At 31.0% G+C, this 61,176-nt stretch overlaps 2 protein-coding genes and 1 long non-coding RNA gene across 4 annotated transcripts in view; 1 reads left to right on the top strand and 2 right to left on the bottom strand.

Annotated features, from left to right (window-relative positions):
- LOC120085785 (KH domain-containing protein At5g56140) overlaps nt 1-6,927 on the bottom strand; it is an 11,865-nt gene extending 4,938 nt beyond the window's left edge. The window contains exons 1-5 of one of the 2 annotated variants that reach the window (XM_039041971.1): nt 6,634-6,927; nt 6,122-6,207; nt 4,087-4,232; nt 2,977-3,096; nt 2,753-2,869 (exon numbers count right to left, since the gene is read on the bottom strand). In XM_039041971.1, the coding sequence (XP_038897899.1) occupies nt 2,753-2,869; nt 2,977-3,096; nt 4,087-4,232; nt 6,122-6,207; nt 6,634-6,761 (597 nt within the window). In that variant the 5' untranslated portion in view covers nt 6,762-6,927. Of the gene's footprint in view, nt 1-2,752; nt 2,870-2,976; nt 3,097-4,086; nt 4,233-6,121; nt 6,208-6,615 lie in introns of both variants that reach the window. The other variant, XM_039041972.1, reaches the window with a different exon arrangement.
- A 31,165-nt stretch (nt 6,928-38,092) lies between these two features.
- Nucleotides 38,093-42,555, top strand: LOC120086931. The gene is made up of 3 exons (XR_005484385.1): nt 38,093-38,237; nt 41,574-42,256; nt 42,350-42,555. It is a non-coding gene; the product is annotated as an uncharacterized LOC120086931 (long non-coding RNA).
- A 5,883-nt stretch (nt 42,556-48,438) lies between these two features.
- LOC120085009 (probable amino acid permease 7) lies at nt 48,439-57,838 on the bottom strand. The gene is made up of 8 exons (XM_039040825.1): nt 57,703-57,838; nt 57,486-57,672; nt 57,127-57,366; nt 55,167-55,260; nt 54,262-54,488; nt 52,278-52,411; nt 50,977-51,204; nt 48,439-48,888 (listed from the first exon to the last, which is right to left on the bottom strand). Exons 2-8 carry the CDS (start codon nt 57,589-57,591, stop codon nt 48,484-48,486), a joined length of 1,434 nt encoding a protein of 477 aa, XP_038896753.1. The 5' UTR covers nt 57,592-57,672; nt 57,703-57,838; the 3' UTR covers nt 48,439-48,483.
- Between the last annotated feature and the right edge of the window lie 3,338 nt (nt 57,839-61,176).

Genomic DNA, 61,176 nt, shown 5'->3' with positions numbered 1-61,176 from the left:
GATGCTCTTACCATCAAAGAGGACTAATGAAAATCCAACATGACAAGTCGTTTGAAGACCTGGCATGGAAGACGGAACCCCCGATGTGGCATATTGTTTTAATAATGTAGGAATTTAACAAATTGAAATGATGGACAGCAAAAATGGGGTTTAAGTCTGGACTCCAAAACGGGCGCTAGAACTTGAAAAACAGGGCTTAGATAGGCTTGCAAAGAAGGGATCAGACGCTCACCAATAACTAGCACTACTAAGAGATCTTGAGTGATTGTTACTTGTCCATGATCTAACCTACAGAATTTTTTTGCCTTTCTCTTACGTAGTAGGACCTCTCCCTCCTGTAGTCCATTTTTCCACAAGAAGTTAAAGATACTACTCAAAATGACACCATTCTATCTGCAAATTAATCCACACTCAAAAAATTCAACCACACTCCTTCAAACTTAAATTGTATGAAGAGGTCTTGTTTCAATATCAGAGCTGCCACTTATGTAATTTTAGGGCTTTCTCAATGAAAGCTGGTTTCTCATAAAATTATAATAATAACAAGAAGATTTAAAAAAAAAAAAAAAAATCCCTAACCATTTTTTTAGTTCAATATGGGAGAGGGGTCGACCCTAAACTTTTTTGGTAGAGGATAAACGCCTTAACCAATTGGGTTGCGCTCGGGTTTCCCTAATCCTTGTGAAATCAAATGCTTCCATTTTTTTAATTCTTATAAACCACCAAACTTTTATTTTAAAAAAATGAAAGAATACACAAGGCCACAAAAAGAAGAGCCCACCAAAAAGGGAGGCAACATACAAAAGTGGCCTCCAATTTAACAAAATAATATCTCAAATTCTTCCATTAATAGAAGTAAACTCACATAGGAAGAGCCGAAGAGAGAGGGAGGAAGGTAGAGGTCCATTATAATACTTCGTATTTACATTAAAATTATAACCTATGAAACACGGACACCATTTTAGGGGGTGTCCATGTTGGATACAGACACGTATGTACACACCCCAAACAAGTGTCCAACAACCAAATTTTTGTCCTATTTTATTTATTTATTTATTTATTTATTTATTTATTTATTTATTTATTTGTAGTTTCAAACACGTGGGATACACCTAGGAAAAGTTTATAAAGAGAAAATGGTCCAACCAATATTGGACCCAAATTTAAAGCCCAAATCATTATATTTTAAACAAAATAAAGAAAAAAAAACAAAAGGAGAGCCCTTTTTAACCAAAGATTTAAAAAAAATTAATTAAGAAACTGGTAACCATTTGTTTTTTGGTTTTTGATTTTTGAAAATTAAGCCTATAAACACTACTTCCACCTCCAAATTTTTTCCTTTGTTATCTACTATTTACCAATAACCAAGCCAAATTTTGAAAACTAAAATAAAGTAGCTTTTAAAAACTTATTTTGTTTTTAGAATTTGGCTAAGAATTTAACCATTGTACTTAAGAAAAATGCAAATCAATGGAGAGGAAATAGGCTTAGTTTTCAAAAACCAAAAAGCAAATGCAAAAATGATACCAAATGGGCATAAATGTTTCATCTCCTACAATTGTTGATAAACTTGACATTTTATGCTTTTTTTTAGTGTACATTAACTATTTTATGTTAAATTTATATAATACCCTAAAATAATAGTAATAAAAAAGAGCATATTCCCAACCCATTTGTGTCCTAGTTTTTTTTTTTTTTTTTTTTTTAAATCGACGTGTTGTATTTGTGTCCATGTCTATGCTACTTAGATTATAATTCAACACATTTATTAACTAAAGCAATAATTGCGTAAAATTAATATTAACATAATCTTAACATGAATAACGTAAAATTAATCTCAATGTAATCTTATGAAAAATGAGTTATTATTTAATAAATTATTTTGTTTTCATGGGAAATGAAAACTGTGTTACAAACAAAGGCAATAAAAAATGAAAAAGAGAGATGAGGTCTCCATCAAGACCTGGGGATCACTCAATACTAAAAAAGACCCCGAAGGCAAGGATTTGCAACAACTCAGATAAAGTATATTTTTAAGAATTAATCTGTAAAGATATTTAATGACGGAAGTAAAACCAACAATATGATAAAAAGATTTCATTAAATATTAAATTGACTATTATGCTTTATCAACACAAAAAAAAAAAATATAAGAAGTTTAAGGTCATAAGAGAGATAAGGAGGGTTTGAATTGGGGTGGGTGGGGAGGAGGGAATGAGAAAAAAGATATGAGGGAAAAGAAAAAAGAGAGAATTGACAGGGAAAATAAGAAAAGGGGAAAGAATTTATACGAGAGACAGATATGAATGAGCTGACTGAGTGAGTGATTTGAGAAAAGTAAGAAAATAGAAGAAATAAGAGAAGGATCTGTCTCTCCCTCCCTACATTCACATTAATTCCTTTTAAAAAAATAATAGAGAAGTTATCATAAAGATAGGAGTTATGTTACAACCATTCTCTCTATCATTCCCTGATTTAGAAATTTTCAACAGAAAAACAGAAATCCTGAGAGATTTACTTAAATGGAAAAGCAAAATTGCAGCCGTTCTTGATGAGGGTGTAATAGATCAAATTAAGAGTTTGAAGACTAGAGTGTGATCATCTTAGAAGTTTAGGGATAGAATTTGTTATTTTTCCTACATGATATAATTGCAAATGAATTATATGAATCGTGACAGGCATATGCAAAATGTTTTGCAACAGAATCGTGACGTGCAACTTAAGAAGAAAATGAAAATTTATCGGAAATTACCCTAGCTGGATCCTTAATGCTACCACGCCCTCTAATCAAAACTCGACAATCAGTACTGGCCTCCACTCGCTTGAGAGAGTTTCCCCTAGGTCCAAGGAGGCGGCCGACAAAGTTATACTACAAACAAAGTTCAAATCAGTCCATTAGCAAAATATGGTAAGAAAGGGGAAAAATGATGAAAAGAGAAGAATAGATTAACATATAAAACACAATATAATTAATACATTAGGGAAGTTGTCAACGGGAACGTCTACTCTGATGGTTCTCTTCACAATAAGACCTGATGAGCTACCTTGAGAACTTAGCCAATTTTGTGCTGATGATGGTTGTAATAAACCTGACATCTGCATATCAAAACATTATATAGAGTTCAAACCAGAAAAATGATATAAAGGCAATCATCCTGCTATAGGTATGTATAACAGCCATCATAAAGTTGGAATATAGAACATGAGAGATTTTCAGAAACAATACATATCAAAGTCATAGATTCTAGGACCGCAATCTAGGGGAAAGAGTAGAGTACTGAACACACTACATACCTTGAGAAAGAACACATCATAATCATGCATAGAAAGTGAGAACATTTTGGTGCTCGAAGGAGTACAAGGAATCCCAGAATCATTCACAAAATGTTGTCGTGGAACTTAATGTAGCATTTTTTTTTCTTTTTTTTTTTCTCTCTATTTCTTTTTTCCCTTTTTGGGGTTGGGTTCTGTACAAGATGAAAATTCCTTTATGAAGACACACTCTTAGACAACAATACAAATGTGCTAATGCTGACATAAATTACTCTTCGGGCCACTTATTTGTGTAATTTTTAAATTCCAACTGTGCAACCAAATTTCATGAAAAGTGAAAACCCCTTCACCAAAGATAGACAAAGGATAAACCAAAGTTAACTAATGAGTCAGCACTCTATATTAGAATATTAGACCCTTGTCACTAAAACAAAAATAAGTTAACCCAGCTAATTAATCAGAGAGTTTCCTTCACACATAAACACAAATTTAAAAGTAAGTAAGCTCCTCATAATTTAATGGACACCATCATCCTGTCTATCAAGATGGCTGAAGGTGAAGAACTAATTTGTTAGAACCATTAGAGAAGCTGAAAAAAAAAACTAAAAGATTGAGTAAAACAATAAAACGCACAAGTGAAAAAACAAGTCCCATTTTATAATTAGAGAACCTGTCCCCAAATGAAATTAGATTATGCGTACTCAAATAAATGTTATGAGTTAGCAAAAATGTAAAAAGTTCGCGTCAGGAATGCTTCTTAAGTACAGTAAATTAGATGGACAGCAAGGTTATGTTAATGGTTAGTATCCGTACTTCTGATTGAAACCGTGATGGCCATGCACTCATGTCAGCACCTCCATTTGAAAATATTCCTCCAGAAGCCAGGGGGCTGGCATGTTCAAGCCCACTTTGACCTAAAACTGATGCCTTCCCCAATAGAGTGGTTACACGCAATATTTCTGCTCCAAAAATGTCAATTTTCAAGAACAAGATGTACCAGTCAGCACATTTGTTAAAAAGTTAGCAGTTACCACACAATGGATACGCAAAAAGGTGTTTTTACTTCTGAGTCAGTGACAAACATCCTTTATAAATAATTTAATGTTCAAAAGTAAAGAGAGGGGAAAAAAAAAAAAAAAACAAAATCCAATTACGAACCCCAATACTATAGAGCAATATCAATAAGTAATATTGCCACCAAACGCTGAGAAAGGAAGTTAATAAACTGTATAGGCTGCAGAAACTCGAAACAAATGAAGAGAAAAGGCAGCAGAGGTAGAAAAAATCACATAAGTTTCAAATAACTGTTAGGATTAATTGGTATATTAGAATTTCCATAAAAAAAATGTATATTTATGAATACAAGTTAAGAAACCATGTACGACAATTATACAAAGGTAGAAAGGCAATGGGCAGGTTTAAAAAGAAGAAGAAGAAGAAGAAAAAGAAGAAGAAGATCGGTTCTCCATGACGCTAAGAAAAGGGATTTCCATCTGCTTGAAAAATATATTAACCTTGCTACTGAACTTCTGGATAATTACTAGAGCACTTACATGTCGGCTTGCATCTAACCTCGTAAGCCTCTAGCTCAGTCCAAAAGATGTAAAACATGCAACCCATGTAACATGGAAAAAGTCTCTCTATAAATTGGTAGGTATGGTTGCTCAATCTTAGAGAGGGAGAAACAATATCCTCATTTTTTTATGGAATAACTACTCAAGTTTGAATGTATTCACTGTGATTAACTATCACTACAATACTATTGTACTTGCCAATTGTCATGGGCGTTCTTTATACATCAAACATCACCCTCCAGTATTCACAAATCACAAACACATAAAGTTTTATGCAAAGCCATCTAATCAGTTCATACCCCTGCCAACTCAAATATCCAAGGTATTAGGAGAAAGGCAAAGCAACAAGCAAGTATGATATGAACCAATATATCCGCAATTTACCTCCAATACCAGTCACACAGTCAAGGGCCAGTAAACTACAGTTAGCTATTAATCCCCACATACAAACAAAGATGAACTCAATTGTGAGGATTCAAGGAATGAAAACTTATCAGAAGCTCTATAATTGGTTACAAATTTTTGGAAGCATACTTTATTTTTAGGTGTTTTGGATCCTTTATATTGTGTATCTCTTGATTAATAATTTTACTGTGCATCTTTTGAGTTAGGGATAGAATGGTTCATTGGCTAATTGGCTAAACAAAATAGGTTTAAGGTTATGGATGGAGCACTGTATGTACAATTTTTGGTTTCCTAAATGAAATTTTCTGGATTTGATGACAAAGTTTCATCACCATTTGCAATTCTTGAGTTAGGGCTACATGCCAAGAACATCCAGGTAGGTCTGATCAACTTGCTTGTGAATTCATTCAAACTGGGGTGGAAAACTAGTTCTTCTTATCTTTGGGTCTTCGATCAAAAGGCAATCCATATCTAATCCTTCCCTTTCGGTTGAAATCAATTTGATTTGGGTGATTTTAGAATTGGATAGTTTGGAGTTCACATCACGGTTCCTAATTTTCAAGGTAGGGTTTCATACCCTTGCCAAATTAAACATCCAAATTCCAAGGTATTAGCAGAAAGGCAAATGAACAAGCAAGCATAATTGCTAAAGTTAGATCAGATAATTGCTCATCACATGCACTCATTGAATTGAGTTTCTGTTAGATTAGTTCGATCACACTGTATATCGAACCATCATGCTCTGTTCTGATTTTCAACGGGCAATAACACCTCATCCAAAATATTTCAAGCCAATCAACGAAACGAGAAACATCGACGCAAGCAAGCTATTTCACAATTAGCTACTTCATTGAGGCTGCGAAGTTCACCTTGGTTCAGCAAGCGATAACTATTAGGAAGCACAGGCATAAACGGACTAAGTTTCTGTCGCTCTGCCAATAACTCAGAGAGATACCTGCAAAAATAGGTAAATAAATTGAGATGCAATCAGCTAAATACTCCGTCCTAATAAACGGATGCCAATCAACTAAAAGAGTAACAGAAAAACACAATTCCAGAATAAAAGACAGTTTGGGAAACCTCAGATCTTACATCAACAACCACAATCAAACAACAAATCAAGAATCACACAAAAACAAGTAACATATTAAGCTAAACAAGTCCAAAACAAACCAGTTTAACTAGCAGGTCAGTCAGATAAGTAACACAGCAACCGATCATACACAATCAACTACATCAATCATCCAAAAGTCAGAAAAATAACAACCAACACATAGATCAGTGAACACAAATCACAGATCTCACAAAGCAACAAACAAACAAAAACAAAAAAGGCAAAAAAAAAAGAGAGAGAGAGAAATACGAGGAGTCGATTGGTTACTTTTCTTGCTCAAGTAGAGCAGCAGCAGATGCAGAGGACGGAGAGCGAAGACCAGGAAGATGAGGAGAGTGAGGAGCCGAAGGAGAGGGAGAGAAAGCCATGTACATCCCGCCTGCAGACGACGTCATTTCTCTCCCTCCGGAGACGTAAGTGGATATGGATACCGCCAGGATTCGAAGTCGATAACGGCGGCGGTGGCGGTGGCGATCCCGACCAGACGCTTATCAATCTGGCGTCGGTGGAAAAGTTATGCACACTACAACTGCTGTGCCTTCTTGTCTATCTATAAGTATTTGATTTATATATATATATTAATATTTATAAATGTGTATTTAAATTATTTGTGTTACATTATACACCGGAATATTTTCTGTATGTTTGTGATTATTTATTTATTTTATTTTATTATTTACATTCACAATTTTCTAAGTTACGATTCTGACACCGCATTTAGTGACCAAAGAGACGAGGGGACTGCGGAGCGGGACCCATGGATTGTTTTTTTATAATTATTTTATCTATTAATAATTCAATGACAGTAAATAAACCAAATCTTTTTTCAATTAATTAATTGATTAATAATAAAACGTCCTACTTTTTCCTTGGTTTCTTCTTTTTTATCAGAGGAGATTAGCATTGGATGTTAGTTAACTACCTACTCTATGATCAAGTATGAATGAGTTATTTAAACATCTAGATAATAAAAACGTTCATTTTTTAAGTGGGATTCGCTTTCAGTGGGACAGGAGAGCCTCGTTTAACAGAGAAATAGGAGAAAAAGAATAACAAAATTCTTGAATTTAATGGAGACAAGTCTCGTCTTTGTCTTCGTCTTTCTTCGTTTTGTTTGCCTCTTTCTTAATTTATTATAATAATTATTGTTATTATTATTATAAAAAGAAATCATACATGAAGATTTTCATAAGCAGTGAAATGATCGTTCCAAATTACATTCGAAATTGAACATAAACAATTACAATCAAGAAATGGAAACTAATCGGTCATGCACAATACGAAATTACAGCATGCTATTGTTGGGATTGGTGTTCTAATTCTCCTGGAGTCTCGTTGTTTTGTAAAAATACACATTGTTCAATGAATAAAATAGGTGTTATTTAATTCTAGCATTTACTCATATCCAATAAACAATGCTCATTGGTTATCTTATGTGAACTTAAGCATGTATATGTGATATACAAGTAGATCATGCCTTAAATGATAACCTAAATAGGTCTGTAATATAAGGATTAAGGTGGGATACCTGATCATGGTGACACTACGGATACGGCCCGCTTTGTTGAAGTTTGCAAGTGTTGTAAACTACTACAGATGGTAGATCCTAACTATTCATGTGGGAACGTCCGAGCGAGGGTGTCCTATACAAAGAGTTTGTATAAGATTTGGACCACGAGATGACTAGACTTTGTATATAACGCCATTGATATTAGAGACTTACATCTCACTTAAACGACCATAAATGACACAACCTCGATCCTAAGTATTTTGGGAACTCCTACCTTTGAGGGCGGTCCTTTGATTAATATGGGTGAGAGTGGCCAGATTGCCAACTCAACATACTTACCTTTTTGGGGACCTGTCTGATCTGGAAGCTGGGAACTCAATCCACAAGATGGAATTCACTTCTTTCTCGAAGTAGGGATAAGTACCTTTTTGCTCCTTTAAGGGCTAATCTGGGGCTTGAACATAGTGGTCACAGCTTCTCTTTGGAAGAGAAGAGTCAGTCATAGTAGGACTATGACTTATGTTCATTAGAGGGATCGGTGGTACTTAAAGAGACAGATGTAACTATAGGGGCATAACGGTTATTGGCCCAGTTGTACTTACGAGCGATCTATGAAGGGTTGTCACACTGCTGATTGGTTAAGATGGACACATAATATATCTGTGGTAAGGAGAGTTCAGTTGTCAGACTTTAATGGAGTGCCTAGTAATTAATGGATGGTGGATCCCGTGACTAAAGAGTTTAGTTAGTTATTCACGTACCGTTGGAGCTTCAGGCTATAGATCCATGAGGTCTCCTTGGTAGCTCAATGGATTAAGTCGAGGATCAGTTCTTGGTGTTGATTTGAAATGTTTAAATTGAAGGTATTTTGATTATATATGATATAATTGGTATGATGTATGAGATACATCTAGTGGATGATTGATGTAAATGAGATTTACATTAAATACCATGAAATAGAAAAAGAACTATGGTTTATATGTTTCATGAGATGAAATATTAAAATTATAGGTTATAAATACAGTATGATAAGTTGGTTATCATTTATATTTATAATAATATTAATTATTGGATAATTATTTATTTTTTCTTTACTAACCAAGTTAGTGGGTGGTTATTGAATTCATGGTAACCGTGAGTTTAAAAGGAAAATGGTTTTCCTATTTAGAAAAGAAGTTTTAAAAACGCTAAAAAGTTTTCTTTGAGTTTTCTCTCTCACGCAAAAGAAACTCACGGAGTCGTCAAGTAAATACAGATTTACTAAACGACGGTTGGGCGAGCTAAACAATCGTGCAAAGTAGAGCTAAACGATCGTGCAGTATTTACTAAACGATCGAATAGTTTTGCTAGATGATCGCTTACCCTAAGTAAACGATCGTGTTGAGTTTGTAGGCGACAGACCGGCTAAACGATCACATAGCTTTTGCTAGAATATCGCTTAGCTTTATCTAAACAATTGGGCATTGACCTATACAATAGGTCTCCGCCATCTCCCACTTGCCCAGTCATGTACGTGATTGGTGTTTCTTCCTATACCAAGTCCGAATAGAGCCCACCCTCTAGATTCTCACGTCGAGAGTACCAAGGTAGCCTTGTTGGTGGTGTCAGACTCAACTCGACACCGTCGAGGTTTTCTAGAGGTCGTTTGTGGTGCTGTGGAGTCCGTTCATGTTGCTGAGGAGTTCATGACCGAGGCGATTGTTGAAAACGAGTGCGAAGAGTTCGTGCTGTGTTGTGGTCGTGTAGATCGAGCATTCGTGGTCGCTGATTGTTCAAGCGGTCGTGCAATGGAGCGTGGAGACGCATTTTCATATGTGCGTAGAGTTTGCTTTCTGTGCATTGGAGTTTTTTCATGTTGTAATTTCTATATCATTTGTATAACCATTTGTTTGAAATCGACTTTAAATGTATTGTTTATTCCTTATTATAATTTGGAATTATCGTTCTTCCGCTGCTCATGGAAATCTTGAATCCGATTTCCTTCAGCTTTACCAGAATAGATCAAGGGAAAGATTAAACATACCTTTGAAGATTCATCTTCAAACTCCCTTGATCACGAACGCTTGTTCCGACTCCAAGCCATCAACACACGAACGCTCGAACATAGCACGATCAATAGCGAACTCGAACACAACGATCTCCAAAATCACGAACACAGCGAACGACCTCCAAAAACTTCGACCTCAGTCGAGTTGAGTAAGACACCACCATAATGGTTACCTTGGTATTCTCGGTATGAGAATCCAGAAGTGTGGGCTCTGTGTGGACTTGGTTAGAGGAAGAGATTGAAGGAATAATAATCGTGTAAACGATCGAGCAAGTGGGAGATGACAAAAGTCTAACGTATAGACGAATGCCCAATCGTTTAATAAATGCTCCACGATCATATAACAATGATCAGCTAAGTGAACTATCGTGTAGTGTCACTACACGAACGTTTAGTCTCTCTTATGCTATCGTTTAGTGAATCCTATTTACTTGACAGCTAATCATGAGTGAGTTTCCGAGAATAGCAACTCTCACAACAACTTTTAGTAAATCTTTAATCTGCCAAAAATAGAAAAATATTTTTTCTTTTATCTCACGGTTACCATGAAACTCCCAACAACCTCCCATTCAATTGGTTATTAAAGAAAAAGATATAATTATCAAATAATTAATATTATTATAAATATATATGACAATCAACTTACCATAGTATATTTATGACCTATAATTTTTGTTGGAAGCAAAAGAATTATTAGGGATGGGGCTACGCACGCAATCAAGCATTAGACATGGCTTAAGCTATGCGTTTACGCCCATGCGTCAGAGATCATGCGTTAGAATAAAAATGCGTTAATCTAGTGTGCAATGACCATGCGTTCCTATCACAAGTTTTCTTACGCTTGCACCAAGTATAACACGAATGCAAGTTCCTCAGGTAATCCGAGGTCAAACACAGGGACTTGTCACTCAATAATGCTTGTGAAGCAATGCATAAATTTCTTTACTCCTGCTTCTGGGAATGAGTAAATTTCATCTTGTGTAACTGAGTTCCCAACTCCCAAATCTGACAAATCCCCAAAAAGGTAGGCATGTTGAGTTGGCAATCTAGCCACTCTCACCCATACCAATCAAAGGACCGCCCTCAAAGGTAGAAGTTCTCAAAACACTTAAGATTAAGGTCATGTCACCTATGGTCGTTTAGGTGAGATGTAAGTCTCAAGTATCAACGACGTTATATAAAGAGACTAGTCATCTCGTGGTTCGGTCTTATATAAACTCTTTGTATAGGACACCCTACTCGCATGTCTTCACATGAATGGTCAGGATCTACCATCTGTAGTAGTTCACAACACTTGCAAACCTCTATAAAGTGGGTTGTATTCGTAGTGTCACCAGGATCAGGTATCCCTCTTTAATCCTTATACTATAGACCTTTTTAGTTTATCACTTAAGGCATGATCCGCTTATATATCTCATATACATGCTTAAGTTTTCAGACAATAACCATGGAGCTTCGTTTATTGGATACGAGTAAATGCCAAATAAAATAACTCTTATTTTATTCATAACAATGTGTATAGTTTACAAACTACGAGACTCCGGGGGAATTAGGACACCAATCCCAACAATTATTATATAAATATTATGAGCGGGGGCGTCCTATAAAAAGAGTTTGTATAAGACCTGACCACAAAGTGTTAACATCTTGTTATATAACACTGTTCATACAGAGACTTCACTTCACTAAGATGACCATGGGTAACATGATCTCAATCCTGAGTGAGTTGGGAACTCCTGCCATTGAAGGCGGTCCTTTGATTTGTATGGGTGCGAGTGGCCAAGTCCCCGATCCAAACCTACCATTTTAGGGATTCGTCTGATCTTGGAGCTAGGAACTCAGCTATACAAGATGGAATCAACTTCTTCCTCGAGGCAGGGGCAAGTAGATAGATAGCTCCCTTAAGGGCTGATTCCAAGGTTTGAATGATGTGGCGCTATACACTTTCTCTTGGCCCGAGAGGTGTTCACACATAGTTGGACTATGTTGTATTATTCATTAAAGGAATCAGTGGTACTTAATGAGTGAGATGTAATTACAGGGGCAAGACAGTAAATTGGCCCAGCTGTACTTACGAGCATCTGTGAAGGGTCATCGTACGCATGATTGGTTATATCCGTGGATACAAAAATATATCTGTGGTAAAAAGAGTTCAGCTATTGGTCATTAGTGGAATGTCTTGCAGTTAACAGATGGTGGATCTTGTGGCTAAAGAGTTTAGTCAACTATTCACGTACCGTTGGAGCTTCAAGCCACAGGTCCATAAGGTCCCCTAAGTAGCTTGGATAAAGTCGAGAATCAGTTTTTGGGTCAGTTTGAAATGTTCAAATTGACAAGAGGGAGTTCGATTATATATGATATAATTGGACTGGTTAATTATATATGATATAATTGACTAAATGTATGAGATACATTATTTTGGAAGAAATTATATATAAATATGGTTTATATTAAGTGGATGAGAAATTACTATAGTAGATATATGATATCAAACTATAGTGTAAGAATATAATATGATTATATTCATTTATTAATTAAATTGGTTAATTATGTGATAATTGATCGAAATCTTCTCCTCGATCGTGCGTTAGTGGGAAATTCAGTATTCGGTTATTGTAACTGAAGAATAAAATAAAAATTTATTTCATTCTGTAAGGTGTTCATAAAAATCGCAATTAGTGTGAAAACATCTTGATCGCTTAGCTGAGAGCCTATACGATAGAGCTTCATCGATTAAACGATCGCACACATTTCTATAAACGATCGCCTAGCGTGCCGTGTTTTCTAAACGACCGTTTACCTATTACTAGACGATTGCTTAGTAAAACCTACACGATCGCGTAGCTTTATCTAAACGATGAGCATCCGCTATATGATAACCTTCTCTCCCACTTGCTTATCGTCTATACGATCAGCCCGTTCCTCCTATCTCTACTAAATTCACCAAAGACCACGCTTTGGATTCTCACTCTAAGAATACTAAGGGCTCTAAGTGGTAGTGTTATCCCCGCTTATGTTTGCTCGTGCTTGTTCGTGTTGTTGCCGTTCGTGTAGACGATCATGCTACCGTAGCCGACTATTTTGTTGGACGATAAAGATCATAGAGGGTAGCTTCCGCTGCATTGAGTTCGAAGTAAAGAGAGTCTTCAATTAGTATGTGAACTCAATCCCTTGTATTTTATTTATGAAAGCATGTCGTTAATTAGTGTTTAATTGCATAACTATTTGTTAGAATGTGTGTGGTTTTTTGGTCACGATGAAATCGGAAAGATCCAAACGTGCTCATGGATGCTTTTCGTTAAGAGTTCCTCAATAATATTATATTTAAATCTCAAGTTTTATTGTTTATTGATTAAGATAATTAATATATTTGACTTGAACATTTAAATTTAGATTATATATATGAATAATTTGATAAGTAACTATTTATTCTGGAAATTTGAGTCATTTTATTCAAATTTAAATTGTTCATGTGATAATCGTATAAAAAATAGTGTGAATTTTAACTATTTATTTAAACTTTTTGAGTAGTTATTTAAGTTAGTTGATTTAAACAAAAACATATACATAATAAAACGTCCTACTTTTTCTTTAGTTTCCTTTATCTATATTATATTAAAAGGGGAATGTTTTCTCCCCATTTTGTCTCTCATTTTACCTTCAACCCTTGGCAATGCACGTATTTTTTTCCTCCAACAAACACAACTTTTCATATCCTTTTCTCCAACACAACTTCTCAGTAAAAAAATATCTTCTACGGAAGAAACATTTAACATAACCACCCACCCTTTGCATTTGGAAGGTAGAAGAAACATGCCATCATCAAATAAGGTGTGTCATCTATTGGTTCTTTTGTTTTCTAGATTTGTTAGGTATTCCTCACTTTAATCATTAGGATTTTTATTTCAAGAGATTTGACATAACAGATTTATCAAATAAGATATTTTATTTTTTTTCAAGTATTGTTGGTCATCTCTTTAAATATTATAATGTGTCTATATTTTTGTTTCTTCGAACGTATTTCAAATATAATCAACAATTTTGCAAATTTTTTTTTCATATACATTTTGGAACGCTCAGTAAGTTTTTTTTTTTTTTTTTGTATATTATTTTGTGTGTCTCTCTTTAATTACTAGTTTTTTTTTTCCAAACGATTTGACAGTGATATCATATATTTCATCATTTTTTCCTCTTTTTTAAACATTGTATGTCACTTCTTTAAATATCACGATGTCTCTAGATTTGTTTTTCTGCGATATTTTAAAATATATAATAAACATTTTTATAAATTTATTTATTCCCGTATACTTCTTCGAATGTCCAATAAGTTTGTTGTTGTTATATATATATATATGTGTGTGTATAGTCTTTTGTGTGTCCCTCTTTGAGCCCAATGTATTTTTTCAAGATTTGACCCTAATTTAAATTATTTCATCTATTTATTTTCTCTTTTTGTAGTATACTTTTTATCATCAATTGTGTATTAGAAATTCAAAATATATGTTCGTTTGGATTAGAAGTTGGAACACCTACCTAATTTGAAAAGATTTAGTTGAATATGTTTATTATTTCTACATTTTGAATGTTCAATTCTTGAAACAGATTCAATATTTAAACAGATTAATCATAAAAATTCTTTAAGAAATTTCTTTTATTTTTATATATATTTCTTAATCAATATGCTTTTTCTTCGAGATTTGATGTTTAAAAAAATCATCAAAGAAAGGTTTGTCTTTTTATTTTCTTTATTTTTTTTTGTTATAAAGAACTATTTTATTCCTATATTTTTTTAATTTCAAGTTATAAGTTTAATTAGTTTGTTTACTACTTTTTGGAAAGGTTTCCTCTCGAGAAAATATTTAAAAACCAAACATGTAATTAGTCGTAGTATTCCTTTTTTTTTATTATTATTTCTTTTTATTTTTATCCAAACGATTGAATTCAAATGAATGGTTATATTTTTTTTTATTGAATTTTCACTAATAATGAGAATATTCAAATTTTGAAAAAAAGTTTATGTATCCAAATAATTCTATTTTTCTTATATTAAGAAGATATAATTATTTATAATAACATATTTGAAAATGCATGTAAATATAACTCAAAAACTATTCGAAGTTCTCCTTCCTGATTTTGTGAATGTTCAACTTTTTTGAAACAAGACTTTTTATCTAACATATTTCTTTTTATTTCATTCTTTTAATTTTAAGAGCATATAATATAATCTTTTAATATTTTATTATATGTCCCTTACTTATAATATATAACTTTCATTTCAAATAAATCATACATATTTCAATTCAATCCATCCATTTTTTTTTCATTTCTATCTTTTCCATTATTTCAAAATTAAAGGTAGAATATAATTATAATTTTTACTTAATTGAAAATATTTATTCACCATTTATATTTCACCATAAAAATTTATATTCCAAATATTTTCAACAATGTCCAAATTATTTTATGTTCATGCCAAATTAACCTAAAACAAAATATATAAAGTGTTAGGACTATTTTTTTCATTACTAAATTTATGTCAAATACTTATTATTCTAGTTAAATGATATATATATATATATATCAATTAACTACCCAAATTCTATCATAAAATTTTAAATTTTAACAATATCTATCAACATGCATCACACGTACTTTTTAACTAGTACAATAAAACGTCCTACTTTTTCCTTGATTTCCTTTCTTTCTTTTTCAATCAAAAGAAATTAGGTTGCACCTACTCTATGATCAAGTATGAATGACTTGTTTAAAGATCAGAGATGTTCATCTTTATGTGGAACTCGCCTCCAATAGGGTTGGAAAGTTCTACTTAGAAGAAAAATAGGGGAGGAAGTGGAAAGAAATTTATTTGAACTAAAAAGAGACGAGTCTCACCCCTTCCCTTGTCTCGTTTGGCATTACTCGTTTTGTCATGTTTGTCTATTCTTTTAATTTATTATAATAATTATTGTTATGTACCTTTTTTTTTTAATTATATATTAATATTTTATATTTTAATGGTCAAAGATAATGTATTTGAATTGAATATTTGAATTAAGATTATATATATGAATAATTTAATTAGTAATTATTTTATTCTATAAATAAATTTGGGTAATTTCTCTTCCACTCCAAATTATACCTATGGGATTAATCATATAAAAAAATACTGAGAATTTTAACTATTTATTTAAACTTTAGAGTAGTTATCTAAGTTAGTTGATTAAAAAAAAAAAAAAAAAAACAGAGGAAAATTTTTTACTTATCCCCCACAAAATTAAATGTTCAATTTTGTAGGGATAGTGAATAAATTGGGAGCAGGAATGGGGACGAGAAAGACATTCTCGCCGCTGTCGCGTAGACATTTTTATTAAAAATATTGGAAAAAATATCAATTTATATCTTTTAATCTTTTGAGTTAGATCAAGCTAATAACTATATTGATTGGAATTCTAATTTTTTTAAGTATATCAGTCTACACTCTCCTTCATATTTTGATTGAAAAAATATTATATGAGACTTATAATTGTTTTAATTAAACTTCAAATTCATTATAAGAAAATCAATTCAGACCATTCATTAAGATTGTTATCGAAAATTGTCAATGCAATAATTCTTACGTAAAATGCAATAATTAATGAAATTGAGTATAATTAGAATTGATGTATAGACGACTTTCGAAAAGATAATAACATTAAATGAGAGTCCAAATTGATTTACTTGTGAGAGTTTATAAGTTTCAATGATAAAATTACAAGTTTTACGTAATGTTTATGTAATGAAATGTTTAAATGGATAAATGTTGAAGATTTTAATGGTTATCCCTCAAAGTTAACAGGTATATATATCTATATATTCTAAAAAACATTGAGTTTTTTTAATTAAAAAAAAAAGTTGATGTAACCTCGAGGGACGTTTTATTTAAAGTTTGTTGTTTGTTAATATATCTCTTGCTCATTTTCATTCCTCAAGATGCTCTTGATGAAAATATTAGTATATAGCATGTATTTATTTCATTATTATTCAATTATGTGAACAATAAATATATTATTTTATTATACATGATCTATCACTTTATTTATTTTAGGTAAAAGAAGTGTATGTGACAATAATGTTGTAATTCTTTTTCAATCTTAAAATACTTAATTATAATCTTAAAAATAAAAGTCTTCAACGGGTTGTTTGGGAGTCTGAAATGTAATTAGGATTACTAAAAATTAGAGGAGTGTTGGAAGGCGTGAGTAATCGAGTGGAATGGAAATGAGATCGTGAAACGTGAAAACGTTGTAAAAGAGAGTTAGGTTAAAAACCGTCAAACAAAATGATTTCAAAATTACAAATTGGGCCCAAAACGTTCTATCTAAACATGGATTTTGTATTACATTACAATTCAAATTCATTCAATTACAAGTCCCAAACAGCCTTTAAAAGTATTGAGTTAACTTCTCACCCCAACAACCCTTCCATTTTCAATTAATGATGGAAGCATTAATTGTTTGAAAGCTCCCTGGATGCAACTATAAACTCAACTTTGACGCTTCTCCGAGCATGAATTGGTGGGTTTTAGAGCCATAGTTTGCAACTCCCTAGGTACAACTATGATTTCAATGCAAAAAGCTCTTAAAGGTTAGGATTGTTTCCATAACGAAGTCCAAGTCTTTGTCGTTGATACGTTAACTTTCAATCGCCAAGAAGTCATTATGGAATTCTCTTTTAGTCCTCAAAGTGGCAATTTTGTTGCTCACAATCTAATTTGTCATACTCGTAGGACTAGGACTACTCTCTAAATTGTATGGATCGGAGACAACCTTTCACATATGAGTGGATCCTGTTGTGTCTTGTGACCTATCAATTATTTAATTCTGACTTTGTTCTATTTCATTTCTAAAAGTAAAATAAGATAAGATAAAATAATATGAATTTCGAATTTATTTATCTTTTTTATGGATGAATGCCAAATTCACTTTAAAAACTATGGCCCCATTTGGAAGCCATTTGGTTTTTGGATTTTATTTTTTAAAATTAAACCTATAGACACTACTTCCACCTCCAATTTTTTCCCTCTATTATCTACTTTTTACCAATGGTTTAAAAAACAAGCCACATTTTGGAAATTTTTTTAAAAAAATAGTTTTTAAAATCTTGTTTTTGTTTATGGAATTTGGCTAAGAATTCAACTTTGTACTTAAGAAAGATGCAAATCATTATAAAAAAATGGGGAATAAATAGATTTGATTTTCAAAAACCAAAAACAAAAAACGAAATGGTAAAATTTGTTATTCTCACCAATTTTATGTTTTAATTTTGTTAAATATTATGAATATTTGTGTTGTTTTTTATTCGTGTCTATAGACATGTTTCTTTTATTATTTGTTTTTAATTGATTAGTAAAAAAATATATGGAACATTTTTATTTTAGTTGATAAAATGATTACAATGAAAAAATTTGAACGAGGTCTAGTCTAGAAGTATATAATTAGATGAATTAATATCATAAATTAGTTTACTATTCATTATCTAGATACAGAAATGAAAAAAGTGAATGTCATTCTTTTCTTTTTTTAAAAAAAAAAAAATATTTACTAAGTAAGTTGTGGTATTTTGTTTTTTGAAAACAGAAAACAAAAATAGTTACAAATATATATGGTTTTTATTTTTAAAAAATAGAAATTAAAAAATAGAAAATCAAAAACTAAAAATGAAATGGCTACTAAACGGAACCTAAATTATTCCATAAAAAAAAAAAAAAAAAACTAAAGAGTCTTTTGACATGAAGTTTTAGTTTTGTTTAGTTTTTGGTTTTTAATTTTTTTATTTTTAAAAAATAGGTACGTTTGGCATCCAATCGAGTTTTCTATTTTTCTTAATCTTAAAAATCAAGAGATTCGTTATCATCCTCATTTGATTTGTTTGAGTCTCGGTGTCTATAGTGGTTTTTTTTTTTTTAAAAAAAAAAACTTTTATTTAGTTTTCATTTTATTATTAACAAAATTTCTACTTTTTTTTTTTAAATGAAATTTACATTTCAATTTTATATCAATTTTTATTTTCCATTTCAACAAAAATATCTTAAAGTTTATGTTTTCACTTTTTTATTTTCCATTTTATTATAATGATTTCTACTATTTTATATGAAATTGAATAGTTAATGTTGAAAATATTATCTTTTTTTACACTTCATTTATTCACATCAATTCTCATTTTTCATTTTAAAAAATATCTTAAAGTTCTTTTTATACAATTTAAAAATTGAAAGTTAAATGGTTGGAAAATGTAGATAAATTTTGTATATTAAGAAAAAAAAATTAGAAAACCATAATTCCTCATAAAGCGTGTTTTATATTTTTTTAGTAAAGGACACAACCTCAATGAAGGATATTTTTTTCTTTAAAAGTTGTGCATATTTCAATTGTTACAAATCGTCAATAAATATGTGGATTTTTTATTAGTTTAAAAGCACATAAAAACATAAAGAGTGTTGTTCTCCTAATTCTCATCTCCCGTGTTATGATAATTTTAAGACTAAAGGACATAATTGATATCTAGCAATAACAGAAATAACAAGTTAAGAAGATAGCATAATTCAAGACAAAAGTGACAATTCAGGACCAAAGTGAGCCTAAAAAAAAGAGGCTAGCTTGGGTAGCTCAAGTCAGCATGCAGTCGAGCCTCGCAAAACACCCAATGGGACATGCATCTAAGAAACCATCTTAAGAAAAAAATATGGCTAATAGAAGGTGCTCGACCTCGACGACTGAAGCAAAATACCAAATGGGGTAAGTCAAAGGATAATCCTAATTAAAATAATTCGGTTACCTTTTTGGTTTTTCGTTTTTAAAAAACAAAAAACAAAAAACATGTTTGATAATTATTTTTATTCCCGGTTCAAAAAATATGTTTGATAATCATTATTTTTTTAAAAAAAGTTTGATGCCTTGTATTATATACTTTTCTTTTTAAATATGAAATCAAACTATTTTTACAATAACTTTTCACTTGGTATACATAGTCATAAAATTATATCTTTATTTTTAACTTTTAGCATTTTTTTAAAAATCCAAAGTAATAAAAATATTATCAATAATTACATGCACAAATTAATTACAAGTCAAATGAAGAAAATAAAAAAAATAAACATATCGTAAAATACCAAAAAATAGGTTCGTTTGGAATGCAACAATGAAAACAATTAATCTAAACCTAATGAATTTATGTTATTTACTCACAACTTGTCATGAACAATTGTTTCTCAAGAATAAGACAAATTACTAACATATGAATGAACAATTTAATCACATGATACAACGAACTTACAACGTGTAAATAATTTGTATATAAAGGAGATGAGAATTGGGGTAACATTTCTTATGTTTTTATGTGTTTCTTGATTGATAAAAAATCACATATTTAAAAACCATTAAGGCAATTCAAATAATCATATTTTTTTTTAGGAAAATACACATTCCTTCATTAAGATTGTGTCTTTTACAACAAAAAAACACACAAATTTTCATGAAGAGTGGTGGTTTCCTAAATTTTAAAATAATAAACAATAAGAGTAATAATAATTTTATCTATATTTTTCATCTAAACTTTGAATTTTGAAATAGTTTTGAAAAAAAATATATTTAAAATATTATTCTTAAAAAACAAAATGAAAAATTGATATGAAAGTGAAGTGTAAAACAAGAAAATATCTTGAAAATTATTTCATTTCCTTTCACATAAAAAAATGTTTAAAAAATTGTATCATTTAAGATTTGGTCCCGAAACCTCAAGAGACAAAAGATAATGGTTAAATGTTGCTAACCATCATACCACAAACAAAATGTACAATTACATAAAAGTATTATTAATATCACTAAAATAATAAAATATAACAATTGTGCACAACCTAGGGATCGGGGATCAAACCCAAGATTTGAGAGATGAAAGCCTTCACTCTTCACCACTGGGGTAGTCGCGCACGTCTAGAATTCACAAACGAAAACAAAGTTTTAAAAGCTTTTTTTTTTTTCCGTTTCCAAAATTCCTTCACAATTTTACAGGTATTTTTTAATTGGTAAAAAAAAAAAATTAATTAGTTACCCAACAAACTTGTTTCTAAAACCTAAAAATAAAAATAGAACACCAGAAATAAATTTGTTGAATGAAAAATTTTGGACTAATCACAAATTGTCACGTCATTTACTAAATTAATGACGAAATTCCGAATCATCAAATTTGGGACCAATTATGAGTCAACATGTGTCCCAAATTGAAGTTGAAGACAAATTCCGATGACGCCATGTGTTTTCATCATAAGCGTTGATTGAGTAAAATTAATTTGGCCCAATTTGATATTATAATTTGAGTTATAATTCAATTAGGCCCAAAAATAGGCTTAATTTGGCCTAAATGCCAAAGTAGGCCCAAGTCATTGGGCCCAAGAGCTAGTCCCATGGACCAATCAAGCCCAAGCTCACGAGGCCCGCAAGAGAACTCTATAAATAGAGGAGTTTTCTTCATTTGTGGAGATTGACAATTCTACACTCCAGAAAGTCTAGAGAGAATTCTCTACAATCAGAAGATTTCCTGACTCCTAAAGTTGTACATCCCTTGAAAACACTAATCTCCTAAAGATTCAAAGAACACTAATCTCCTAAAGATTCAAAGTTTTTTCCAAGACTCTGACTTTAAGAACATCATGTGCTCCGCTTCCATAAGTCAAGCGTACGCATTCAACTAAGAGAGAATCAGATGATCAAATACTAGAGATCGAACCACATCGCATCAAATCAACCTCAACATTAACATTAACCAAGCTCAACTCCACGAAATACGTTTCTTCGAAAACCTTGTGCGAACAAATTAGCACACCTAGTGGGACAATCTCTACCTCTCATCTCTCTCTCAACGTTTAAATAAATCAATGGCACCAAAAAGGGTTGTATCTAAAGTACTTGCTCCAAGTGACTCCTACGCATGACCTATCATCGCAGTCGTTTAAAGGAAGTTATGCAGGAGCAAAAGCAAGTTTTCGTCATCGCACACAACATCTTGAAACAAATGATAGAGTCTCCTAAAGGCAGGATTGTCATCAAGGAAAATACCTTGTTCGAAAACTCTACTTCTACCTTCAACAAGTCAAATAGGGAATCATACACAAATGTGATTTCTATCATGATGGTGGACGTAACAGTCGAGGCAACCTTGGCAAAAATGGAAAGAAAGATAAATTTTCTAATGAAAGTTGTTGAGGAGCGAGATCATGAGATCGCTGCCTTAAGAGAACAGATGCAAGCTCGAAAAGCTGCTCAATTGATCCAAACCCCTACTATAAAACAAATAACAAAGGGAAAATCGTGTTTCAGGCAAACCAACTGCAACAATCAACTTATGTTGCCTCTTTGTAGATCCAACAACTGCAAGATATGATCATGATCTCCATAAAGACTTAGTATGGAGGGCCGTCTCAGACCTCTTTTATGTATTCCAAGTCGTACACCTAGAGAAGCTTGAGAGTGTCTGCTGAGTACCAACCCCGAAGTTCCAACAATTCGATTAAAAAGGTAACTCGAAGCAACACATTGCCCACTTTGTTGAAACATGCGAGAACGTGGGAACTAGAGGAGATATGTTAGTTAAGCAGTTTGTCAAAACCTTGAAAGGAAAGGTTTTTGACTAGTACACTGACTTGAAGCCTGAGGTGATTGACAGTTGGGAGCAACTTGAAAGAGAATTCTTGAACTGCTTCTACAGCACCAGACGCACTGTCAACATGATGGAGCTGACGAATGCCAAGCAGCAAAAAGGGGAGGCGGTCATCGACTACATCAACCAACGGAAAGCTTTGAGTTTAGATTGCAAAGACTGACTCACCGATCTATCTGCTGTAGAAATGTGCATCCAAGGTATGCACTGGGTACTTCTCTATATTCTGTAGGGAATAAAGCCCCATACGTATGAAGAATTGACAACTCATGCTCACGACATGGAGTTAAGCATCGTCAATAAGGGAACAAAGGATTTCCTAATCCCTGAAGTAAAGAAGGACAAGGAATCAGTAAGTGATTCCATTACCGGGATTAGGCTATGCATCCACGAGTAAAGAAAAAATAGCCCGTGGCTCATACAACTACATTGGTTTTTTTATGATGAAAGGAAAACCAAAAGACATACTATCTTGCCTTGATACGCATATCTAGCGGCCCGTAGGCACACCGTCAAACATGAAAATAACATGAACGTGAACCCATCGACTCACGCATGTCTAGCGGCCCGTAGGCACACCGTCGAACATGGAAATAATATGAACGTAAACCTGTTGGCTCATGCATGTCTAGCGGCCCATAGGCTCGGCGTCAAACATGAAAATAACATGAACGTAAACCTGTCGGCTCACGCATGTCTAGCGGCCCGTAGGCACACCGTCAAACATGAAACATGAAAATAAAAGTAACATGAACGTAAACTTGTTGGGTCACGCATGTCTAGTGGCCCGTAGGCACACCGTCAAACATGGAAAAAATAACATGAATGTAAACCTTTCGATTCACGAATGTCTAGCGGCTCATAGGCATACCGTCAAACATGAAACTAGACCCGTAGGTCCTCTGAAATAAAATATGCGTCAAGGCGAGACAGTAAACTGCTCTATTGATCTATTCATGCACCACATACATAATATCAGTACTGATTAGAAATTCGAACATGCTCATAATACTTATAACTGTCATGCAACAAGTAAAACATAATGACAAAATCATGCTTCAAGAGTCCATTAGTTAACTTTATAATTTTAGACTAGGTCGCCTGGCATAAAGGCACTGATAATAGTACCACTTACCTCAACTTGGTAAAAAACGCAAAACAAAATCTCATTTGAACTTCTTTAGCACACTTGAATCAACCTAAATTTGTGGCTTGGTCCAAGACAAATTCCAAAACTTGATTCAATTAGCCAATCTGATCAAGAATCAAATCCAAAATCAATAACTTAATTTTCCACTATTACTCTCAATCCAAATGAATAACCATCCAACAACTTACAAAACTTACCAATTTTAACCAATTTTCTGCAAAACAAAATGGTCTCTAGCTTGATGGTCAATGCTTCAAAACTTCCAAATCTTGAATCTAAGTTTCACATCAAAGAGAGGTTATTAATTTAACCCAAAATCAAACGGGTAAATTTCACCTCCCAAATTATAAGGAAAATAAGTCTTACCCAAGGTTTTTCTCAAGGTTCCAGCAAAGATCGGGCAGTGGCGGTAGATGGTGCATCAGCTCGTGGATACTATAGATAGGTAGCGGGTGTTGCTGTCGGATGACATAAATTGTTTAGGCTAGCAGCTGGTAGCAAGGGTCTTGCATGGGGAGGGTTTGCGAGAGTGGGAGAGAAGGAGAATTTCTAGTTTTACAGATTTTATTCAGCAGCAATTACGAACAAACCATAGCTTCAAACAACGACCTAACCGTTCAAAATGAAACTCCATATGTCTCGAACAGACTGGCCAAATTTGAGCACGATCCAACGGTTCAAACTCCCAAAATCGATAATTTTGTGAAAGTTGTCGCTGAAAAACCGAATTGTTTTCTCCCCAATTTTTTTTTTGCCTCTTTTCACTCTCATAAATTTCGAAAAAATCTCAATTCTTTTATTTTTTTTTCAAATTTTTAAAAGATAAATAAAAAATTTTATCACAATATCTCCCAAATCTCCAAAGATTCTATTAAATTTATAAATCAATTAAGTTTTCAAATTATCTTAATTTAGGCTTCAAAAACCAAAATTAAAGGGCATAAAATCCATCAATTTGATACAAATTAAATCCTTCCAAATATTTAAATCAATTCAAAACCACATGAAATTAATTATCTCTTTAATTTTTTTTTTTAAAGTTGGCCCTAAAATCCAAAATCAAATGGATTCAAAATTTAATATTTTCAAGATAATCAATTCGAATATCTAATCAATTAAATTCAATTTAATCAATAAAAGTTTTTCAATTATTTTAATTTAATCTCAAATTCCCAAATGAAAGGGAAATTAAACTCAATAATTTAGATAATTAACTTAAATTTTTCTGAAATTCGAGATGTTACACTTGGTGAAGGAAAATTGGCTAAGTATGGAAGACAAAGTGGCTATGTGTTGGTGCATAGGGCCTTGTAGGAAAAATCCATGCTCAATGGAGGTTAGTGGATCACATGGTAGGCGTGGAAGAAGAGATTGATTTTTAGGCTAAGTGTTGGTCGAGTAGGGTGCCATGCGTTAGCATGGATGATGCACTAGTCAAAGGCCATAAGAGGTTAGTTGGGCTGGATTGTGCATGCGGCAAGGCAAGGCCTTAGGCGATGGGCTGTGGGGCATTAGCCTGAGGCCAGGCGATGGACATGGTCAAACGATGATAAAGGCCCATGAGTTGAAGGGGTGTCTTAGGCGATGGCAAGTGTGAGCGAGTAAGGCTAGGTGATGCTTTAGGCACAAGACATGCCAAGACATGTGTTGGTCGAGAAGGCATGCAACCAAAGAGGTTATGCGAGTGTGGGTGCAAGGCATTGGGTATGCATAGAGGCGCGTGGCTGCAAGCTATGCGATGCTAAGGTCGATGGGCAAGTCAATGCCGAGATTGGTGGTTAAATGATGAGGTTTGCTATGCGTTAGAAGGGTTGAACCATGTGTTGAGACTATGTGGCAAGGGAGGTTAAGTGTTGGCATTAGACTAAGCGATGAGCAAGATGGACGCATGATGGACTCATGGGGTGGTTATTGAAGTAACCATGTGACCAACCTAGGATCTATGCATTGAGATTGAGCATTCTTGGGTGTTAAGGAATAAAATGACAACAAGATAAGTTAGGTGGCTCGACTAAATGAATTCTTGACCAAACCAAGTAGGAGGTGGATGCATACATGTATAGGATAAAGAAGTGGAAGACACCTCAAAGTAGGAGGTGGTATGGAAGTAGGTGGCGGCATAATGAGATGAAGACACTCCAAAAGTTCACAAGGAGGAGGTGTCATGCGTTGGTGATAATAGATGATGACAAGGATGATTTGGAGAGCCTATAAATACCCCAAAAGGCTTTCATTCCACCACACAACTCAAAAATCCTCTAAAAAAGGGCTTAAGAGAGGAAGGAGACCAACTAGGCGTTAAACAAAGTCCACTAGGCATCCAAAATGCTGTCTGGGCGTTGAAGATCATCGTCTAGGCGTTGAAAGACATTTTCACAATATGTAATCGTAAAGACAGCTGCACCAAATTCAAATGAGGATTGCTCTCAAACTACTCGTGAAAATTGGGCGATTCTTGAGCCAAAATCTTAAGAATTGAGTGTAGTTTATGTGAGGGTTTCTATAAGAAAATTAAAAAAGGAGGGTTGTCAAAATTAAAGAAAACCAGGAAGTATTCACAAAATCTGGGACAGTCGAGCAAGGTGGAGAAATCTTGAGATTTTGAGCTTTCGAGTAAGAAGTTGAAGCCCAAATCTTAAGGCAAGTAATTTAAGACATTTCTAAACATGTTTGTAGAAGGATAATTTTAATGACTGGAAAAATAAGTAATATGAGCTTGAAGTTGAATATGGAAATTAGGATTCAAAGAGGGAGGTGTTGGCCAAAGGGGTAGGAGACCCACGTCCATTGAAGGGTGCCTTGTGGCCAACTGTTGTCCAAAGGTGTCCAGGAGCCTAGTTTCTTATTAGTATGAATTTTTTAAGCTCAGGAGTTAAGAAAGAACTAGGGGAAACCAGAGAACTTGCAAGGAGAAGAAGATTCCTGCAAATAAATAGTGAGTTGTTTATTATGTATGTATGTATGTATATATATATATATATATATATATGCATGGATATAGGATTGGTTTTGAAACTTATGGCATGATAAAAAAATACAGTTTTTTTTTACTTGATTGTATACGAAACTAGATACATGTATGCTATGGATATGACAAGAACTGGAACATCACCCAGGGATAATTGTTAGCATACTTTGTGGGCGCTTGGTTGGGATTGTCAGTATAACAGGCTGTGATTGTCGGCGTACCCGAGTATGACTAACGAGATATTGTCGACCTGTGCACATTCGACAGGATAATTTGGGTGATTGGGAAAGGTTTCCTGGATTTATGGATGAATGTTATTTTATGGACATATATGTGATCATGCTAGGATATGCTCAGTTACCAGACCGAGTACATGCATACTTTGCTGTAGTTCTATGTTTGGATGCATTGCATATGTTTTCCCCAAAAGTAATTAAGAAAAAAAAAAACCCTATTTTCATGTAAAACTGCCACTCACTGAGCTTTCTAGCTCATGCGTTCAAAATGTTTTGATTTTCCCTCAGGTAGCAAAAGAGAGGAGTTCCAGAGTGCTGCTGAGGTCAAGGTCTGTCACACTACAACCACGTTTCAGGATTTAAGTTAGTTGTTATAAATTTCTGTAATTAAGAGTCTGGAGTTGTTGAGTTAAGTTTGGTAATTGTATAAGGTCGAAAAATCTAGGGTCGAGCCTCAAGGAAGCGTGAAAGATCAGTTCATCAAAGCACGTTTTCAATTAAAGAGATGAATGAGGGGAGGGGGAGTTGGTGTGGATTGATAAACAAAATTGCATAAAATAAAGTGCAAGAAAAGTAAAAATAGAAGTGCAATTAATCGAGATGTTTTAGCTTAGAGGAATGGATTCACCCAATGTAATTTAGATCATTGAACCAATTTATGGCTTAAACTTCTTATTTATAATTAGTCCAATTGATTGGAATCCCAACCAATAGTCCTAATTATCTAATTAATCAAAATGCATAGAAAACGAATCCACTCCATACAAATTAACAAATCGCATTAAGTTTTAAGGATTACAGCTAAGATGAGTATTTAACTTTCTACGTCTAATTAAACAATCAATATGGTTTTTCTCTAGGTTAATAGGAGCAACCTTTTTGCCCAACGAACCTATTGCTTCTATTGAGATTAACTTATAATTATATGTCACATATTACAAGTTAATCACAAAGCATTAGAATTACACGACAAAATTATTGGGTGTCAATCAACAATTAAAATCATGCAATTCATAAATGTAAATTCGGATTAAAACCCATCGACAAGTTCGTATACATCAATAAATTGAAATCTCACAAAATTGCATCGAGTTCCTCTAAATCCCTAAGCTAAGAAACCAAAATCTTACCTCCTCATGGAGATAGAGAGGCTACAATCTGGCATCTACTCGATAAATTACTAAAGAAACACCCAAAACACAAAGTGGAAGAGAGAAGAGAGAGAAATTTGGCTAGAGGCCATAGTGGGTGATTTAATCTGACCTAAAGCAAAGAAACATATATATAGGGCAGCGTCATAGTGTTGTAATGCTGCAACTAGCGTTGCAACACTGCATAGATGAGCGTTGCAAACGCTATCTGCCTTGCAGTGCACTTCCGTCTTCAATTCGTAGCGTTGCAACACTACCCTATTTTGTCCAAAATAGGTAGCGACTACCTTATAGCGTTGCGCAACGCTCCGTCCAGGGGTATTTTCGTTTGTTCGCGTTCTTTTGAAGTCCCGTTGCTCAAATTAGCTCTTAATTGCTCCAAATTAACCCCGAATAACTCGTAATGACTGATTCTACCTCTAAGATGCTCAATACCTACAAAATCATCAAATAAACACATTAAATATAGTAACGACCTAGAATTAAGAAGAGGAAAACAACACATTATCGGTGCTATCAAAGGAATCTCATGGACCTGTAGTTTGAAGCTCCAGCGGTACATGAATAATTAATCAAACTCTTTAATTAAACTATTCGATATGGATAAGTGATTGGATATGGATTTTTGCAAGTTATTTTGATTGATTCTTAGTTTGGATTAATGGATAAACTATTTTGGCATGTTCGTATTTATCGCTTTTGAATAATTGACCACTATTTGAATGATTTTTATTTGATGTCTTACTTGAGAGGGAGGGAATTAGATTAGATCCAACATGTTAAATTGTTAATCAATTATACACTATAGGAAAGATAGAGATCAATATTGAAGGAACTTATCTAATTAATTAATTGTAGAAAGTGAATTAATGGTTAGGTATTAGAAAGGGTTGAGTTCGAAAGAGAATACCTAGATAAAAAGATAGGTCTATAGTTAACATTTAATCAATCTAAGGCTCAAAAAATTATTTTAGTTGATCCATCAACGAAGTCATTGCCCTAGGACATGTTTGCCTAGTTTCACCCTGGTTGTTTGACATTTATTGCTTTTTAGGATTAAAGTAATATAGTTTTCATCACGGTCAGTCCCCTAAATAAAATGAGAAGAATCTCTGAGTAGGTAAAAGAATTGAAAACTAATTTTTTAGATGATGATACACAGTTTCTTGACTATTTGAATTATATTATTACTCGATGTGTGCGCTTGCACGTATCAACAAACCCTAAGTTATTTGGGCTAGTTTGGAACCATTACCTTTTTATAATTATTTTGTTTGTTTTATTAAAAAAATTGAAGATTTTTTGGCTAACTTTTCTTTTATTTTCTTTTTTTAGTCCAAGGCTGACTTTTCTATTATTTATATAATTAACTTTTCAAACTCAAAAAATTAATTCACTAATTTGATTTCGTGTGAGTAAATTAATGAAAATTTCTTTAAATTATGATTTTTTTTTTTTGTATTCCAATTTTTTAGTTGTTAATTTCAACCTTTTAATTTTTGATCTATTACTTATTTCTACTTGTTTTAAAATTTCCTTAGATATAAGTTTTCTTTTATATTTTATTTAACAAAATAAACACAAGCATTGTATTGATTGATAAATAATTATTTTTGCAACAAACATTTCAAATAAAATAACCAAAAAAAAAAAAAAAACGTTATCGAAATTTTCCCTGGAAGAGTGTCGAAGTGGTGTGTACATGGTTGTTTTGTTTCAAAATATTATTCGGTATGTAATTAGGGCATCTTTGATAGGGAATATGAAAACATATAAATTTGAAAATAAAAAATTCGGTGAAAATAAAATTATATTTCATGTTTTCAAATATGCATTTGTTAGACGATTCAAAAACTAGATTTTAATTTAAACAATTGTTAAAATGTGTTTGATACTAATTTACAAATAATAAAACTAGTTCAATTTTTTACTAAATGTTAATTGACAATGAACTACTATTAATTTATTTATGAACATTGTTTCTATTAAAAAAATATGTAATTATAAATAATTTATAATACATTAATAATACATATTTTAATTAACAAAAAAACGAGTTGAGTTTATAACATGACACACAATATATTTTAAAATTTTAAAATGCAAAATTTAAGTCTAGATACAATAAAAATATAAAAATGTTGTTTATAGAGTTTGTATGGCTCAAATTACATAATTTGAAAATAGTTTTAAGAAACAAAATCTGGTATACCAAACATATATTTATTTAAATCTAAAAACATAAAACATAATCTAGATTTTCAACCAAATATAATAATAATTATTATTATGTAGTTAAAATACCATTTAGTCCATATACTTGGTCATTTTTTAAAATAATTACTGTCAATGTGAAGGGAAGTAAAAATAATATTTGGTAAATTTTAATTTTAAATTAAAAAAATAGTTGTAACATTAGATAAATTAATACTAAATTTGGCTAATTTAATTATAGGAATAAAATAGGTTTATTAATTTAATTATTTTCACATTTATAATTAATTATTAATTTACTAATATATATATATATACATATTAAAATTCATGTGATTTGAATTTCAACTAATTTTCTTTAATCTAAATTATTTGATAAAAGTTTAAGGAAACTAATCGTTATAAAAAATTGAGTCAATTAAAATTTGAAAATATGTGAAAAATATATTAATATAGAAGAATATTATTACAATATATTTATTTAAATGGTTAAGAAATTAGCAGATTTTTGGAAAAGCTGAATCTAAAAGTTACTATTATTAACTTTTATGATTCTTTTAGATGAATTAATAATTTGATTTACCAAATAACGAAGTCGATTAAGATTTTCCCAAAATCACTTTCTAAAATTGCAAACACAATCCTTCAACACAATCTCAAACGGAACCTAAATCTATATACTTTCAATTCTCCAAATTCAGTTAAGTTGCTTTCAATAAATTTTAAATTTATTCCATATACTTTCAATAAAGATTTTAATTAAGTTTTTTTTAATTATTGAAATTGGTTAAATTAATAATCATAATTTTCATACAAGAAAAGACATTGTGTGAATAGATTTCCAATATGAAGGGAATGCTAATAAAGATTTTTTTTTAATTTTTTTTTATTTTTAAAAATCAACAATACCCGTAAACTTTAAAAGAAAGTTAAAATAACCTCTATAGTTAGTATATGGGCAAAAATTGCTAGTACCAAAAATACTCTTAACGTTAGTATATGAATGAAAACTGTTTATCAAAACGTCACAAACCAACTTTCTTTTCCATTTTCTCTCTCTTTTATGCTTCAATCTATGACCTAATGTTTCTTCATATCTCATATTTTTCTCTTATTTCTTCAATGCTCTCTTAATCCCCTTCTTTCGTACCTTGATCTCTAAAACTTTTCTCATTTCCCTTTTTTTCGTAAATATCAAAACTTTAAATAAATAGGAGGAGCTCTCTCATATATGAGAAGTATTAAAGAATGGAGGAAAAAAGAAAAGATAGAGAAGTGTTTAGGTCATAGATTAGAGAAGGAAAGAGAGGAAACGGAAATGGGAAGTGAGACTAGATTCTTAAATCTGCAATTTGTTGTTATCTGTATTATTGAATGTGTGATTGTTCCTTTCATTCCAGAGAAATTAGAAAATGGCGATTGATGTAATGAAAATAATTGATTGTCACTTAAAGGACAAGTTCACAAAACAAAGGTCTTTATAGAGAGAAGAAACATCTATGTGTAAGCTGTGTCGAGAATCCCACATTAGAAAAGTCAATGGACATACTCCTTAAAAGATAGATGAACTACTCCTTCAATTGTCAATTGGTTTTGAGATGGAACCTCATACTATCAAATATGGTATTAGAGTCTATAAAACCCAAATGGGTATTCAGTCCAATAAAGAGAAATTGAGATCCAATCAAGAATGGTAAACTTAAAAGAGGCACCATATTGAAAGAGCATGTTGAAAATTATTACTCATATTGCTAATTGATTTTGAGATGGAACCTCATACTATCAAATAAGTCGGAGGGAGAACCCATCATTTAGAAAAACTTGTCTCCAATGAATTTTGTAGTCTTAAAAAGCACAAAAGATGATCACGAATGGAGGCCTTGTTTTGTGACAGAGACAAATCTTTTAATTGATAATAAATTTGAGTAGGTACCATTAAACCAAATCTATTTTCTTTTAGAACTCATATTGACTAACAACACAACTTAGAAAGTTTAAATTTTATTTATAAAAATCCTCCCAATCAAATCAAATAAATTTATAATCTAAATTCTCTTTTAGTTCAACACATTAAACTTGTTTGACAAGACATATATGTCTTAATCAGTTGAATTACATATGTTCACATTGACGGTTTAAAATTCCAATTTTAGATCACACAATTTACAGAATATCGTTGACGTGTCATGTGTGCTTTCACATATCACAACGAACAAAAAACTTAGCCGCCCTTCTCCAATCCTTTTCAAACAAAACAACTTTTATGCCTTTCAAAGATTTAAACATTCAATTATATTTGGACTTGTTTCAAGCTCACACATCTCTCATTACTATAGTTGGTAGGCCACCATTAATATTTCCAACTCATAACCATCAATACATTATATTATTGTGTTCTAGGTGTCACAATGGCTTAGCTCTAGCTAACTTTTATTATACCTTTTATTCCATTTTGCATATAACCATTGTCATCTCGAGATCTAGAATTTAAGATTTGGGATTTGACCAGTTCAATCATTGGAAATGTTTGTTGTACCAAACACAATATTACTCAAAGCACATGCTAAAGGAAGTAGCAATAATCAATGTCAATATACTTTTTAAAATGAAATTTATTTGTGATAGTATTTGTTCGTTTCTTTTCGACTTTTTATATTTTTTTTATACGTATAATTTAATGATCATATTTTTTTAGATTTTTCTAAAAGTAATTAATGTCTCTTTAAAAATGATTTTCTAAGCATTTAAAAAATATTCTAATTTTAAAGAAAAAATTTAAAATCATTTAAAAGAAGTCCTAAATCATTTTCAAATGAAAGTGAGAGAGGTGAAAAGTCTTCAATGTGGGGATGGAGGTTTTGGGTTTCCTTTGCTTGTGGTGTTGGGTTGCTTCCATTATACATGGAGGGCCCATGATTGATTATAATTCATTAAGGTTATATAATGTGGTTTTAATTTTAAAAGAAAAGGAAACCTTAAGAAATTTTGAATTATAGTCAATCAATAAAAGAAAATTAGAAGAAGTGATTATTAAAAATAAAAGAAAAATGGAGGGTGATAGTTGTACTATGATATTAAATCTTCATTGACATGTCGATATTTCAATTGATATTTTCTACATTTTTATGGGTTCGATACATGAGATGTACTGAATCTGTATTCTATTATATAGTTTAAAAATTCCATGGAACATAAAAAGTAAGCAACAAAATGGTACAAATATAAATATAGTATAAATAATAAATAGTTTAATTGGTTTAAATATTTTTTTGAATTTTTGTTTGTATTATATTTCTAAAAGTATTAGTTGATATCAACAGACATTTCTATAAAATTGAGACTTCAAAATTTATGGTTGTACCATGAAATAGAAAGAGAAAAAAGAGGACGAACCACACTACTCAATTGAGAATTTTCCAATAAATGAAAGAGAGTTATCATTGTCGAATAAAGTCATTTTTCTTTGTTATTCAATCGACAAATTATTTAATGAGGTCATGAATGTGTGGCTAACTTGTAATAATATGTTAGGGGTATTTTTACATATAAAAAAATATTTAAAAATATTTACACTTTATAGCAAAAAGTTCTAAAAATATAAGCACTTTTGGAACTTTTTACTATAAAGTCTAAATATTTTTTAGATTTTTTTATTTATAAGAATTTTTCAATATGATAGTTGGTCATAAATTTGTGGTATTTTTACAATTTCTCTCTTATACGTCTAACAACACAAAACTGTCAACCACATTGTGGCAGCTTCATCCTCAAATAATTTCTCTTGTCAATGAAGATTTTTTAAAAAATTTTTTTTTTTTTACTTTAAACATCATTTTGGTTCCAAAACTTTCAAGTTTTCTATTTTCATCCCTTAACAATTTTCAAACCGTTCATTTTGATCCTTGAGTTTTTAAATTAGCTTTCATTTGAGTCCCTAAATTTCTATTTAAAATGTATTTATTTTAATTTAGTCCCAAACTTTTCTAATATTTTGACAAGATCCAAGACATTTTGGCCCCACACTCACGAGCACGTGGCAATTTACAATCAAATGGGTTTGTCATTACAAAAGAATAACAAATTCAATGTATAACAAGCTTATTTTTGTTCAATCTAAACATAATTCAACTGGTCAACACATGTATCTTCGACCAAAAAATTAAAGATTTGTATCTAACTAAAAAAAGAGTTTATTTATATGAAATGTTGCATTTTAATAACATAGATATATCTAACAAGTCACTCTTGAATGAGGGTAAAAACATGATCCAACTTCAAACCATAACTTTAATTGAAAAGTCAAATGAGCTAATGGCAATATTATTCTAAATTTCTAACTGCAACTATTGACCAATTGGTATCTAATGACATGTAACTCATTTTAGATAGCAACTCCCCCAAAACAACCTATGACATTGGTTTTATTTATTTATTATTTTTTTTCTAAAGAAAGTGACACAAGACCAAGTCAAATTTTAGAGCATATTTGGAATAGCAAAAGTGATTTAATTATAATTTTTTTTTTAAGAAATCGTTTTAATGTTGGTTCCATAATTTTAAAAGAAAACTTCTTATAATTTAAAGTGATTTTCGAAATGCTTAATATTTAATATTTAAAAAAATCACTTTTATTTCAAATAGTGATCTAAGTGATTTTAATCACTTGTTGAAAATGTGAAAATGTGATATTTTTTTTGAAAGAAATTTGGATAGCATTGCAAAATGTTATTATTCTAAAATAAAAATAATTTTGACACTAAAAAAAGTAGTTTTGACTATGGTCTTGTTACTCAAATAAATATAGGATAATAAATCTTTTCAAAGCATTAAGGTGTAAATTGAGGGAAAAAAAAAGGTTCAAATCACATCAACTATACCATCTATATATAATATTTGAACCACAAATTTAACTTTAATATATTCTCATAAACAACTTTAGAAACACAATGAGAGAAATTAAGAACAAAACATTCTCTTGTTTTCAATTCTTGAGAATTTAATTGATTTTCATATTTTATTGTATTTTATTTTCATCTTAAGGATTTAATTGTATTTTATTTCATATGTTGCTGTCAACATTTGAAACTTTGTCCGCTGAATTTTCCAGGTTTACAAAAACGGTACTTTGACTCAATGGAGACCATGGCCCAACAAACACAACAAAATTCCTAGAACGTCTTCTCTAAGGACAATGTTAACATGCATAAACCCAAAAGTTACAGGCTTTTCAAAATTCTTAATTTATGGCGGAATATTTTAGTGTTTACTTGTTTGGCTTTAGAATTCGTGACGGTTTGATTGTAGAAATTTCCCACACCTAACACATCCCATAAGAGTGAGCACAAAACAAACAAAACGAAGAACCCTAAAAGCAATCCATGTCTTTGTCAAAGCCCCAATCAACCCTAAAACTTGGTTGAAGTAAGGGAAAAGCATAGCACAATAAGTGGCTGACCAAATATAGGCTGTTTTGAAATACAACACGAAGAGATGTAGTTTAAAGGCAGACAACATTGGGAGTTTGGTAGAGAATTTTTTGTTCACAAAGGCATTATTTGTTTGGATGTTTCCTTGTTCTCCTCTCTCAACCATGGAGAAAATTGGTGAGGAATATATATTTTATGTTACAATAAATATGTAAAAGGAGACTATAAAACTGCAATGATATGACCATATTGGAAAATTTCGGTCAAAATCTTGAAATTTTGAGATTTCGATAGGTTTGAAATTTTGTAAGTTTCGTAAGGGGGAAAATTTTGATTTTCTCACAATTCCTCGAAATTTGTAGAAATTTCGGTTCTTTTTAATTAGCTATGCTAGCTTCAAGGTTTGAAAGATCAATAATGATGGAAATATCGAGGTCCCGATTTATGGAAATATCGATAAAGATTTTGGAAAATTTTATGGAAATTGATGAAATGGATGGAAATTGTTATAATTGGTTAATGAAACATTGATTGTGGTTAAATTAGACTATAATTGACCAATTTTTAATAATCATTTTTATGAAGTAAGACAATATTTAGATGTATGTTGTAAAATATATGGGTAAATGTCGATACAAAAGCAAAATTTTAAAAAATAATGGAAAAATAATTACAAAATAATAGCAAATATTGGTGATTAATTAGAAAATTAAAGGACACAAAATATTTATGTACAAGATAATTGTAAATTTTTTATCATAAAATGAAGTGGATACAAAAATGAAAAAGCATAGCATTAAACTTACATAACCTAACATATAAGGATATAAAAATCATATATTAAACATAAGAGAGATACAAAAAACATAACATTACACATAACACAACATAATGAAAAAGAAAGAAGAAAAAGAAAACTCTATTAGTAGATAGAGCTTGAGAGAAAATGAGAGGAACATTAAAGAGCACACATCAATTCAAGTTTGAGGTTAAATGATATGAAAATTCAATGGAAAAGATTTGAATGAAGTTCAAAATAAATATATGTTATTTCTCAATTTTGATTTCTTGGAAATGAAAGCTTTGGATGGTATAAGAAACAAAAACTCACATCAATCCAATTTGAGATAACATGATGTAAAAATTCAATGAAAAAAATTGAGTGTTAAAAATAAATATGTGGTTTCTTGAAAATATATATATATTTTTTTATGGCAAAAGAGAAAAAACTTCCATTGGACTAGCATAGTCAATTGCTTAAAAAAAAAAAAAAAAAAAAATCCAAAATTTCGAAGGAAATATTGAAATTTCAAGAAATTTGGAGAAATTGAGGGAAAATTCCCTTACCGAAATTTCGAGCAATTTTCCACTATGGCTAGCTCAATGGAAGTTTTTTTCCCTCTCTTTTACCATAAAATATTGTATTTTCAAAGTAACCACATATTTTAACTTCATTCAAATATTTTTTTCATTGAATTTTCTTGGAGAAAGATACATATTGGGTCAGTAGGTTCACCAGAGAATCCCAACTAAATTGACACTCTCTTAGCACCTTCGTCATACCACAACTTAATTTCACTTCACGAGAGAATTTTTACATCATTTCACTTTAAATTTGAATTGATGTGACTTTTCTCTCAACTCTATATATCATGCAAAGTTTTCTTTTTCTTCTTTCCATCATGTTGTGTTATGTTTTACTTTCTATATCACTCTTATGTTCAGTGTTATGATTTTGATATCCGTAGTATGTTATGTCACATAAGTTTAATGTTATGATTTTTCATTTTATCCATTTTATTTGATAATAAACAATTTACAATTATTTTTTATGCAAATATTTCACGTCTTTGATTTTGTAATTAACCAATAGTCACTACTACAAATTTGGCCTTTCTTGACGCACAAAAAATTTTGTTTTCATGATGGTCATGTGAAAAAACTATCGAGAAGAATATCTTTCTTGACAGATTTATATTTAACTTAACGTGTATAAACATTAAGAAAAATGTCTTTCTTGATACAAAAATACGTAAGTTTTGTCGAAATGATGATTTTTGAAATTTTGAATTCGTTGACAGCTGAAAAACGTCAAGAAAAACCTTCGTTGACGGTCAATACCGGTTAAGAAAGATATATTACTACCCATGCAATCCAAAATCAAAATCATGAGCGATTTTGGCGTGGGTGGTCAAGACAAGTGCTACTAATGATTTGCGAAGCTTATCAAGAAACGGCCCAAAACGATATCGTTTTGGGCCTCAAACTTCTTTTCCAATCTCAAATCCCTTAGGAAAGTATATAATATTTTCCCTCTTGTTCTTCAGCAGGCGAGACCCCACCCCCCAAATCGAGCTCTCGCTTGCAAACCCTCCACGTTGCCTCCTCGCCATTGATAATGACTACTTGGAATATGTTACATTGTGGTACGCCATCTGCACAGCGACTGTCCGTCGTTGCCACCCTCACGCCGCCTCCGGTAAGTTTTCGATTCTGTCTCTCTCACTCTACCTCGTGCCTAGCAACCCACGAATGCAGAGCATTGCCACCCTTGACGTCCATCCACCATAACCCCCAAGTTGTCGTTCACTCTTTAAGTTATTAATTACTGTGCTCGGTAACTTCGGCTCTTAACCACCTCTTAAAAAGCACAAATTCACAATGGATTTATGTTGTGTTTTGGAAGATTAGGTATCAAAGTCCATCGTAAGTTTCTTGATATATCTATGTGTTTATGTCTCATTTTCATAATCATTATGACTAACGTTAAAACCTTGGATTATTTTCAGGATATTAACTTAGGAAGATGGATATTGCAATTATTCAAAATTGAAAACCCATATAGGAAGCATGACAGAACGATTAAGGATAATGATGAACATGTTACTTCATTGTAAAATTTGAAAGGCACTAGTTCAACCAATTTGGTCTAAATCTACTCTGAGAACCAGTTTGAATCAAATTTTATTAAGAGCAATCAATATTACAAATTACAGAAATTTAGCAAGAGCAACCATTTGTGCCTCTTTGCCAAGCAAAACACTGCCAAATTCGACTACACTTCCGGCCAAAACACCAACGGATACCAAGAGACCACGCGCTGAAAAATAGCCTCTGAAACGCAAACCAAACCCGTCCGAAATCAGCCCCTGAAATTGAAGCCCACACGCCGGACGAAACCCCCTCAATCGGAGACCACGCGGTTGGAAAAACACTGCAGAGCGGACTACACACGGTCGAAAACAAGACCGTTTGACACCTTCCGCTGAACGAGGACTGCACGGCTGAGAACTACCCCAGCGTCGACGTCTTCCGACCGAGAAACCCAAAAAACACGGCTTCCTCTTTCTGCAGAAATTTCTCTCTCTCTAAGATGGTGTTTATGTCACGACTGCCACACTTTTCCCCCTTAAAGTTGTATCTCACGATGAAACCCTACAATTTACGATGTTCAAATAATCCACCACTCGAAGACTATCCGACCTAAAATATAAAGGTTGGATTGGGTTAATTTTGTTTTTGGGTTGAGTTGAGTTAGTTTTATTTTTGGATTGGGTTGGGTTAAATTTTTTCTATTTTTGCTGGGTTGGGTTGGGTCGGGTCGGGTCGTGCGTTGGCTATAAAAAATTTGGGTTGACCCAATTCAACTCGAATTATATATATAAAAATAAAATATACTATGTATATTTCTCTTTATTTAAAATTTAATTACTTTGTATTGATTAATTTGTGAATTTTAAATATATATATATTTAAAATTATTATGATATTTGTCTTTATTTGAAGTTTGCAATAAATATCTTATATATTTGGTATTTAGCATTTGAATTTTATGAGATTTTAGTTATTAGTCATGTGTTGTATATAAATTTACATATTTTTAATTAAAAAGAAAAAAAATAATTTATAACCTGGGCTCTTTGAGTTGCCAACCCAACCAACCCGAAAATTCGGGTTGGTCCGAAAAATACCCTCAACCTAACCCATGTACATCCCTACTACAATTGACAAGATTGAATTATTTTTAAAATTATCATTGGGCTTTAATTACATAAATGCCACAATGATTTATTTATCAAAATGTCATTGGGCTTGGTCCACTTAAATTACATGTTATTTTTTACAAATCTCCCTCATAATAACCATATTTAAGTGCCAAGCTGATTCTTTAATCTCCCTATCATTCAATTCATGTATTTAAACCTACGAGCTGGAAGAACTTTGGTTAATATTTTCCTCTTTTCCTTTGCAGTAATATATTATTTAAAATTCCAAGTTAATAAGTTGGATTGTTTAGTACATTTTTATGCTATTTGATTATTGACAAAAATTGCATCTAATTTGAGTTGGTTTTGTAAATGTTGGTATAGGAGAATTAATATATTTTGTTAGTGGTATTGTTGTTGGTTTGCAGGTGTGTAGCTAATTTTATTTAAGTGATTTGAGATATTTGTTAGTTATTAATACAGGTTGAGAAGACAAACTTTATTAGTGGTGTTATTGTTGGTTTGTAGTTGTGCTACAAATTTTATGTAAGTGATTTGGTGTATTTTGTTGTTTGTGTATAAAGTATAGATCAGGTACAATGATTATTCTGAAAAAAAGACAAAGGTAGCATGAGTTGCTTTTTTGGTGTAAATGCAAATCTTAGGTTAAAAGCTTGTTTAGGGTCAATTACAAGTTGCATATATGAGGGGTCTCAATGACCTTTTTTTTTTTTTCTTTTTTTTTCTTTTTCAAATTGGTACAGTTGACAGTAAAAAAGTCAACAAAAGTGTATAGTTGATATAAGAAATCCGTTGATAGACAATAAAACAGTTTTCTTGACATGTAGAAAACGTCAATAAAAAAGGTTTTCTTGACGTTTTTTAAAAAATAGTTGATGGACAAAAAATGTCAATATTACCTTACTTTGACATTCAAAAAGTATCAACAAAAGGATTATTCTTGACGATTTTTTTCATGTAGTTGATGGGCAAAAAACGTCAAATTATCCTTTCTTGATGGCCAAAAAGGTTTTTTGTGATGTCTTTTGGCCGTCAACAAAACTAGTTTTCTTGATGGTTAAACTTTCTTGTTGGTTTTCTTGATTTTTTTGCCCATCAATATAGACATTTTTTTTGACATTTTTTGTCCATCAACCAAGGCCAAATTTGTAGTAGTGAGTTGATATTATTTTGTAATTATTTTTTCATTTATTTGATATTATTTTGTAATTATTTTTCAATTTTTTTTTAAAATTTCTGCTCTTGCATCGACATTTATACGCATATGTTACAATATGCATCTAAAATTTGTTTTACCTTATAGATATGATAATTAAAAATGGTGAATTATAGTATAATTCAGTCACAATCAAAGTTTCATTAACTAATTATACAATTTCAATCAATTTCCATAAAGCTTCCCAAAATTTTCATCTATATTTTCATAAAATTGAGACCTCGATTGACATCAATATTTCGAACCTTGAATATGACCTCATTTGATAATAATTTTATACATGCTGGTTAAATTGCAAGTTTAGTCTATGAATTTTTAAGTTTGTGTAAAAAAGGTCTCTAAAATTTTAACTCTCTATCTAATAAGTCCCTTATATTATTATTATTATTTAATCTATTAGATTTAGAATTAAATTTTATGCCTAACAAAATCCTAAAATTTTAACTTCGTGTTTAGTAGTTTCATAAAAAATTTAAAATTTAAAATAGGTTAATGACATATTTGTGAAAAACACTTGAAAAGTGCTTTAATTGCTTCTTATTTAGAGTTATTATTGCTTGTTAGTATGGTTTAATGTGTTTAATTTTGTAAGTTTTAGGAAGCCAAGCTACACGAGCAAGTTGTGAAGAAATGGGATAAAAGTTGGTTTAAAAGTTCAAATATGAGGACTTTGGGGCAATCATGCAAAAAGGAGAGAAAATAGGGCTAAGAAGCTGAAAAAAGTGGGGTTGCAGTACCTTACATCTCGAGTGCAGCGTTACAACCTAAGGTTGGGTTCTATGTTGACGCCATGGTGCTGCCTTGCAACATTTCAACGCCACGAAAATACAAGACAGATCACATTCAGTGGTGCAAAAAAAGCATTACTAAAAGCTGAAAAAGGCTGCTAAATGTTTTAGCTACGCCTAAGCATGCATCGTTGTATCCTTTGCTGTATCTTCGTAGTCAATACTTTTAGAACACGTTCTTTGTGCGCCATTAAAACATTAGTTTTACTGACACGTGTGCGTTACTAAAATCTCACATTTGGCAACATTCTAGGCATTGTTAATGGGTAATTTACAATGGTGTTAATATTGTCGTTGAAAAATAAGTTTTAGCAACATGTAAGTTGTTGCTTGTTGGGCTTTTAATCTGATTGCAGGCCTAAATTTGTGGAGAAGTTGATCCAAAGCGAGAGACGTAGTTGCCAGATGTGGCTTCTGTGAGGCCACGTTGCAGAGATCCTTGAGCCACATGAGGGAGAGATTGATTCGTTTCAGTCTATGTAGAAAGGTAATTCTACTCTCCTTCTCTCTAACATTCAAGTATGAAAAAGCTCTCAAATCTCTCCAACTCTCTTTTTATTTCTATGGCATTTTTGCAAAGGAATCGAAGAACAACACACACATGAATGAAGAAGGAAAAGAAGAGACTATGGGTTACGTGACTCGGTTTGAGCAACTTACATCCACGTGAAGGGGAAGATTGTTTTATTAGAAGGCTTATAAAGATGATAAGAACTCTCTAATATAGATTTCACACTCTTACTTCTCTCTTTTACATAGATCTGTATTTATATGGTGTAAATCTATTACAAGAGTTTGTTATTTTAAAAATAGAGTCATTGGAGATAAAATTTCTTCAAATCTCCACCTTGATCCCTATGCATGTAACATTCTCCTTCTAGATCTGACTTGTATTCACCATTTTTAAGGTAAACAGAAATTGATCAGCTTAAGAGATTTGAGGAGCTTGAGCTTAGGAATTGGCTTCGTGAGCATGTCAATTACATTCTCAGAGGTATGAACTTTTAGCACCACGATCTTTCCCTTTTCTATTCTATCTCAAACAAAATGGTATTAGATGTCTATATGTTTTGTTCTTGAATGGTATTGTGGATTTTTGGAAAGATGGATAGCACTTTGGTTGTCATGGTAGATTCCAACTACTGATTGAGATATACCAAAGTTTACCATCGAGCTCTTTAACCACAATCCTTCTTTAATTGCTTCTACTAGTGCCATGTACTCTGCTTCTGTAGTTGATAACGCGGTGATTGACTGTAAATTACCTTTTCAACTTAGCAAATTAAGGCCATGTAAGAAAATATTGCCTGATACGGACCTCTCTTGTCTAAGTCCCTTGCAAAGTCAGGGTCAACATAGGCATATAGCTCTAGATTTGCCTCTTGTATGCTTTGATAGGTTAGCTTAACATTCTTAGACCATATTAAATATCTTAGTATCCATTTAGTGGCCTCTCAATGTCTTCTACCGGGGTTAGACATGTATTTTCTTACTAAGCTATCACAATAGAAGAGGTTTGGTCTTGTTGAGATCATTAAGTACATCAAACCACCCATTTTCTGGTTACAAGGTATTGTTTGCATCTGTTTTAGGTGTTCCAAGTCAGTTTCTGTAGGTGAATTAACTGAAGACAACTTAAAATGTTGTGCTATAGGGATAGTCACAGGTTTGACATTGGATAGATTGAACATTTTGATAATTTTCTCACACTAATTAGCTTGACTGATGTTTAGAATAAAAGAATTTTTTTCACTTGTTATTTCAATCCCAAGGATCTTTCTAAGCTGATCCATATCCTTCATGCCAAACTTTCTATTTAGGAGTTCTTTGACATGAATTAAGTCTTCTTTAGAGCTCCCTGCTAGCAACATGTCATCAACATAGAGAAGTAGATATATCTTGTCCTTGTAGGAAGATAAATTGACATAGGTACATATATCATTGGCACTCCTTTGGAACCCAATACTTTTTATGTAGTTATTAAACCTTATGTACCAGCATCTAGAGGACTATTTACGTCCATAGATAGACTTATTTAGAAGACAATAGAGGTCCTCTGTCCCCTTTACCTCAAATCCCTTAGGTTGCACCACATATATATAGTCTCATCTAAATGTCCATGTAAGAAGGCAGTCTTGACATCTAGCTGGTCTAATTCTAGGTTAGTCCGAGCAACCAATTACAATAGAAGTTTGATAGAGGTTTATTTAAACATTGGTAAAAATATCTCTGTGTAATCAATGCCCTCTCTGTGTAAAGTCTTTAGCCACAAGTCTGGTCTTAGATCTAGGTGTTTGGACTTCGGGAATGCATCATCGTACAAGCCCACGACCCGAGCAAAGAAAGATAATATTCATCGATCCAAGTCTTACCCCTGAAATGACAGTTATATTGAGTCGGCGCTGTTGAGCCAACCCTCACCTATGCAAATCTAAGAGCAATCTCGAATAAATAAAAGTTCATAGTTAGCTTAAGATTAAAGTTAAGTTACCTAGGTCATTGCTTTGAAATAGTCAGTCTTAAACAGTAAACAACATTATAAAGTAAGAGTGACTCATTTCGTGGTTCGATCTTGTATAAACTCTTTTGCACAAGGACACCCCCACTCCTCATGTCCAACATGAACGAATTAGGATCACTTCGTTTGTAGTACTTTACAACTCCTTGTAATAACTATAGAGCATTCCGTATCCAATAGTGTTACCAAAATAAGGTACCCAACCTTATCCATGTACTATAGATCACTTTGACTATTTACTCGAACCTGATCCACCTTTATGTCTCCACTTAAAGTTCAAGTACTCATTCAATAGTCAAGGGACTTTTAGGTTAATTGGATTTCTATTTAAGTAATAGATCTATTCAATAACACATTTATTGAATTTTCAAAATAAGCTCCATTGTTTACATACCACGAGTTTTAGGACATAAAATCCGATAGGAGAGCGTGCAACGTTGCAGCGTGCTTAACCTGAGCGTCAAGAAAGCGTCACAACACTTGCCCCCAACACTTGGTTGCCCGTGCGGAGGAGGGTTGTCTGTCAAACTACGTAGTGTTGCAACGCTACCATTTTGCCTTCAAGCATTGGACTTGAGCGTTGGAACGGTGGCATTGTTCCATCTTCAGAGCTATGCAACACTAGGGAGAGCATTACCGCGTTGCCCTGCACTTGAGCCTACTTCCTTCAAGCTATGAGCGAGCATTGGGCTTAAGCTTTGGAGGATTGTTGGAATGCTTGACAGGGCAGAGAGCTTTAATGAGTTGGTCTTCTTTCGTCCTTTGTTCAAATGGGCTTCTTTCTTGGTCATCTTAACGTCTTTTTGTCCTGGATGCTTCATTTGAATGCTTGTACACTCGAGTCCTACAAAGCAATCGAATTAAACATATTAAGCAGCTTAACAACCCCGAGTTAAGTAGAGGAAAATAGCATGTTTCCAGTGCTATCACTAGGCTTCTGATCAATTGTCACACCCTCTTTTAGCTTGTAGATTCACTTGAATGCTATTGACTTGCATATTTTAGAAAGAGGAGCTAGGGTTCAAGTGTCATTCATAGTTAGTGATTTCATCTCCCCACTCATTACTTCTAATGTAGCCTAGGAGATAAAAGAAGAGAAATCTCCAATAATAAAATTAAAGTTTTTATTATGAATCAAAAGTGGCCAATACAAGAAGACAATCTCTCTATTTATAGAGATGTGGAAAGGGAACCAATCCTAATCCTAATTAATCAAAGAAACCAATCATAATCCTAATTAGTCAAAGAAACTAATCCTAATCCTAACAAACCAAGGAAACTAATCCTACTCCTAATCAATCATGGAAACTAATCCCAATCCTAATCAATTAAGGATTTGACCAAAATACCCTAATTTATCCTAATCCTGCTACATTATTCTATCCCTAAAAAAAAAAACTCTTCTTCAAGTTTTAAAACAAAATTGAAGATAAAAATAAAAAAGTAAACCACTCAAACGGACACATCTCTAAACACCAGGCACCAATAACAACCATTTTTTTTACGAACCACGTTAATATATCGAATATATGATTCTTAAAAGGGAAAATTATTTCCATCAATACTTTCATCAATGAGCCCAAGAATAAAAAATACTTTGTTGTTAAATTATATGTGGACTCCTTAAGGAATAGAGGAAAAACATTTTCAATTTTCTTTTACTTAGGTTGCCCAAGAGTATCTTTTTCTTCCACATTTAAAGAATTCACATCCTCCCAGTATTTCCTCTAATATAACCTTGATCTTGGTTGTTCTTAAACGATTCTTGGTAAATCTTGGACATTTTTTGTATAACATAGGTGGTGTTGATTCTCTTGTTGTATTTCTTGGTGGTCAAGGCTAACTTCCACTCTATTCTCTTGCGGTGGAGGTAATTGTGGTTGGTTGTGTGGCTCAGTTAATTGATCTGACCAATTAGATACATTCTTTGCAGTGGCTTCATCTTCTTAACACCTCCATCGTTGATTTCATCAATTAATAGTTCCTCATCATCTGGTTCGAATGTATTAGTCCCATCGACTTTTTATTCTTCCAACACAAGCTCCTCTTCGATCTTTCTACCTTTCTTAATCAACCCGTCTTCAATTGATTTTTTTCTTTTGTTCTACTCCATTCATTTTTTTTTCGTAATTTCACAACCCATTTGGATGAGTTATTGATCTTCTTGATTGACTAAATGTGATTCTTGATGGTTTCTTGAAAAATCTTGAAGATTATAATTACGCCTTTCTTGAATTTTTTTCCAAAAGAATCCAAATTTCATTCATTCTCTTTCGAAGGTCCTCTTGATATATGTTTTTATTTGAATATTTTTGTTTTCTTGAAAATGTTTCGACCTCTAAATTTGTGTTGGAATGATTCATAGGTATTCTTTGATGTTGATGATAATAATTTCTTTCACACTTTGAATCATCTAACTTCCATTTCTTACATTGATTTCTTTCACACTCTGAATCATCTAACTTCCAATTCTTACATCGATTTCTTAAGAAACTGGATTGATTGGATCATCAGACTCTTTGTTGATAATGTCGCATTGTTATTCCATTCCAAACTACATTAGAATCTTCATCGGAATCGCTAGAATCACTATAATCAAATTTCAAATGTGGATAATGATAGGTTCTTTGAGAAAATTGTGCATGGAGGGAATTATTATGTTGGAATTCTTCTTCTGAATCATTTGATTAAAAATTCCAACACAGCTTTTGGGAGGAAATTTGACTTTCTTGCCTATAACAACTGCTATATTTTGTCTTTTCGTCTTACTTGATCAGTAATAGTCCATTATTACAAACTCTTGAAAAAAAACTCGATATCTTCTTCCTTTCTTAAAATTTAAAGGGTTCCTCTTATATAGATGTGGACTGTTCAACAATGAACACAACTCACGAAGCTCCCTCTTGCGATCGACGTCGCTAAGAGTTTTTCGGTCTTCCACCGGCGGCAGCCAACATTGACCCAGACGGATGCTCTGAAACCAAATTGATGTAGCTTAGGAGATAAAAGAAAAGAAATCTCCAATAATAAAATCAAAGTCTTTATTATGAATCAAAAGTTGTCAATACAAGAAGACAATCTCTCTATTTATAGAGAATTGGAAAGCAAACTAATCCTACTCCTAATTAATCAAAGAAACTAATCCTACTCCTAATTAATCAAAGAAACTAATCCTACTCCTAATTAGTCAAAGAAACTAATCTTAATCCTAATAAACCAAGGAAATTAATCTTAATTCTAATCAATCATGGAAACTAATCCCAATCCTAATCAATTAAGGATTTGACCATAATACCCTAATTTATCATAATCCTACTACATTAACTTCTATCCAACTTCTAGCTTCAGGGTAACTCATTGTCTCATTAAAAGTAGTTGACTCTTGGTCACTTGGGACCACAATAGTATTCAAAACTAGGTTCATATAGATAGTCTTAGTATACCTACCTGAAGGAACAATTGCCCTTCTTTGTCTATCCATAGCTAATAAGTATTAGCTCAAATCAGGTTGAGCTTCAACATTTTCAACTTGCTCACCTATGGTATCCTTTTTCTCATTTGAATCACCATGAGGGTTGTCTTGTGTAGGTGAATTTTTAGGATTCTTCATCTCAATTCTAGTGGTAAGGTTCTTAGGAATTTCAACAATCACTTCTTCCCTCTGCATAAACATTTCTTTCTGTCTAAAAATAATATATCTGCTGATCATAAATCTCTTTTCAATAGGGTGACACATTTTTTTCCTATTATTTGATGGCTCTAAAATTACCTTTGAAAACAAAGGTTAATCATTTAAATATAATACTTTGAATTAAATTAAATCACTTAGTATGGAACCAATTATATTAACATGGTTTATAACGCTTTTACAAAACTAATTATAACTAAATAATTTAGCTTAAAATACTTATTCTAAAAGTTAATACCAAAAATGCCCTAAAATAATTGAAAAACAATTGATTCTATTGAAATCATTTTTAACGAATCACTTATTAATAAATTAATATCATTAAAATCATTCTCAAACACATCTTTACTCAATTACGATAAAGAAAGAAAAAAATAGACTACTATATATATATTGAACCACAAATTAAATTATATATATTTTCTCATAATTAACAACCTTAGAAACACAATGAAAGGAAAAAAAAAAAAAAGAGAAAAACAAAAGTATTCTCTTATTCTCAATTACTTTAGCTAAACTTAGTACTAATGATTCTTTCAAGTGAGCCAATACATCCCATAACAGTGACAAGAAAACAAACAAAACTAAGAACCCTAAAAGCAATCCATGTCCTTGTCCAAGCCCTAATTTTCCTTTGCTTGAAGAACATTTCAAGAGGAAAATAAATGGCAAAAGGCCAAAAGTTCAAAGCCCCAATCAACCCCAAAACTTGGTTGAAGTAAGGGAAAAGCACAGCACAATAAGTGGTTGATAAAACAAAGGCTGTTCTGAAACACAGCCTGAAGGGATGTAGTTTAAAGGCAGGCAACATTGGGAGTTTGATGGATGATTGTCTGTTCATAAAGACATTATTGTTTGGATAATTCCTTCTTGTCCATCTCTCAACAATTGAGAAAACTGGCTGGCTGTAAATCTGAAAGTTGAGAGGAATTTATATCATTTCTCACAATAAATATGTAAAAGAAAAACCGAAAACCGAGTTATGATAATGATATTGACCTCGTTCGATAATAATTTTGTTTTAGTTAAATTATAAGTTTAGATCTTGAATTTTTAATTTTTTTGTCAAAATGGTAACTTTCCATTTTGTATGTAGTAAATCCATGAAATTCTAACAAGGTCTTGTTTGTTAACTATTTGGTGCTTTTTTTTTTTTTTTTTTTAAGAAACAAGCCTCTTCATTAAGGTAATGAAATGAGACTAATGCTCAAATACAAAATGATACTAGCAAAATAAAGACCTAATCATTATTAACTAAAATTTAAGAATTAAGGCCCCCGTTTGGTAATCATTTTTTTTTTTTTTTTTTTTTTTTTAAAATTAAACCTATTATTTCATCCTCATTTTTTACAATGATTTGCATTTTTCTTAACTATAATGGTTGGACTCTTAGCTAAGTTCCAAAAACAAAAACAACTTTTTGAAAGCTATTTTTTTAGTTCACAAGATTTGGCTTTGTTTTCTAAACCACTGCTTAAAAGTAGATAACAAATTAAGACTTAATTTTCGACAATAAAAACAAAAAACAAAATGGTTATTAAATGGGGCCTTAGGGATTTGATTGATGCAATTAGAAGTATTACATGAGAATTTTTCAAACGAAATGTAATGGAGGGGATAAATTGACCCGCTCACAAAAATTCAAAATTTAAATTGATACCATTATTAATTTACGGTTTAAATTAATATAACATCTAAAGTTTTGAGATATAATTATATTGATATTTTCCAAAAATTTACCATCTAACGTAGGAACTGAAAACGAAACTAGTAATCGAATAGGGTGATGGTGCAAGTTGAAATCAACCATACTAATTAGCAACATTGATAGAGAAATTCTTATAAATCAAAAAACAGTCCACCGATTCCGCATCCTTCTAGATTGATTTGAGAAAAAAAATATATTTTTTAAAAAAATCTTTTTTTTATAAATATTTTTTATAAAAATGGTTAAAAAATTCTTCAAAATTATTTTGAGTGGTTGTCAAATACTTCATTTTTTTATCTAAAATGATTAATTTTTTAAATTAAACACTTGAAAATGCATTCTAGATACACTTTTAATTGGTTATTCGAGAAAACTTCAATTTCAACTTTTTTTTAATAGTTTTATATAGAAATTAAATTACAAATTTAGTTAAACAACTTTTGTGCTTGTGTACTTTCAAAATTATTTAATAAATTTTGAACTTGTAATTTTATATTAGATAGGTTAGTGAACTTTAAAAAGTTACCAACATATATTCTTAAACTTTTTTTAAAAAGCCAAAAAAGAAAAAGAAAAAGAAAAATGGAAAGTTGAAAAGAATAAATTAAACGCACTTTCAAGAACTTATTATGCAATGTTTTAATTTTATGTCAATTAAGTTCATATACTTTTAAAATTGTTAAATAGATCCTTAAGATTTCAATTTGTCTAATAGATTTCCTAAAATTTTGAATTTTGTATTTAATAGGTCTTTCAATTTTATCTAGTAAATAATTCTAAAATAATTTAAACCATTTTTGTCATTTTCAAAATCACTCTGAAAAATGCTTTTAATCATATAGAATCAATTTTAATAGTATGAAAATTGTACTTCGAAGTGTAAAAAATAGTGATTAAATATATATTTTACAGTGATTTTGAACATAACAAAAATTTGTTTTTAACCACTTCAAATCACTCTCGAACATTCAAAATTGAAAATTTAGGGATTCATTAGAATAATCTTACATCGTCTAAAAGATCAAATTATAAACTAATATTTCTTTTAAAAAATCGAATATATTAGGAATCTATTAGTTACAAAATGGAAAGTTAATTAAAAATTTATTAGATACAAAATAAAAAATTTACAAACTGATTAGGCATTTTAGTTTGAAAATTAAATACAACATGGATTTTAGCTAACTTGAACTATAAACAAAAACCCAATTTAAATTTTTTGAAATAAGTAAAATTAAAGAGGAAAAAAAAAAAACAAGAACGTTATCAAACGTGAAATAACAGAATACATACCTGATATCCTCCCAACAAATGAAGAACAACACAAGCATTAGCAAAGGCAAGAAGCCAAAAGTGGTGAAAAAAGGCAGGTTCAGTCAAGAGATTTCCAGGAGTGGCATCACCAAAGGCTGCATATCCAAAGGATGCACAACACAAGTAGAACAATGTGGTCACTGAAATGGCTATTGTTGTAGCCTTCTTCATTGTTTGGTTTTCTGGTGGTGGACTCTTCAATGTATCCTAATCAATTCACCAATTCTCCCTTTTTTTTAATTATTTTTTACTTAAAAATAACTCGACTATATATGTTTTGAATTCTATTTGAGATGGTATTAGAATAGGTTGGTTCATGAATTTTTGTTAATATTAATTTCTACTTACATGACTCTTCTTCATATTTCAAGCCCACGAGTGAGGGAGAATATTAGATTTTATATTAAAGTTGTCTTCACTCATCAGCTTAAATTTTTCGGTCGACTTAAGATTCTAGGTAGATCTAGATCTACTAACCTCTTTTGACATGGTTTGTTTAATAGATTTCTGTGGGCATATTAGGATTTTCCTCTCACAAACTTTCTAGATTTCAAGAATTTGGTATAAAAATGGCTATATAGTTTATCCCTTGTCATGGATTATTCTTTAAGTCATTTATTAGATGATGAGCCAAATGGCTTAGTGCTAGTATATTACGGTGTTTCAAGTTTAAAACGGTTTAATAGGCCTCCAAACTTTTAATTTTGTGTCTAAAAGAACACTGTCGTATTAAATATATGTTTTTTCAAATTTACGGGCCTATTAGGGGAACATAAAATTAAATTTTTATCTAATTACACTATGGCTATCTATTTATTATATGTCTAATTGGTTCACATATATATATATTTTAAAAGAACACTTTAAATATAAAAAGAATCTACTAGACGTAAAATTGAAAAGTTCAAAAGAACTATCACACAATAATTTTAAAAAGTTCAAGGACAAATCTATTGAACACAAACTTAAAGCATCCAAATTTAAAGATTAAACTAGCAACTTAACTAATTATTAATGAAATTAGTTTTAATGACAAGTAATGAAATAATACTTTTCATGGAATAAATTAATGAATATAACAAAAGTTAATAGTTCTAAAAACTAAACACACATAATAATGACCATAAAATTAAGTTTAAAGAGTAAAGATTAGATTTAAACCTAGATTTTTCTTCAAATAAAACATGAACATCATCTTAAAAATAAGTACAAAAGCATCTTCTACTTTATAATTAAAAGTTATAGCTTAAATTAAAGGGAAGGAAAGAGGAGATGATGACCTGTATATTGAGAAGAATAAGTGTAAATGGATAAGCAAAAGCAATATCTCCAATAGCTTCAAATGCTATAAATAATTTTTCAGTAAGATTGGCAGCAGGGATTCCTGAAATGTTGCCTTTGATGCTACCATTCTCTGTCAACAATTAAGCTTTTATGAGCCATGAGAGGAAAAAGAGTAATTAATTAACTACACAATTTAAAAGGTTAATAGTATAGATTGGATATCCATTTCATTCACGAAGCTCAACTCGTGAGCGATTAATATTAGTTGGAGAGAAAATAACAATCTAAAGAATTGTTTGAACTCAAGACCTTCTGTTTGATGTCATTTTATTTAAGTCTCAACTATATCAAAAACTTAAATCTCTTCTTTGATATCCATTTAGTTTTTTATTTAAATCGTGTCCTTATTTGCAGCTTCTTTCGATTTGTTAAATGGTTTTTATTTTTTCTTAAGAAAATATTTGAATTTTTAATCAAATTCGAAAAGCAAAGACAAGTTCTTTAAGATCAATTTTTTTAGTTTTAAGATTTTGGGTTGGATTTTTAAAACTTTTGTCAAGATAGATATCTAAAAAAAGAAACTCATTAGTAGAAGTAGTGTTAATATAAGTTTAATTTTTAAAATAAAAAAATTTAAAAATAAAATAGTTATCAAATGAGACATAATTAAATTGATTAATTATAATTATATATTTATTCTAATTTCATATATATAGTGAAATATTTTCGAGGAAATTGGTTTTCAACCACAAAAACACCAATGAATTCAACAATGAGTGAAGAGACAGTTGCAAATATAGACATTAGACCCAAAGTATTAGCAAATATGACATAATATAAAAAAAAAAATTACAAATACGGTCAAATTTAAATAGTCTATTGGTGATAGACCATATTATTGGTAGGAGTCTATCAGTGATAGACCATATCACTGGTAAGAGTCTATCAACGATAGAAGTCTATCGCTGATAGACTTGGCTATATTTGCAATTTTTTTTAAATGATATTATACATTTGGTTATTGTTCTTAAAAATTTTACCAATTACAATTATCCATAAGTGAACATACAGAAAAGAGAAGAAAATATTTCGAAAACAAATCAAAATCAAAATAGTGTACGAAACTAATCATATATTGAGAAACGAGAAAACTACTAAGTATATTATATCAAATGTATTGATTACTTATCTTGTTGTCAATTATTTTGAGATGAAACTCTATATTAATCTAATACGGTTACATAGTTCATGAAGCTCAAATAAGTATTTAGTCCCATAAAGGATCCTGACTCGTGAGATGAAACGTCATGTTTAGCTCGCTTGGTATTAGAGCCCACGAGGTTCAAATGAGTATTTGGTTTCAAAAAACAAAAGACTCCAAAAAGGTAAATACAAAAACAACATCATCTTAAAGGGTAGGATGAGGATCACATATTAGAAAGATAGGGGAGACCTCATAATTCTTATAACATACTCGAGTTATTTCTCTTAAACTATATATGGCAATGTAAATAGTCACATAGTTTCTTATGAGGTTTTGTCTCATGTAAATAGTTTTTGTAAACATCTAAATAAATTAAAAAATGATAGGCATCACTACAACAATTTTGACCGACGTATGACAATATAATATAAACCGTCATCATTTCAGATATCATCAAGATATGATGATGGTTAAACTATAATGAGAGTAAAGAATTGGCATAAAAAAAACTCCATCATCGTAAATATATGATAACAATTAGTTATGATAGACAACTGACATCAATTTCTAATATCAGCACCTATACGATGACATTTAGATATGATGTCAGTTTAAAACCAACATCATATCCATGTCATCATATATTTGTGATGAAAAATTAAAATAAACATGTCTTTAATTCTTTAAATTTTTGGTTTGGACTATTTATCAAATAACTGTATTCATATTGTGCATAGAAAAAAAAAAAGACATAATTGAGGAAACAGAAAGGGTACCTAGAACTTGAGAAAGCCCAAGAACAATGGCAATGGTTGAGTAAGAAAATGACATGATTGTGGCAAAAATGGACAGCCATCCCATGTTGTGCATGTCTGGAATTTGGGACAACATTATTTGGACAGCTCCAAATATTATGGTTTGATAAGAACTGTCCTCTTGTACAGTGCATGAATTGAAAGCTTCATCCCCTTCTCTATGGTAACAAATTAGCTTCTCAATTGCCCTGAAATAAAAACAAAACATCCTCAGAGAAATTCAAACATTTAATATTGGTCCTAAAACTCACTCTTCTTGTTTTGGATTACATGATCATTTGGTTGATTTTCATGTTTGTGTTATCTTTAACGTTTCGTTTGATAATCAATTTGAGTTTCATGTTTGGTCATTGATTTCCATTTTTTTTAGAAAAACAGAAAAACAAATATGTATGATCTTGTTCGATAACCACTTGACTTTTAAAAATTGTATTCGTTTAAGTCACACAATTTCTTTAGAATGATCTTAATCTTTTCTTAAGAAAGCATTTGAATGCTAGGTCAAATTATAAGTCTCACATGATATTTAACAAGATGGAGATGTAATAAAGAGTGTATAAGTTAAGATTTAAATTAATACAATTATTAATTCAAAAATTTATATAACATTCAAAATTTAGGAATATAATTAATATTTTATTGAAAATGCTTAATCATAAATATATGTTTTAAGACTAAAAAAGCGAAAGAATAAGGATGAAATTAAAAAAAAAAAAAAAAAAAAGTCAACAAAAGGGGGAAGAAACCCCAAGAAATTTCTATTAAGTTGACAAACTGAAAAATGTTTAAATAGATAATATTGAAACAATAAGGACCAAATAGAAAAAATACATAGGGACTAAAATGTAAATTAAAACAATTATTACCGAATGCTGCTAGCTGTGGTTATAAGATAGGCAACGTCTGTAAACCAGAAGCTGATCATCACATTCACCGTACATATTTGCTCCCATTTTTCTCCTAAATATATCGTCAAACTTTAGAATTTCACTGGAATTGTTTTCAAATATAAGAAAATGAGTCAATTTATATATAAATATAGCAAAATGTTACCATCTATCAATGATAGAAAATAAAATCACTAATAGACATCTATCAGTATCATACTCCAATATGTCTATAATTATCTATTACTGATAAATTGTGATATTTTTTTATATTTAAATATTTTTCAGCAGTTTTACTAGTTATAATAATCGTCCATTATAATTTTTATTGATTGATTTATTTATTATTATTATTTTTTAAGTTCAAAAAATATGTGGTGGAATTTCAAACCTCAATATTTGAGTTAATAATATACATTTTATGTTGATTGAGCTGGTATTGACGACTTCTTTAATTATCAATTTCATCAAATGTAGACAAAGTACTCCCTTCTTAAATACGTGCTTTCATATTTTTTTTATTAGTATTATTTTTTTAAAAAAATAAAGGTATCTTTTGAAATTATTGAATATAATATTGTAGTTTTTAATGATGAAATTAAAGTTTCTTTATATCGTACCCATGTTTAAGAAAACAAAATTTTAATAATCCACTGTGATAACGACTTTGTTTAATTCAACTAATTTTGTGTTGTTGAAATTTATATTTTATTCCTTCCAATTTTTTAATTAGGAATTTTTTACATTTGTTAAAGGAACAACTGAATTTTTAATCAATTATTTTTAAAAAGAAAATTACTTCAATAAAATTATCTTTTGTGAACATAATGATTATCAAATGGATGGATGAGAAGTAAAATTTCACGAATTGTATGATTTATCGAAAACTTAGATAAAGACGTCAATATGAACATAGCTCGACTAACCTAAAATTTATATTAGCGATCTTGAGATAGATTTGAATCTCCCACTCCAAATATGATAAAAAGAATGGTTAGGATAAAAACTCATAAGTTTTATAAAAGTACATTATTCCCATACCAATCCTCCTGTTTTTTATTCCCTTTTAAGTAGCGAATGTTTTAGTCAACCTTGAATTAATTAAAAGTAATTTTTAAATCTAATCACGTTTGAAAAACTTCTAAAATACTCAAACACCCAATTTCTTTTAAAATTAAATGCTTCGTTAATATATATATATATATATATATAAATCAAATAGCCATGACATAGATGTTAAATAAAAAGGGGACAAGAAAATCGTAGAAGTAGCTCTAAATTAGTCAATAATAATGCTTCCATTATCCTCCTACTACTTTGATTTTTTTTTATTTTGAAAAAAGAAAAAAAAAAAGTTATTTGACCAAACTTATAAAAGAAGAAGTAACTCCAAATTAATCAATAACAAGGCTCCCATAATCCTCCTATTAATTTAATTGTCTTTTATGAAAAAGAAATGTTAACCAACTTTTAACAAGAAGAAAGAAAGAAAAAAGGTCAGTTTTGCTCAATTGTGAAAGAGTGTTTTCTTAACAAAAATTTAGAGTACAAATCTTTCTATCTCATGTTAATTAATAATCACATATAAAAAAAATATCAAATTATTTATAAAAATAGAAAAAAAAAATACTAATAGACATTAATAAACTTCTATCCGTTTTTATCATTAATAGACATTGATAGACTTCTTTTACTCTCTATCAAATAAAATTAAATATTTATTATTTTATATAAATAATTTTTTTTATTTTTCTATTTTTGAAAATTTTCTTATAAAGAAAAGAATATAGAGAGAAAAAGAGCATGTTTGGAATATATTTTCAAGTGTTTAATTTAAGAAAAAATCATTTTAGAAGAAATTGGAACATTTGACAACCATTCAAAATAATTTTTAAAGTGTGTTTTAAAACGAGACGAAAGAGAAAGTAGGTATACAAACCTAAATACAACTTCACGGCTTGAGGATAGGATTTGATTCTGAAATGTCCAACTTCCGGATCCGGATACCGATAACAATCGCACAAGAGAAACGCCAATACTGAAGTCACCGTGGGAAAAACCACCCCCAACAGCACAGGACCGGCGATCCACCCCAACTGAGCCACACTCCATGGTAGAGACAGCACGCCAGCACCGATCACTCCGGTAATAATATGAGCGATGGCCGTTCTCAAATCCCCTATTTTTTGTTTTATACAAAGAAAACTATCGTAAAGGAAGATGTATAAAAAAAAAAAAAAAAAAAAAAAAAAAAAAGCCAAAAACTAAATGGTTGTCCTAAATTTGGATGGTGTTTACCATTTCTCTGAATCAATTGTTCTTCAGCCTGGTCGTGGGAGCACGAAAGGGTTTCGACGATGAACGGCAGGGCTTCGGGTTCTTCACCGTTGTCGACGCCACCCATTTATTGGTGGTGAGCTTTGGACAATTTATTGTATGAGATTTTAGGGACGAAAGGGGAAAGGAGGGAGGATTGAGGGAGTAGAAATTGATTGAATATTATTGGTTGAATTACTTTTGATCATTGTTTTGGTGTAATAAATATGGTACGATTTAACGAAGGACAGAACAAAGGAGGAGGGGAAGACGCAATTAGTTGATTGATTCGATCGATTGATTGATTTTTATTAATTTATTCCTCTTTTATTGGTTAGAGATGCTTGATGGAGGAGATAACAATACAAAATCCTTTTTTTTTTTTTTTTTTTTTTTTAATATTAAAAAAATAAAAATTGGATAGCTCTAACCTCTTTGCATAATACTATTTTAATAATAATAATAATAATAATAATCTCTCTTCTAAGTCCTCCCACAAACTCTATTTAAAGCCCCTTTTTTTTCTTTGGGTTAAATGGTCATTTTTGTCTTTCAAGTTTATTCGATTTTAATCCGTACATTTCTATTAGCAAATTTTAGTTTTTATATTTTTAATAAATTTTTTAATTTAATCTCCTAAAACTAATTTGGACCTAAATTGATTAAATAATTATAATAATTTTCATTCAAAGAAATACAATATATGAATATTTTTTAAAATTTATAGTAAAATGCTTCTAGATAACCGTTTTTTTCTAAAATTAACCGTACAGGTGATGGTTAAATTTAAGATTTATTGAAAATACATGACTAAAATTTGATAATTGAAACTACAAAGACTAAAATTGGACAAACTTCAAAATATGGACATTAAAAGATGGTATTTTAATTTTTTTTTTAATTATTATTCTCCTCCTCTTGTTTTCTCTCTACGACCATTATAAATGTAACCCCATTATACAATATAAAATTAAGGGAAAGATACCTTTAGATTTTGGGTCTAGTTTTCATTTCATCGCTAGATTTCAAAATGTTGCATATTTAATCTTATGTTTTCGGTTCAACTTCTATTTAAAGGTTTTCAAATGTTACAATTTTACTCTTGAGTTTTGAATTTTGTATCTATTTTATCCATAGAGCTTCAAAATTTACGCTTGTATCCTTAATTATTCACTAAATACTCGATTTCAGTCTCTTGTATTAATGTTTATTGATTAATTTAAAATAAGAAAATTAACAATAACTAAATTGATGTATACTAATTTTCCATCATTATTAAAATTTTCACATCACAATTATTAAAATAAATTACCTAAAAGTGAACGTAAGATATCAAAGTAAACATAGTGAAAACTTGAGAGTAAAAATGTAAAATAATGATAAATATATGGACCAAATGCAAACTAAACTCAACATTAAAAATATAACATTATTTTAAAACTTCAAAACTAAATCGAAAATGAATTAAAAAATCAAGAGTAGAATGTAGCATTCTAAACCATAAAAATCAAATAGAAACTAGAACCATAACCTAGCTAGGATCAAAATGATATTTTTTCCCCTAAAATTAATAAATAGTTATAGGACTCAACAATACCTCCACAGACCATTTAGAATTACTTTTCAAACATATGGAACTAAAGTAGGGATGACAACCGGGTTGGGGGAGGGTGGGGATGTACTCCCCATCCTTGTGGAGATTCTTAATCCTCATCCCTATCCATTCCCCATTTTGGGGAGTCGGGGTCAGGGTCAGGGAATCCCCGTTCAGGGACTTGAGTCTCCGTAAAAAAACTCCCCATTTTTTTATTATTTAAAGTTAACTAAATTTAATATTTATATTAAAATTAAGTATTATTATTACATATATTTGTTTAAATCAACCATTAAAAAATATTTTATTATTTTTTATTATAAATTAGTAAAAAAAAAGTAAATTTATTATATTAAAAATTAAAATTAAAGAAAAAAAGAAAGAAAAACTGAAAAAAGCTACTGTTTCAGTAGTTTATATATATATATATATATATATAGACACACACTAAAAACAGTAGCTGTCAGCTACTGATTATTTATTTATTTATTTTTTTAAATTTTAACTATTATTATTATTTAATATATATATATATATATAATCAACAATTAAAAAAAACGAGGCGGGGGCAGGGATTGGGTTCGGGGTCGGGGACGTTGAGATTTAAAAATGACACTTTAGTTTAGGGATGACAAAATTTTCCATGGGGTCGGTATCCGACCCAATTGGGGCGAGGAATCCCCATTTGACTAGGTACGAGGGTTAAATCGGGGATTTAAATTGGATTCGGAGTTGGGGACGGGGTCATTTTGAAATCTCAAGACTAAATGAACACTAACTCAAAACTCTAGGACTAAAAATGTATTTTTCTATAGCATATTTATAATAGATAGAACAATAAGGGAAAAAGTCTAAAAATATAATACCTCTTTAAAATTTTAAATTTTTTCTAATTTCTAATTTTGTCCTCCCTTGTTTTGTTGCTTGCCTTCTTCTTCCTTCTTCCTTTTTTATTTTCTTTCCTTTCTCCAATTTTTTTCTTTCCGTTCTTCCTTTTTTTAATTTCCTTTCCTTTCCTCATTTTTTTTTAAAAATTTAATTTTCTTTCTCAGGTTTTTTTTATTTTTTTTATTCTCTTTCATTTCTCTGATTTTTTAATTTTTTTTCTTTCTCCAATTTTTTTTAAATTTTCTTTCCTTTATCCAACTTATTTTTATTTTTTTAGTTTCTTTTTTTCTCCAGTTTTTGCTTCCATCTCCTCAATCTTTTCATCTCTCCAAACATTACATAATACATAAATACTATTAGTAATATCCTTTACATTGATAGCAATAGAAAATATCATTTACAGTAGCTATCAATGATATCCTTTATAGCTATCAATGTAGAATGATATCATCCTATACCTATATACATCAATAACGACATACAAACATACCACATGTATCAAAAAATTAATCAAAAGACTCTGATTATTTACAAACTGTAGGAGTATATCAGCATGCAGCAGAAGCAACAAGGATCAATAAGCTATCTAATTCATCAATTTTGGCTATAAATAAAGTATGCTCATACAATAATAAGAGAGTTTCAAATCATATCTTTGTAGAACCTTTTGAATCACTAATTCAGCTGCAAATCTTCTTCAAATCTTGTTGTGAACCATCGTAAAGTCTTCCCTACTATTCTTTTGAAGCCTTAGATTGAGTTATTGGACTCAAAATAAGCTTGAATGAAGGGAATTTGGAGAAGAAGCACACTGCTGCAACTTGAAGAACTACTTCTTCAACCTTTCAAGTTTTTCAGCAAAGACTCAAAAATTGCATTAGTTTGCATTATCGATTTCTACTTCAATCTTCTATATTTATTGCAGGACAATCATGCAATGGAGAAGGCTACATGAAGAGCACCTCATACTTGGAAGATTGAAGCAAGAATAATGTGGATTTCGAGTGAGCTTCTTGGTTGAAGAAAGTGGAATTCTCCCACTTTTCATTTTCCAATCTTTTTCAATTTGTGTTTTATAAATTGATTTATAAACTCAATTTACTTTTCAAAACTTAAAACTTTATTAATTTAACAAAATTAATTTCATAAATTAATTTTCTAATAAAATTAATTAATTAATTAATTAAATTG

This window comes from Benincasa hispida, chromosome 9, assembly GCF_009727055.1.
Source record: "Benincasa hispida cultivar B227 chromosome 9, ASM972705v1, whole genome shotgun sequence".
NCBI lineage: Eukaryota > Viridiplantae > Streptophyta > Magnoliopsida > Cucurbitales > Cucurbitaceae > Benincasa > Benincasa hispida.
The sequence above is the reverse complement of the archived record's forward strand: the minus strand, read 5'-3'. Positions and strand labels throughout refer to the sequence as shown.

What these genes read in the sequence shown, in the direction of transcription:
- LOC120085009 (XM_039040825.1), bottom strand. Translation starts at nt 57,591, where the DNA reads ATGGGTGGCGTCGACAACGGTGAAGAACCCGAAGCCCTGCCGTTCATC. An exon ending in ACCACAGCTAGCAGCATTCG is followed by an intron (nt 54,489 to 55,166) that starts GTAATAATTGTT and finishes TTTTTATTTCAG; the next exon opens with GGCAATTGAGAAGCTAATTT. An exon ending in TGGGCTTTCTCAAGTTCTAG is followed by an intron (nt 52,412 to 54,261) that starts GTACCCTTTCTG and finishes AATTGTTGACAG; the next exon opens with AGAATGGTAGCATCAAAGGC.